Source organism: Pyrus communis, chromosome 3, assembly GCF_041283825.1.
Source record: "Pyrus communis isolate YQ-2024b chromosome 3, ASM4128382v1, whole genome shotgun sequence".
Taxonomy (NCBI): Eukaryota; Viridiplantae; Streptophyta; class Magnoliopsida; order Rosales; family Rosaceae; genus Pyrus; species Pyrus communis.
The window spans coordinates 17,691,694-17,751,137 of NC_142567.1; the positions used below are offsets into that span (position 1 = coordinate 17,691,694).

General features: G+C 39.5%; 2 protein-coding genes and 1 long non-coding RNA gene across 5 annotated transcripts; 2 read left to right on the plus strand and 1 right to left on the minus strand.

The window, feature by feature from the left end:
• The first annotated feature begins 1,548 nt into the window (after window positions 1-1,548).
• Window positions 1,549-8,072, plus strand: LOC148698063 (uncharacterized). Its single transcript, XR_015960797.1, has 3 exons — window positions 1,549-2,296; window positions 4,614-6,229; window positions 6,322-8,072. It is a non-coding gene; the product is annotated as an uncharacterized LOC148698063 (long non-coding RNA).
• An 8,496-nt stretch (window positions 8,073-16,568) lies between these two features.
• On the minus strand, window positions 16,569-23,216 carry LOC137715766 (serine/threonine-protein kinase Nek5-like). 2 transcript variants are annotated; one of them, XM_068455111.2, is made up of 14 exons: window positions 22,684-23,216; window positions 22,526-22,592; window positions 22,335-22,400; window positions 22,166-22,212; window positions 22,013-22,058; window positions 21,798-21,878; window positions 21,671-21,713; window positions 21,508-21,557; window positions 20,773-20,854; window positions 20,617-20,666; window positions 19,927-20,000; window positions 19,549-19,600; window positions 18,822-19,457; window positions 16,569-18,684 (listed from the first exon to the last, which is right to left on the minus strand). In XM_068455111.2, exons 1-14 carry the CDS (start codon window positions 22,779-22,781, stop codon window positions 17,206-17,208), a joined length of 2,871 nt encoding a protein of 956 aa, XP_068311212.2. In that variant the 5' UTR covers window positions 22,782-23,216; the 3' UTR covers window positions 16,569-17,205. The 2 variants fall into 2 exon arrangements, with proteins under 2 accessions (XP_068311212.2, XP_088547294.1); XM_088691168.1 differs by lacking the exon at window positions 22,166-22,212 and having other exon boundaries at window positions 22,684-23,169.
• A 3,059-nt stretch (window positions 23,217-26,275) lies between these two features.
• On the plus strand, window positions 26,276-44,097 carry LOC137716460 (NDR1/HIN1-like protein 10). 2 transcript variants are annotated; one of them, XM_088691170.1, is made up of 3 exons: window positions 26,276-27,631; window positions 36,278-37,971; window positions 42,367-44,097. In XM_088691170.1, the coding sequence occupies exon 2, from the start codon at window positions 37,233-37,235 to the stop codon at window positions 37,941-37,943; it is 711 nt and encodes a 236-aa protein (XP_088547296.1). In that variant the 5' UTR covers window positions 26,276-27,631; window positions 36,278-37,232; the 3' UTR covers window positions 37,944-37,971; window positions 42,367-44,097. The 2 variants fall into 2 exon arrangements, with proteins under 2 accessions (XP_088547296.1, XP_088547295.1); XM_088691169.1 differs by lacking the exon at window positions 42,367-44,097 and having other exon boundaries at window positions 36,278-38,100.
• The last annotated feature ends 15,347 nt before the right edge of the window (window positions 44,098-59,444 follow it).

A 59,444-nucleotide genomic window follows, 5' to 3' on the forward strand; every position in this document is an offset into this window, starting at 1 on the left:
GGGAACATTTTGGTGATGGTGGGGGTGACATGTTGACCCAAAACATTTTGGGAACCTTCTAGCATTAAGAAGGCCCTAAACTTCTAGCTATTATAAACTTCTTATTTAAATATGATTGTGTAAATCCTAAATTAGATTTGATTCTAATTATTCTTCCCTATTAGGACTAGTATTCCTTAGAGCAGAATGATTTCTTCTCTCTCTTATTACTACAAATAAAGATACTGTGTAGGGAAATAACATATCCTCTACACAACCCTGCAAACATTTATGGGATTTTTACATGTTTTTCACTTTTCCTCCACACATCATCACATAAAGGCAAAAATGAGAATTGGGCCATAATTTGGGCCACTAGTGCACTCTAAATCATTATATAACTTGCAACAAGCCCAATGGGCTTGGGCCATTTGACCCAGCACTCCCAAAACTATTTTGAGACACATTTCTTGTATAGAAGGATCCTAATAATTAATTAAACAAATTAATTAAAACAAGAAACAAAATAATACTGAAATTATAACTCCCTAAACTATTTTGAGGTGCATTTCTGGCCAAGAATAATTAAAACAAGAAACAAAATAATAACTGAAATAATTGATATATAAATTGAGGTTGAGAACAAGCTTTCATTCACCACCTTTTCATTTGATATTTACAATATTTATAAAAATGAAAGCTTCAAACAATATTATCATACTTATTTTTATTTTGGATTTCATCACAACTAGTGATGTAAACGCTTTCTTTTATCATACAAGAAGAATGGGTGTCCAAATAAACAACCACATACGTGACGGAACAAGGTTGAAGGTTCACTGTAAATCGGAAGATGATGATTTTGGCCTTCACATTTTGGGAGATGGTGAAGAAGTTCATTGGACGTTTGCTCCTAATTTCTTGTATACCACATTGATTTACTGCTATGTGCAATGGAGAAACTCACCATGGTACCATTTTGATGCCCTTAAAATGGATAGGGATTGGGGGTGCGATCACTGTTATTATTCCATGGACCCTGACTACAAATTGCGTCTTTGGCATTGGGTACAAGAAAATCATGTATGGACTGAAGTTGAGTTACACCAAATATAACGGAAAATAAAAAGAAAACTAATCTATGAACGCAATGCAATAATCATTTGTCTTGACTTTAAATAATGATTGTAAGAGACTTGTAGCTCAGTTAATTAAAAGCATTCTTACTTGTAACTAATGTCGCAAGTTGGAATTCCCCCTCTCCCAATATTATTTGCAAAATAATACGATTTTAATAACAATTTCGATCTCTTTTAGTTTCATAAGTAATTAGAAAATAAAACGAAAAAACAATTTCAATCTCTTTTAGTTTAATAAGGGACGCCGTTCCTCACTTTTCCAAAGGGGAAGTGGTTCATAGAATTGGGGATTTTCAATGGAATATGGAGCGTTTTTGTTATGAATGTGATTATCTTGATCATAATTGGTTAGTTTGTTCTAGTGAGCGGCCAGCTGGCATTTGGAGATAGTTGACTCAATATATGTAACCAATTGGGTGGCTTCTTCCGTAACAGTTAGTTGAATATTAAAATATAATTTCACAAAAACATTTCCAGCTCTCTCTCTCTCTATCGTCTTCCTCCTTCCCACCTCCATTAATGTTGCTAAATTACTTGCAAGTTGAGAAACGGAGCTGTGCGCTTGAAACCTATCATTGGTATCACCCTTTTCATCTTGGACTCCCTCTTGTATGACCCGCCATACCACTACTTCCCGCCTCTCTACCATGGATGCTTGCCTTAAAGCCATCGAAGCCTCTTTGGCGGCTATCCCACAACTCATCCACCTCCACCACCGCTGCCAATTCTTCGTTGTCATCAGCTATGGATACTAAACTAGCTGTTTTCTTCAAACAATTCTGCCGTGAGCAATATTTTGTCAGTGGCGGAGAACTTCTTTAGATCCGACCTCTCACGTGCCAGATCCGGCAGCTCGAAAACCGATGCTCATTGAGGAGGGTGATCTTCGTCACATCGACACCCTGTGTCCGCCACGACATGACAATTTTGATGGCAGTGGGTTCACTCCACATCCACAGTGGCAAACAGCGTCTAGAATTCCCTCGTTGAAGTGATGGCGATGACCTTTTGGCATGGATTTATAAAGCTGAGCAGTATTTTGCGTACTACCATACTCCAGAGCAACAGAAGATGGTCTCCGCCTCTTTTCATCTCAAGAATGAGTTCCGTTGGCGAGGAGTTTGGTCCTTCTGAGTTTGAGGACTGCACTGAAGCCTTGTTCAAGTTGAGGCAAATAGGTACTCTTAAGGATGACATACTTGAATTTTGTAAACTTGCTAAACGCACTATTGATGTTGAGTATATTCTGTTGAAGATTTGTTTTATTGGTGGATTAAAACGAGAATTGAAGTATGATGTGAAACTGTTGAAACTAAGTATTGTTCATGATGCAATCGACATAGCTGTTCAATTCGACACTAAGCTAGCTCTGATCTCAAACCACCTTTCAATAGGCCTGCAGCCGTTATTAAACCTCGACCAATACATAACACTATCCTACAGATGCCTAGAATGCCTAATTGCCTTGCAAGAAACTAAGTCCTCAAAAAGTGCAGAGGAAAAAAAAAAGGGTTGAATGTTGGTTCTATGAGGAGAAATATGCTAGAGATCACAAGTATGTTCATAAGCAGCTTTTGATGTTAGATGTCTGTGAAGAGGATGAAGTTGTTGAGGATAAGGATACAATTCCAGTAAAGCTGCATAGCATTGCACTTAGTGAGTGCTTCCATTTAGGCCATGGTAGCACCATAATTTCATTGATTCAAGATTAGTTAAGAAGTTAGGCTGGTCACTGCAACCCACAAAACATTTTGAAGTCATGATTGCTGATGGAGGCAAGGTGAAAAGCCAAGGCTGTTATTGGCAGGCTCTTTTAGAAGTGGAAGGGTATAACTACCAAGTAGATTTGTTCTCATTGCCCTTGGGTGGTTGTGATGTGGTTTTGGGAGTACAATAGCTATCTATTGTAAATCTAGTTCTTTGGGACTTCCAACTACTCACTATGAAGTTTAGTGTAGATTCAAAGACACATCCCTCCATCAGTTAGATAAAGAATTCTCTAATTCCAACTTAGAGGTCGTGTTGAATTCTCTAGGGGTAGGAAAGGTGGATACCTCTGAGTTAACTTTCTCAACAACTCTCAGATTTGAGGCATTGGTAGGCGACTTTGAAGTAGTATTTGTCATCCCTTCTAAGTTTCCACCTTCCAGAACACATGGTCACAAGATTCCCTTAATTCCTGGCACAAAACCTGAAGAATTTTTTTTGGAAACTAAGTTCATTAAGATACATAATGCATGCGCTTAACAATTAAATGACGGAAGCATGCTTTTATGCAGTATAAAACAAAAATTAAACCATGAACTTCAAAGCCTAGTAGTGGTGTGAACCAAGACTCAGCTCTAAACACAAAGAGAGTTAAGAAACTTTAATACCTTTGAAGCAACTGTTTGCTTAGTAAAGGATATTCACCCATGTGAGGGTCTTCATTCCTTTGTCTTTGTGCTCCTTGGCTTCATGGATGTGGATGAAGAAACTTTGCTTCTTAGATTTGGATGGAAGAAAAGGATTCTCCAAAAATTTCCATAGTTTGAGACCTTTATGTTCTGACACCAAGGATGATGAAGGAAGAAGATGAGTGACATTTGAAGAGTTTGATGCTAGTGAACTCTCCCAATGTGGCCAGCCTCCTAGAGAGAAAGAGAGAGAAAAAGTTCTCTCATCTTTGTCCAAAGAAACCCTAATGAGGGATGGAGCTATAAAGATATTTTTATAGTCATTCCAAATGAGTGGGAAACTTGTAATAAGTCTACCAACACCATCCCTCTACGGCTGACCACACATGGTTAATTAGGGTAATTTTTCTCATTTTGTTTTAGTTGTCTCACAACTTAAACCTTATGTGCCTTGTGGACTAAAACTCATTTAGGTCCCGAAACCCAAAACCAACTTAAGGCCTAAAACGAACATTTTGTTCTTGAATAATTAATATTTTCCATATACAATTAAGCTGTTTAATTGTCCTTACTCATCTTCATTATATCCTTCAATCATTAGTATCGATGCAAATTTCCGCCATCTCTAGCTTTGACGAAAGTGTATCTGCAAAACAATCAACACCTTTGATCAAGGACCTAAGCCTCACGCGCCCACAAGGTGGGGGGTGGGGGGGGGGGAAGGGTTAGGCCAATGGATCTTTGATGCCTAAGTTAGTTTCTCTGAGAAGAGTAAAGTGTTTAGGGCTTTTTAGGGTAGCAAAACCTTACTGAAATTTGGTAAAATATGGGGTATATATAGGAGGAAAGAGCTGGCCTTAGTGTTAAGGTTTTCTCCTACACATGGCGGCATCCTATTGGCCAAGATTTATGGAGAAATATTCTCAAGATATTAAATAGGAAGTAATATCTTGAGATAATGGAGTAATTATCCTTAATTGAATTAAATAGGGATTACTTATTTGAATGGAGTCAATTTTCAATTAGGAATGTATTAAAGATAGGATTTGGGTAATTAATGTTCATCTTTAATGCTTTGATTTTTTCTTGCCAATGGCAGGTGAGCTGTGGGCAGTCGTATTCACCTGTTGGGACATTCAGGGGTGTGAATTGCGCGTGGGAGTATATGAGGAACCTGCCCCTTTATTGAGTGAAATCTTGTCTTTCTTAGGAAAAAATCCACGTGTCGCCTCTAGAATTTTGGGATTATTTTAGGCTCCATAAATGCCCCCACACCTACTAGGCTGCACGTAGGAAAATGCCAGTAGGTATAGAAATCCCAAACTGCATTGGCTTGTAAAGTTTTTTCCCAATTTGAACTTAATCTCCTTCCTTCATTTGGAGATAGACTTTTTCTAAGAAAAGGAAACCAATTGCCCCCAATACCTATTTAATTCTTCCTTAAGCAAGGGATTAAATAAATTTGGAGGACAATCATCATTCCAACAAGGAAGAAATAAGCCAGAGGAAATTTGTTCCCCCTCCCCTAACTTTCTTCTTCTCTTGCCCTTGCAAAGAGTCATCTCTCGTTGTTGTTCTTCTTCTCCGTGCCGCACCAAGGTAAGAAAAATTTGAATTTTCTTTTACTTGATTTTTTGGGAGTCTTGGGACTTGAAAAATTGGCTTGGCAAGGGCAGAAAAAGCGTGAGTGATGTGGTAGGGATACCACGAGGCTGCTAGTGGTGCAGCATGGGGTCGGCTCGGCTTGGGTCGAGGTGCTGGTAGCGCGAGCTAGGCTTGTCGCGCCGCTGGTGTGGGCCAAGTGATGGCTCAACACAGGCTGAGGGCGCAATACTGGGCTCGGGCTCGTTGTAACTCAAACGAGAGATTGAGAGACTTTCTGGTGTCTATGACCTGGGCCAAGAGGCCTAGGCCTGTTTGGGGTGCGTTAAACACAAAAGAATGAAAGGAAAAGAGGCGTAGGCCTCCCCTCGTGTTGGGTCGTGCTATACGAAAGAGAAGGCTTGGCTGTGAAGCCTGGTGCTGGGGTGCTGGGCTTTGCGGTCCTTTACTTCTTTTTTTTTCTTCTTGTAAGCTGCCTTCTAAATATTTTTTCTTCGCACTTTTCGTATGTTCTTTGAGGCATCTTCCTTGCAAAAGTGACGAGTATCATCTACCTTTGTACCGTCAAGGTGGTTATTCCGACAAGATGGGCTACTTCAAGGCTGCACATGTCGATGAATTTCGACAAGCTGTTTCGAGATTTTCTTGAGACGTATAAGTATGCGATTTCATCAAGGGCTCGCGTCAAGAAGGTGAAGGATGATAGCGACCATGAACAGTGCGGTGAAGGTGCGACTGTTACGAAGAGGGTTATCAAATTCCATCCGTATTACTTCGTGTTGGGATTTACTTTTCCCATTCCGCGTCTTTTCCAGGAGGAGATCTGCTTTATGAAATACGCGACTGCTCAGCGTTCCTCGAATGCAGTTCATACGATGATGGGGTTTTCAAACTTGAGCAAGTTCTTTGATCTTGGCTTGACCATAAATGAGTTTTAGTACTTCTTCGAAATCGACCACAAGGAAGGCGTAGGGTAGCTGAGGTCTCGCTATAAACTGTTTGATACTTCCTGCAAAGGTGATCACGAGTGGGCAAGAGATACCTTGGAGGTGACTGAAGAGTGAGAGTCTGACTCATCTCCTGAGCTATGTGTCCCGACTACCTTTATCAGTGGTAAGTGAACTGCTTCATTCCTAGCCTGCTTAAATTTTTGTTGAGCTGCTCCATGACTTCAGTTTACTGATTGTCCTTTTTACTTTGTGTAGATTCAGAATTTGGCTCAGCTCCAAGAACTTCAGCGTATATGAAGAAAGTGCACATTACCTTGGGCATTCCTGCTAAGTACCATGAGTGGCGCTGGCTACTCAGTCATCTTTGTCGGAAGAAATGCGGGCTACCTCCGAATGAAGAGATAAAGCGAATAAAGGATGAGGCGTTTGCTCGTCTGATCGCTGTTGTAGAGCCTACTGCCAATGAGGGTGGAAAGAAAAGATCTTCCTCACCTACTTGTGAACTTTCAGCCAAGAAGAAGCCAATGACTTCTTCTACTGCTCATAAAGGCTCGCCTACTACTGAGAAGCTTGTCATCGATCTGACTTCTCCCAAGAGATAAAAAAGACCGTGAAGTCAGAGTCTGTGAAACCTGCTACTATAAAGGTAGCCAGGACCATTGCTGAAATGATTGCCCAACAAAAAGGTTTGGTGATGCCCCTGGTGTCTAGGTTTATGACGAAATGCGCGTCAAGAGCTAAGTCCAGTTTGGTTCTCGAGAAGCTCACTACTTTGAAGAGCGAGAAGATAGATTCTCCTGCTAAAGTGGTACTTGGGTCTTCTCCTCCTTCTGTTGTGACTAATTCATCTATTGAGAAAAGGAAGTCAACTCGTACGGGCAGTTATGAGAAATCCACTGAGTTTGAGGCTGGGTAGTTTCCCAAGGTTTGTACGTTGTTGAAGGCTGACCTGCTTGAAGACATTGATTCATGCGCCAAATTCCTTAACAGTGTTGGGAAAGTTTTCGTCTGCTCAGACTCTTTTGTGAAACGTATTGCCAACTTGATAAGGTCCTCTTTGCTTGCTACAATGCATAAGACTTTAATCCTGGCAACTGAGTCTATATGCGTTGTTCAGGATGCTATCAAGTGTGCTAAGGAGGCCGAAATGCCGTTAACGGCTAAGCTTCGCCCGACTGCCGAAAAGATTGAGAATATCGAATCTGAACTCGCCGTTTTAAAGGGGTCTAATGTCTCTGCCCCCACTTATGTGTAGCTGGAAACCACTCATCAGGAAGTCGTCCACTTGAAACCTAAGCTTAGTGAGACTCAAGCGATGTTGGAAACTGTAGAGAAAGAAGTCAGTCGTGTTTCACTAGTGATCAATGACCTTAACCATTTCAATTTGAAACTGTGATCTGCTTAATTTTCCAAGGACGAGGAGCTTGTCTTCATGCATGTTAAAGTGTCTCATCTGAAGGAAGTTGCCAGTACTCTTGAGTGTAAGGAATTGGATCTTCAAGGTGCGCTGTCTGCTAGCGAGAACCTGAAAAAGAAGCTGGGTAAGCTGCAGGATGCTCACACTGGGCTTGTTGAGGAGAATGTGTAGCTGAATAATGAGAAAGTTAGTCACAAAGTGGCACTTGCTTCTTGTCAAGCCAATTTCTACTAGCATGGCTATGTAGACCATCTTCAGGGTAGGCCGTCAAATTATGAGTTTTCCGAGAAGGACTTCGAGACTTTATCCATTTCTCTAATTGATTTGCTTGACTTCTCGTTCAAGGCTGCCTTTGGTGGAGCAGTTAAGGATTAAGCAATCCAGGTAGGCATAGTTGAGGATGAGCTGATGGGAGCTTTGGCTGCTAAGAACGGTATGGTTGTTGAAAGTATGGCAGTCGAGGGACCAGTGGTTGCACAGGCTGCCAATGAGTAGTCTTTTTGTTTAGACTTAGGAATTCTTTTCCTTTTCGTTTTGCTTTATTTGAACTTTGTTAGCCTTTAAGCTAGTTTATCAATTGGGTAGAAATATCCTAATGGGTTGAAGACCATATCAACAGGTCTTCCATCTTGCAAATAAGGCATATCTTGTCTAGATAAAATTTTTGAAACAATGCCCTTATTTCCATGTCTTCCAGCAACTTTATCACCTACTTTGATTTCACGTTTTTGTGAAATATATACACGAATCGTTTCTGGATTATAACTAGAACCCCCTTTTTTCTGGATCCATCTCACATCAATAACTCGACATCTACCACCTATAGGTAATTTTAGACAAGTTTCCTTTGAAATAGTTTTCCTTGCTTTGCTTTATCCTTCTATTTCGCCATGTCTTTTTCAAAACTTTACTATTGGACGAGTAGCTGGGTGAGCTCCTTGAATCCCACGTTGTCACTTAGGTTTTAGTTTTGGCTTCAAGGCTCAAGGAGCTTTAAATGCAAGAGGAAAAAAATGCAAGATTTCTAACTTATAAAGCCAGCGGCCAAACTCGTTGCCTCCGTAGAAAGCAGGCGAGTTCTTGTAGCTATTATAGTTGTGAATCTCGGCTTCGACGGCTTCATGAGCCTTAGCCCTCTCGAGGCGTATTGCGAAACTTTTAACTTATAGAGCCGGGGGCCAGACACTTGCTTCTCGTAGAAAGCAAAAGAAATTCATGTAGCTACTATAGTCGTACATTTCAGCTTTAGCGGCTGCATAAGTCTTGGCCCTTTTAGGGAATGTTGTGAAATTTTTAACTTATAGAGCCGATGGCCGGATACTTGCTTCTCGTAGAAAGCAGTGGAAATCCACATAGCTGCTATAGTCGTACATCTCAGCTTTAGCGGCTGCACGAGCTTTGGCCCTCCAAGGGCATGTTGCGAAATTTTTAACAATTTTTAACTTATAAAGCTGGCGGCTGGATACTTGCTTCTTATAGAAAGTAGAGGAAATTCGCGTAACTACTATAGTCGTACATCTCGGCTTTAGCGGCTGCATGAACCTTGGCTTTCCCGAGGTATGATGCAAAATTTTTAACTTATAAAGTCAACGGCTGGACACCTATTTCTCATAGAAAATAGAGGAAATCCACATGGCTGCTATAGTTGTATATTTCAGCTTTAGCTTCTGCAAAACTTAAACCATACACAGTCGCCCGGAAGCATTACTTTTAAATAAGCAGACAGGCCTGCGTAGTCATACTAGGTATAAGCCTCGACTTACAAATTGCTTAAGGCTGCCTTTCTGCAGGATGTCGGTCGGGAGTCTTACTTACAAAAACAGAGGACCCGCGTTACGACTTTAGGCATCATCCCTGGTTCTCGGAGGCATTTTAAGCTTAAGATGTAGGCAGAATAGCTCCTCAGATGCCACATCCTTCCGAGTTGTAACTTGATTTTGTAGGTTGCTTAGCTAGAATTGCAACACTTCAGAGCCTACTTATGTTCATGAAGACTTGCACGCTGAGGACGGACCATCTAGTTACACGAATTCTTTCATAGGCAAGGATCCTGTACTTAACGTCTCTTCCGGTTAGGGACCCAGGCTCCCACGTAATTGAATCGTTTAGTCGACTAAGTCATTTTAAGAAAAAGTCTCTTGTGGCTAATTCTGGAAGTAATCCCGTGCAAATACTCGTTGCATTCAAGGGGAACTAAGCAGTCGTAAAACCCATCCCAGTCTGGATATCCCATATTAGTTTACTCTCTCCTGATGGGAGAGCACACGCCATGTATGCAAGGGCAGACGTCACAGGGGTGAAGGCTTATGGGCAGTAATAACATAACAACTGATTGTCCTCAGCATGCAAAGTCTTGTTCATCGAGCTGCTTGTGTCTTCGAACATTATTTATCTTGAATAGGGTCTAAGGAATGGTGAGAGGTCACATGTAGTACTTTCTCAAGTTATAAGCATTCCACTACTTTTCGATCTCTTTGTCGTTCATAGTGATGAAGGTGTAGCTGCCATTTCCGCTTACTCGACTAATTTTGTATGAACCTTCCCAGATAGGAGTCATCTTTTTAGAGCTTTCTCGGCGGACGATTATAAAGGCTTTTCTGAGGACTAAGTTTCCTAGCTGGAACTACTGGATCTTCGCCCTCTTGTTGTAACTGGAGGGGATCTAATCCTGATAGGCCATAATGCGGGTGATAACCTTTTCGTGCTATTCCTCTGCCAAGTCTAAATTTGTGGCCATCTCATTCTCGTTCTGCTCGAAATTCGGCAATATAGTGCTAATGCTTGGCACTATGACATTGAGAGGAATGATCGTTTCAAAGCCATATGCCATACGCCAGGGAGAATGGAGTTTTACCGGTTACTCGTCTCTTGGTGGTACGATATGCCTACATAACACTAGGGAGCTCGTCTGGCCACTTGCCCTTCTTGTCTAAAAATGACTTCTTAAGGCAGTAGAGGATGGTCTTGCTAAACGTCTTGGCCTACCCGTTGCCCTGCGGATACCGGGGTGTGGACATGTGCTGCTTGATTCCATATTTTTTGAAGAACTTCGCTAAGTCTTTGTTCACAAACTGCGGACCATTGTTTGTGACGATAAAGTGAGGGATGCCGATGCGGCAGATGATGTTCTTCCATATGAAGCTCTTTATGTCCGTCTAGGTAGTTGTAGTCATAGGTTCGGCTTCGACCCATTTTGTGAAGTAGTCGGTCGCTATGATCATCATGCCTCTACCTTCCAGTGGTAGACGGTATTGGTCATACCAGGTCAATCGCCCATTGCATGAATGGCCAAGAGTTCGTCTGCGGATGGAGTTCACTGGTAAGTAGTGCGAGCACTGGCTTGAAGCGCTGGCAGCTGTCGCACTTTTATACATACTCTTTGGCGTCTTAATGCATGGTTGGCCAGTAATAGCCAACGTCAAGAGTTTTTTACGCTAGGGAGCAGCCTCTAGTGTGGTTTCCACAAACGTCTTCGTGGATTGAGTTAAGAATCTTCAGGTCGTTGAAAGGCAATAAGCAGTAGAGATGTGGTCCTAAGAAGGATATATGAACGAGCATGCCATTCCACATATAATATCATGCTGCCTTCATATGGAGCATCCTGGGCTTCATTCTGTCTACGGGAAGCATTATGTTGACTGTGTAATCGATTATGGGATCTTGCCAACTCAGAGTTGTGTTGATATGCGTCACCTCAACTATTGCTTCCTCATTTATGCTCAGCTTCTCTAAGTACTTAACTGGGATGGAGCGTTTGACCTGATGGTCTAAGGTAAAGCCTAAACCTACTAGTGCGTCTGCGTGGGCGTTTTCTACTCGTGGAACCTGAGTAAGTGTGTACGCCTGGAACCTTGCTAGTTGCTCTAGTACCTTCTTGAGGTATCTCGTCATCCTTGGATGCTTTGCTGCGATTTGGTTGGTGATCAATTGGGAATCATAATAGATCGCGAGTTTCTTCACCGCTAAGTCTTTCGCCATTTAGAGACCTGCTAGTAGTTCTTCATACTCTGTTTTGTTGTTTGACGCCTTGAAGCTTAGAATGATTGCCTGCTCGAGCATCGAATCGTTTGGGGTAGTGAGAACTAGGCCTATTCCCGATCCCTAGCAGTTAGATGATTCGTCAACATGCAAGCGCCGGAAGTCTCCTGCCGATGGGGCTGGTGCGACTACGACGTGCTCGGCTGCCTCTGGGGTGTTTCTAGGCTGAGTTGTTGCGCTCGTCAGAATGTCCGTCAGTTTTCGTGCCTTTAACATTCTGATGAGATAGGTTCTTTAGGGACCACATGTGGAGAATTATGCAGGTTGCGAGAATCAACCTCATTCAATACCTGGTCCCTTGAAATATCTATTGTATCCTCTTCACTTAGATATGGTATTGGGAAGAAATCAAGCACATTCTCCCCTTCTCTAGAATAGTCGAGAGGTTGAGTGAAGGCATGGTTTCTTCAAATTTCACATCCCTTGAAACAACTATTTTCCTAGTTGTTGGATTGTAACATTTGTAACCCTTTTGAGTGGATGAATAGCCTAGGAAAACACATTTGGCAGCCTTTGGATCTAGTTTGTCACGATTTGGTGCTTGAATGTGAATCAAGCATGTACATCCAAAAACTCTCAAATGGGATCGATTGATCTGTCTATCTTTCAATACCTCATAAGGTGATTTAAAGTTCAATATCTTGCTAGGTAATCTATTGATGAGATATGCAGCAGTAAGAACACCTTATGACCAAAAATTTTTAGGCACATTCGAGTGAAACATAAAAGCACTGGTTTTTTCAAGTAGATCTATATTCTTCCTTTCTGCTACCCCGTTTTGTTGAGGTGTTCCAACACAACTAGTTTGATGTAATATACCATGTGTGCTTAGATAGTGAGACATGCTATGGGACATATATTCGGAGCCATTATCTAATCGTAAGACATGAATGTCTGAAGAAAATTGTGTGTTTACAAGTCTATGAAAATCTTGAAAAACTTCCAGCACTTCACTTTTAAATTTCAAAAGATACAACCAAGTGATACTTGTGAAATCATCTACAAAAGTTACAAAATATTTGTATCCGTCAAAGGACTCTAGGACTGGTCCCCAAACATCGGAATGCACGATTTCAAAAGGATTACTAGCCCTAGACAAGGAGGAAGTGAAAAGTAATCTAGTGAACTTAGAGAATTGACAAACATCACAGGAACTGGTAACTTTGCACAGGTTTGGAAACAAAAAGGACAGAACTTTATCAAAAGGATGTGCAAGTCGTTGGTGCCAAAGTTGTTGTTCTTGAACTAGGCTTGAAGTGACTTGGAAAACCTTGGGAATGTGGACATGCTTGGAAAGGTAGTAGAGGCCATTTAAGAAAAAACCTTCACCAATCGTCTTCTTGGTGGTGATATCCTAAAAAACCACAGTTTTTGGGGAGAAAATAGCAAGACAGTTCAATGAGTTTGTGATTTTTCCAACAGATAAGAGCTAAAAAGGGAATGAGGGAACATAAAGAGCCTCATACTCAACATCACTAGAAATCAAATGTGTTTTCCCTCTCCCTACAACCATAGCACCCTTGCCATTAGCAACTGACACTTGAGATAAACATGAGAGTTTTTCAAAATTATGCAGATTTGTAGACTTGTTAGTCATATGATCAGTAGCTCCTGAATTTATAATCCAATAATCATGCACATTACCAACTTTGAGAGCAGTTGAGAAAGATTGTAAGATACCTGGAATATCTTATTGTGTCATACCTTCATTTTCAGCCAAAAAACCAGCAAACTGCCCAAGTAGAGCAGCTTGTTTGTTGTCACCTTGACTAGTTGATCCTTCATTGTCTCCATGACCTTGTTTCTTATGAAGGAATGCAGCAAATTCATTGATCAGGTTAGCTGGATTGGAGGTGAACTTATGTGCTCTCTCGGAATAAGTGTTGACGGTATGATTTGCCTTGTAGGATGAGTTGTGTGAACTCGTAAGGAAACCCTTGTTGTTATCCCTATAAGACTTGGGCCTTAGTTCAGGGTGGAGAATCCATCAATGATCTCGTGTGTGTCCACCAGTATCACAATGGCTACATTTCACAATAGGTTTCTTTCCTTTGTAGCCCCTCTCTTCACTAGTTCTATGGTTAAAGAAATATACCCTAGCTTCTGGTATATTTTCCTTTAATTCCACAGTCATAATTTTTCCGCGAGTTTCTTCCCTTTTGAATTGTGGCACACATACTTGAGAATGAAGGAATATCATGACTTATGAGGACATGACTCCTGAGATCTTCGTATTCAGGACTTAAACTCGCAAGAAGTTGAAATATTTTGTCTTCCTTAGCTCTCTTGGTCAGCACGACAGTGTCAATGGTGTGTGGCCGATAGACATTCAACTCGTTCCACATAGTGGTTAACTTCCCAAGGTGCTGCACAAATGAGTTTCCTTCCTGTTGTAGACAATATCCTTTTTTAATTGGAACACTCGAGCTGCATTATTCTGATTCCCATACATTTCTTTGAGATTTTTCCAAAGAATGCAGAAGGATTCAGTATAGCTGAAAATTTCTGCAATCTTTCGATCTATAGAATTTAGTAGCCATGACATGACCAACTGGTCGTTGCACAACCAGTCATTGTAATCTGATGAAGACACATCAGGCGTTGGAATAACACCATTAACATAACCAAGTTTCGATCGTCTTCCCAAGGCAAGAGTGACTGCTCTCTCCCAGGGAAGATAATTGAACTCATTTAGTAAGACAGAACTAAGACGGTGATTTGGATTGACATCAACATCTAAATGAAATGAAGAGGGCGCAGCATGCGAGCTAACTTCTTGGCCATGCACTGAACTCTTTTCAGCCATGATAGAGAATCAAGAAAAGCTCACAAATCTCTCAAGAAACTAGAAGCAAGTCGATTAGGATCACTACTCTGATACCATATTGAAATTTGAAGGTGTATTTTCTATTATGAAGAAACAAAGTACAAAGATAGCTCATATATATGAGCGTGGGAAGAGAAGAAAAACAAGGAACAAAACAAGGACGAAGAAACAATCTTCCTTCCTTGATTTATGCCTAATCACCTAATAACTAAAGCAAGATCAGCAGTCCCTTGAATTAGTGAGAATGACAGCCATACTCAAATTGTTAGACAGCACCATGCACACACTCATGCTACCTACCAGCTAGGGTAAATGACAGCACCCTATGCATACACCCATGCTACCTACCAGCTAGGGTAACTAACAGGAAGTAGATCTTCTTCCAATAAAAACGAAAGTCTAAAAATTGAAGACAGGTAATGGTTGGAAATTTTAAAAAGTATTTTACGCTTATGAGAGTTTAGAAGAGTGAGAATGAAGAGTGAATTCGAGATAATTATAGAGGATCTTTTAGAATCGTCTCACTGTTGAATCTTGAACGTCTCGTTTCAAGATATGTGCATCCGACAGCCAAAATCACTTGATAACAAAAAAAAAATTAGCTTCTTGTTTTTCGCACACACGTGAAGTGATATCTTTCATAAATTTTGTTTCTATGGAACAACTCTCGAGATCGCACACCCGATTCTGGAACGTCTCTACTACCTCCCAACAGTAACGAGACTGGATCTCTACATGTCAAAAGAATATCAAATGGTAACTATTCCTGTTTACTCTGAAATGCATGGTATTTTTATAACTACCCATCCTTAAATAGAATGGTCTTTCAGATACATAGCTAAGGGCAACTGTGAGACCATGATTTTCCAAGACCAGAGTAAGACGGATCAAAATATGCGTACCTTAGAAGTCTAGTCATGATTCAACAGGTTTGATCGGATTGAGCTACTCAAACAAAACCGCAATGCAACCACATCGTATTGTACTCCGGAAAGGTAAGTCTGCCGACTTCACTAAGATTGACTATTCTTGTTCCGCAAGATACAGAAACCTAATCCGATTGGGATGAGACGAGTTTCCTATATTCTTGGATATTCCTACAACATAGGGATTGGCATACGCCACAATTAACCACAGTCCTAAGAGGAAACAATATTTAATCCTAGATTTCCTCTTGGACTTTGCCGGTTTAATACGGATTCCATATCTTAAAAGGTCCCCGACTAATATAAATACCCTCATCCAGCGCATAACTCTGGTAACACAACTGACTCCTACTTACTTTTTGTCTATTCTTTTGGCCACTGCTTGAGTCTCAAAATTGCTTACTAACTTGACCATCGGAAAGCCTTTAGCAATACCACACTAGTACCTTAGGATAATTCACAATTATTTGCTTTCTTACAGGTAGTTGAACTTGCGTAACTCCAACGTTTGCAGCAATTTGCGAATTTGGTTCCAACACGGCCTATTCACAATACTTCGTGCCTATCATTCAAATTGTTCATATTATAAATGATTGTGCCAAGATCATATTTTCAAAAAATCAATTAAAACTAGGATCGTTTGGTCAATCAATTTTAGTAAATAGATAGACAATTCATAATGATTTTACTATAAATTTGTCCATATGTTTTTATACCATTCGATGACTAAACGATTTTACTTTTAATTGATTTTTTGTATAAATGATTTTTATAGAGTGATTTACAATATTAACAATTCCAGTTATGAGCACGAAATTCTATGAATAAACCACAAAGTATTTTAAGGATCTCCTAAAGGGTTAAGAAGCCTAGTCCTTCTCTTTCATTAAAGCGTCTTTTGTTTTAATGTTTTGATCTTTATAGTTAAACAAAAAATAGTTTATTGAGTGTTCTTTATTATGATTTTGTTTTTGTAAAGTCATTTTCATTAAAACTCTCTTTATTTATTTGTATTTGTTTTTATAGAAAGCATTTATGCTCATACAGCTTTTCAACAAGTGATTTTCTAAGAAGCACACATTAAACTGCTAATTAAAAATCCAAGTGCTTCTTGTACAAGTATTAAGAAGTGCTTCAAAAGAATATTAACGAAAAAGTATTGGAACGTAGAAGCCTAAAACGACACTAATCGAATCTTAGCCAAAGAACTGTCATAAGTGTTTTCGTCTCTCTCCATATACTACCATCCTTTCGTTTTATTTCGACAAAGAAGAACTAGAACCTGATCAACAAGTTCACCAAATACTTTGTGTACCATAATAATAACATGATTTTTTAGCCAAAATGGTTCCTGAGATTTGCATAACTCCTCACTTTGGTCCCTGAGATTTGAAGTCAATATAATTGGTTCCTAAGTTTGTCCACCATCACTAATTTTGGTGTTTCCTTGAAAAATCTCCATTAAATAAGAATAGAATGACCAAAATACCCTTAATTTTTGTCAAATCATTTTGGCTTACTGTTTATTAAATTGAAGGCATATCTATCATTTTGATCCTTATTTAACATAGTTTTGCACGAAAGGACGAAAATGATTGATGATGGACAATCTCAGGGACCACTTTTATTGATTTCAAATCTCAGAGACCAAAGTGATGTGTTGTGCAAATCTCAGAGACTATTTTGGCTCAAAAACCTAATAACATTGACTGCAAGCTACACCGTATCATACACTTGGCGAGTAGACAATGTTAGAGTTCGTATGGTCGCTATGTACAACCAAATTCATGCAAAGAATTACAAAATCAAGGAAAAGGAAGAAAAAAAGAGCGAAAAATCGAGACCTGGTCGTTGTCTTTGTAATTCAAATTGGATTTGAATTTTCTGAGAGGCATGACAAAAAACTGAGAATGCTTACAGTGGAGAATGCTTCATGAACTCCGACCGCCATCCTCAATCCTCATTCCTTTCAGACTCTTTGCTAACCAGATAGCCGTCTCTCTTGGGGAGACTTTATCTTTCCCAAAAGGCCTCAAAACAACTGAGAGTTCCTCCAATCTGTTATTCTGCAGCAAATCTGCAGACAATTCTAGTAGTCCTTCTAGTGCTTCTGCCCTCTGCCTAAAAGACTTGACATCCATGATTTCCTTCTCTGGTATTTCCTCTTCCACCGGAGGACTGGACTTTGTAGGCTCAGAGGATTCGGATATTTTTGCTGAAGGAACGGGGTTTCTTATCTCGGGTTCTTTCACATTAGAGAGATCGGAGTTATTTGATTCCGGGCTCACTGTCTCAGCACAGTTTGATGATTTCTGATCCACAAGGCCAGTCGCATTTCGCATCTCCAATTCATCCCTTACCACATTTATCAGCTTACCAACATCCACATTCTCAACCCCCATCTCCACGGATTCCATTACTGGTTGATCACTCCCAACACGAAAACTACTATGCCTAATCACATGTATGATGTCATCAAAAGCAGGGGCAAGATTAGCTGCAGCCGACTTTTCCATTAACCGATTTTGCAAACCCGTTCCTCGATCTTGTTGAAATAAATTTTGGCTTGATGAAATGGGAGGGGCAACAGAAAGGGTGGTGTCCGCTACTGGGGATTGATGTTCCCTTGCAGTGAACTTGTCGTGACCACTAGATGTAGATGTATGTTTTACTTGATCCACTGTATCAGGCGTACAACTGGGCATACTTACAGGGGTATGATCGTTACAAATAAATCTTTCTTCAGAAACCCGGTCAGGGAGATTGAGAGTGGCAGTTAAACTCACTTGTTGGTCACCAGCAGCTGTATTCTGAAGATCTAGAATAGCCTCAGAGGTTTCAATTAAGCATTCAGACTTATTATCATTCCCATCTTTTTCAGCAGTTTCAGATATCACTGAGTGAAAATGAGAAGCGGGTGAACAGCTCGGTTGAGACTCTGTACTCTCAGTGCGGGTGACGCTCCCATAATCAGGAAGCACCTGCACTCTCATGTCAATAAAAGCAGTTGTTGCATCATCACAAATCTCAAATCCTTGAATTGACGCAGAAGAGGAGACAGAATTGCTGCTGTCCATTTGCAATCCTTTTGAAATAGTTTCTTGATATCTTTGAGGCTCTTGCGGGACTTCTCTAGGAGAGTTTGATGGGCAACCATTGGGCACTTGAGGGGGATTCTTTTCAGGCTCCTGGATTATCTCCCTTGGACTTATCCTTGCACCATAGTTCACCGCATTCGGAACATCGACCCCCACTTGCTTCATCCGTACAGGAAATGAAGGACGTCTAGCCAGTGTAGGAGGGGTTCTTTGCCTAGGCTTTGGAAGTCCATCTTCAACTTGTTTTATAGGAAAAGGGGGAGTACCATCATGTCTGGGTTTAGATTTCGGTGAGTATTCAATTACGGGCAACTGCAAACAAGAAACTAGATTACATCAATATCAGTTTAATACATAAAGTACATAATAATTATTAAATAAACCCCTAGGAAGGGGGACACCGAGGCCCCATCAAACAAAAAAAACATTAAATCATAGTTACTGATTACCTGATGCTTTAAAGGATGGGATCCCTGTGTCCGTTTTGCAGGATCGAGGGTTGCCTTTGAAGATGCAACAGTTGGTGCATCGGGACTGGGCTTGATAACAGGAGAGACATCACTCAGCTTGGGTATTCTAGACACTGTTTCTCCATTAGTTCTTTGCGGCAGACAAACCTTAGACCGATTACTTCTCATTGGTGAGCTATGTTCCCTAGTTTTTCCTTCTCTCAAAGCCAGCATTATATTCCTAATGGTCTTTGGTTGCTTCGATTCAACATTAGATTCAGAATGAGGTGGTTTCATCAACTGTTCTTCCACTTTTGAAGTGCACATATTTCGGTCATGTTCTTCAGTAGGCAGGAGCTGATCAAAGCCATCTTCATCCTCAACAGAAATTAAATCTGTCTCAGTAGCTTTATTATCACAGTGTGTGTCCATTTCTGGAATGTTTTTCTCAGTTGAAGGCAAACCATCTTTATCACTGCTTGACCCATTACTGTTGTGGCTTTCTGCCATGTTTCTCCGAGATTCATGACCAACAGATACACGCTTCTCTGGCGAGAAGACTGTTCGAGTGGTAAATGATGGACGATACTGATCAACATAAGGTTGCAGATACGGGTGCCTCAAAATTTCAGATGCCTGACAAAATATACAGTAGTGATTATTAGTACGCAGTTCTTGTACTCAAAATTGTCGATTTGACAAAGAGCATTGTAGAGAGAAGGCTTACACTTGGCCGATGCTCAGGGTTCTTTCTCAGCATGCCTTTGATTAGTGTTTTCCTGCACGCATAGTTTCAAATAGATTGATTATAATGCTATAGATCATCCAGTTTTCAACAGCAAATCAGCAATAAAGCCATTATTGGAAAGAAGAGAAAAAAGTGGAAACTTGTGTTTCTCCACTCTCTGTATCAGCAGGAAAACATTTAATACTCAAATATGCATAGATTTATAAGTTTATGTTTGTGTCTGCACGTAGTACCATGTTGATATATATGTATATAATATCGTATGCGTATTCATGATACGGGGGGCATAAGGCACAGTAATGCAGCACAATAGCATGTTTGAAGAAAATGAGACTCTGAAAAGCAGAAGAAACTTACAAGGATGGCGAATAACAGAAAGGCAGAGGACCTATAGAGGAACGATTAATCTTGCTTATCAATCCTGCCATATCCTGAAACACGATGTATAATGCAAACATTAAATTAGATTAACTGGTCAAAATATTTAGATGGTTCACAACAGCATTAAGTCTACTAGTCAAAGAGTCAGGGTTTGTATCTCGTGTAGTAGACACCATTTACCCTCACACCCAATTCCCCCTTCTCTTGCCTCCCTTGTGACCAAAATAAGTTGACTAGTTGAAGAAAGTCGTTAACCATTACACCCAGCAATTTACAGTTTACACTATTGAACTCTGTAAATGACAAAAATTACTCTATTGATAAGTTCTTTCATTGACTTCGGGTGACGGAGGTTCAAGATACACGGTACATTGTTGGCCACTTCAAAGACAGATGAAAAATCATTCCTAATTACACACAGATACACTGCATTACGGGGACATGATAAGGATTCCTATAAACTCATATTTGAAAAGGAAAAAACACTATAAATTTCTTCTTGTTTTTTTTTTTTTATCTACTTTTTGCAAAATAAATTAGAGTTTATAGATGCTATTTACTCTTCCAGTATAAAAGAAAAACGTTAACTGATTGTCGAGTAAATTGGAATTCATACAAAAAGACATGGAACTTAAACAATCAATAAGATTTTGTAAGAAATCTTACAAAAGCTTTAAAAGCAGGTCGATGAGCAGCCATCTCATATATGCAACACCCTGGCCAAACAATCAACAATTTTCAACCACAGGTTAAATAAAGATACAAATCAGAGAAGTGTAAAGAAATAAATATCTAATATGTGTGACTTATAAGACGACATACCTAGGGACCAAATATCAGATTTGAAGCCATAAGGAATGTCCGCAAGCAGTTCAGGACACATGTAATTCGGGGTCCCAACCACCTACACAGAAGTACAGGGAAACAGTTAGTTCCGCAAATATCACCAATGTTTCTATCATCATCAGGGGTAAGTAACTGAACTATTAAGAATAAGCACCACGAACCTGTTTATTGTATATTGAAACGGTACAACCTTCTAAGCATTCATTTTCTTAAATCTTAAAAGGATAAGCTCAAAATTTGATACAACGAAAATAAAAGAATTAGGTAAGATTGTGATGGAATTATGGAAATAATTGTGACTAGTTATGCAGAATATGTAGAAATTTCATCTATTCTCATGCTAAATTCTCGCGCAGCAAGCAAAGGGGAATTTTAGTAAATAAAAAGGTTGAACAATAGCTTCATACAAAGCCACACCAACTTAGAATAAGGATCTAATGATTTGACAACTTCCGTTATAACATTACTATTTGGTTGTACACATATCGAGGTCATTATCAACTCTAGAACTTTATTGCACCACTGTATTACTAGCAATTAAAGATATCAAACTTCGGAAGCAACAACAACAACATTAATCATATCTAATTCGAACTCTGAAACTAAATCTTGAGCTATGAGTTATTCCAACTGCAAAGTAAGGGTTTTTAAGATAAACAAATAACATACAGAGAATCAGAGATAAAAGAAATTCCCATGTGTAGCACATACCGAAGAAGCCAAGTCATCTGCCTTCAAAGTTTTAGCAAGACCAAAATCCCCTGTATAAATACCATACGAGGATGAACAAAATCAGGACAAACACATCATCCGAAAAACCAGTATGAAGGCCAAAAATATCATAAAACAATTTTCAAATGTATCTTGAACTGACCAAGACGAATATCCTGATCCTTGGTGAGAAAGATGTTGGAACACTGCTAAAAGAGAACACCATATGAATCTTGAAAAACCCTTAAACTACATACTCAGTTGACAAGTGCTAGTATTGGCAAACATACTTTTAGGTCACGATGTAGAACATAATTGGAATGCAGGTATTCAACTGCCAATAGTAGCTGTGTGAACCACCTGCAGAGTTTCTGAGCAATTCCCACATTCACCAACACAAACCGACCATAAGATTGAATTCTGACATTCAATATAAGCATCAGGAAGGAAAATAAATGTGTGTGTACGGGCTTGCTGATTTGGAAAAAGAGATGAGTATACTAACCTCCTCGGGAAAATACACCCCATTGGACTTCTTCATCATCTCGGCCCTGATAAGTTTACAGATGGGAACAATGGTTTAAAGAATATTAAGGGAGTATGACATTATACAAGTTAAGACCCATGAATGAAGTATGTAATAACTATGACAACTCACATGTCTCCACCTTCACAGTATCCAGTGACAATGCAAACATAGCAACCCTACATTTTGAATGCATCACTTCCGATTTAGGAAAAACACAAACGAAAAAAATAGACTACAAATTCGATATGTGCATCCCCACACACAAACACAGATTCATTAAAAAAGAAATGTGTCTAACCTTCTCAACCCAGGCTTCCTTAAATTCGACAATAAACGGGTGCTGAATTCGGGCAATAAGAGCCATCTAGAATTCCAAATTCCCAAACATAAATAAGAAAACCAAATTTGTACCGAATATTAAACAAACATAAACAAAATTGCAAGTAATGCTAAGGAAATTGGAAAACTGGAGTATTGAACTGAACCTACCTCTTGATGGGCGGATCGCCGGCACCGCTCCGTCTGCCGTGCAAGGCGGATCTTCTTCAACACATATCTGAGAAATGTATCAAAACCAAATGAGCCTCAAATCTGAATCCATACATTACACAAATTCACACACATTGACATATGAGTATATAAACTACTTCTTCTTCTCCGCCTTGTGGTGGACGAGGATGGCAGCGCCGAAAGCTCCGCGGCCGATCTGCTCCATGAGCTCATACTGATCCATCCTGGACTCCATCGCTTGCTCCCTCGATCCACTGAGATATCGAAATCACCGCAATGCCTGTGAATACAATGAGTTCTAGCATTTACTTCAAAGCTCACGCCATTTCTCAAAAACTAACAGTGGCGGATTTCGAATGTCAATCCATGGATCGCCAACCGCTGCTCCGGTCGCCACTTAATCCTCAAAAGCGGTGCCGTTTAGGGGTGGGGTTGGGGTGGTTCGGTTGAAAAGTGTGCATTATCTAAATACAGTTAGCAGCTAATCATGGTGTTAAGAAATCTGTAGCCAACTTTCTAAGTAAGCAAAGCAATCTCTTTTCCTCTCTCCTCTTAACTTTCTCTCTCTACCTTCGGATTCAGAGAGTGGGCGGGACTTGTGTGAGAGTACAATTGTGGGAAATGGGTGTGCCGCCTTCTACGCCGACACAGGTAACCGTCCAACTTCAACATTTTTTTTCTAATTTTCTTCTCTATTTATGTATTTAATTGGATTTTTTTTTTTAAATCATTTAGTACAACAGTCTAGTTGTATTTATCTTTACTGGTAAGTGAAAGGTTTAGGTTCAATTCTGATCAAAGACGAATGTGAACTACATTATTGATTACTCATTGTGAGGCTAAGTCCACCCCTCACCCTGTAGATAATATTTGTTAAAAATGAAAAAAAAATTACATGTTTTTAGTTTTTTATTTTATAATTCTTTGGTCAAGAAAAAAAAAATTAGATCTTCAAATCCCTTCTTTTACGTATGCAACATGTGTCATGTGCCTTTTACGGGTGGGACTACACATATTTACAATTTTATCTTATAATTTCATGTGCAATGAAAATAGGTCGTAAAATTGGGCTGGACAAAAAAAAAAAAAAACATCTTGCTTAATGTTGTTTTCTTTCTTAGAAAATAGGGATTTAGGACTCTAGGTAGTTCGACTTTTATCAATTACCTTTCAAAATTAGAAATTGTAATAGTTAGAAGTAAGGTTTACCGATATAAGTAAATAGCCTCTATTACAAAGATGATGCAAAACACTCTTACTCTCCTACGGTCCTTATTTTGAGAACATGAGCAAATGCATATTAGACATAATTGATTAGATCCAAAGGTTTAAAATATTTGACAACTTAATAAAGCAAAATCAACTTAAAATTCATGAACCATTATAAAACTCTTTTTTTTTATTGTTTTACTTTATTAAGTTGTCAAATATTTTAAGCATTTAAATTTAAACTAATATGATCTTGTGGCTAATATACATCAGGTCCTTACAAGTCCTCAAAATGAGGACCTTAGGAGAGCAGGACTCATGATACAAATGCGATCTCTTTGGCATTTTCTATAAAGAAAATAAAAGTGGACCGGGATGATGATCTCAATGAAATTGAGCAAAATTGTGTGACTATCTAGGTTGTGTTCGTCGTATAAAGGGGTATAGCGATGTTCTGATTCGATTTATGCCTTATGATTATTAATTTTTCGCATCTATTTAAGCAAAATATTGGGAGTATCATTTTTGTTTTAACAAGCGATATTATCTATACTATAAGGGAGGGGTGGGTTTACCCTCACAATGGGATAGCTATAATGTAGTTCAAATTCTCCTTTGACGAGAATCAAACATAAGACCTCTCACTTACAAGTGAGGAAAAATACCCTAAATTGTAGTACTAAGTGGCATTTTTCATTTTTATAAGAGAAAATTGTTTTTTTTTAACAATTGATGTTATCTATATTAAGTGGAAGTAGTGGGCTTAGCCTCAAAATGAGTTTATAATAATAATGGTTCAAATATTAAAGAGAAATATCACTAGACTGTAGTACTAAAGTGACATGAAAGAGAAAATTGTTAAGTTGCATTACAATTTCTCTTTTTGAAAAGGCATCTGAAGAAAACGATATAAACGTGAGAGCTCACCGACATTTCTCACCTAATTTTGGTAACATGAGTTTTCATTCTACTTTTTCAAATCTGAATTCCTTTAATACCAAAAGAAAAATCTGAGTTGTTTATAATAGAACCATCAAAATTGGATGCATGTGCAACTCAAAGAAAATGAATTATGTCAAATTAGAGTAATGGAATGGAAAGTGATTTTCACACAGTTATTTTATTTATAATTATCTGATTAAATAAATCAAATAGCATCAATCATTAGATTTAAAATAAGAGTGCGTACGAAGTTAAAAAAATGTTTCCAAATCACTTCCCCGTTTGCATCGAGCAATATGAGGTAATTGTAGAAAGTAATGACATCGGACCACAAAAAATAGAGAGTAATGACATCAAACCACAAAAAATAGAGAGTAATGCTACATTTACTACTAGGTTGTAGTGTCATTTGTATCATCTTTTTATTAGAAGTAAGGTCGCCAACATATGTAGATTTTATCTTTGTTAAAGAGAAGATACAATAAGTGATAAAAATAGTATTTTTGCAAAATTGAAAGCCAAGCACAGACTTCCATGGAGGCTGGGAGTGGACAAATTTGATTCAACTCGATCAATGATTAGTGTATTATACGTAACATGCACATGCAATTAACAAATACAGAGGCGCACAACACTAACAAAGCGCAGTAACGTACACCAGTGACCAGTGAGCTTGCTCCTATCTTTGGAGAAAATTTTTATTGTAACAGAAATACGGATAGTATATCACGTGTTTTTATAAAAATGATGAAAGATTTTATTTTTTAAGTTATTAACTTTTTAGCACACATATCTCATCATTTGTATAGTAACATGTGATGTACCACCACGTATACCGGTCACATTGAAAAATCTATCATTTCTTGGTTTTCGGGAACATGTGCTTTGTCTGACGTGCGCCAAGTGGTGTTCCTTCCATCGGAGCACAACATTTCTAATGCTGTGCTACACTTTGCGTTTGAAATTTCTTTGATACGGTCAATATATTTATGAAAATATTCAAAAAAATTAAAAAAAAAAAAAAAAGAAAAGAAAAAAAACAAGGGAAATGGAATAAGGTCTAAATGTTATCTCATATCGGATAAACTTTTAAATTTAAGCTAAAATTGATAGATATAGTCACTATTTTTTACACAACTGTTAAATATCTGAGAAACTCTTATATTTCGTTCAAACCAATGTTTGACATAAAATTTCATCGTTTCTATCAAAAGCAACTAATGTTGATATTGATGTTTAATATATCTGTCAATATTTTTACAAATTTACGTATTGATATTTCTCCTAACATCAATGTTTTAGACACTAGCTACAATTTCAGTGTCCTGCCACTAGGCCCACGACACGGGGGAAATTTGATTTGGCCATTTAGAATGCCACGAGTGAAATTGTGATTGGTCCAGCTGGGTTTTGATCTCGGGCAGCCAATGGATTATTGTCTGGCGTCTGGAATGCGCACATGAAACTATGGAGAACAGCGCAGAATATCTGGTGAATGAGTCTCGTGGAAAGGGACACACTCCCACCTTGCTCACGTGTTCCAAAATAACGCAGCTTCTTATTAGTCCCTCTCTGGCATTTTTTTTTTTTTTTAATAAACAAACAACTTAGAGGGAAGCCCCTAAACCCTAATACAACTAGAGCCAATTAGATCAAATAAGCTTGACTCTGTATAGACATGCCTCCAAGAAATTGCCTCAAAATTTGGAGGCAGCAACCGAATATCTTTGATAATGGTTTTAAGCATCGAGTGAGTCACACATCGTCTCAAAATCGAGTCAACGCAACAGGCTCCGCTATAGGATTTGCCTCCATCATCATCCATTTGCTTCATAAGATCTATGGCTTTGAATTATCTCTCCTTCCAATCCCTTCTCTCTCATTTCCCATTTTGCTAGCATGGTGGTGTTGCGATGGTTGGGACCCGGATGGGGCGTTGGGCAGAGGAGTTGGGGTTTCCAAACTTGCCTCACCATTTTCCTAAAATACACTTTTCTCAAATCACATAGAAATGCCAAGTTGTACTCTTTTCTCATATCACATGGAAATGCCAAGTTGTACACGCTCTAGCAAATTAAGCCATGAACGGTCGCCGGCATAAAACTAAATCAGCCTACAAGAAGGAGGACAATCTATTCCTAGCAGCGGGGTTCAAACTTGTTCTCGATGCCGTGTGATATCACATGAGCAAAGTAGGGTATTAGGAATAATGGTGGGTGAGAAAAGAGTATTTTTCTTCTTCCAACTTTTTCTGTTGGGTAAAAAAATAAAATGGGTGGAGAAATAAGATAATGAGATGGGCTTAGCATCACTCATAATAAAACGCCTGCCATGTAAGCTATGCAATTGGGTTTGAAGTTTGATCATTTTACCTCACATGCCATCAATCCAAACAACAACCTATCATGCTGGTGAATCGCACAATGGTGGCGAGGGGATGCTGAACTGCCTCTGTGAGTTTTTTCCGGCCTCCACAAGAGTGGCTGCCGTTGAGAACCTTTTTAGAAGAAAAAAAAATCAATCCAATTGGCAACCTCTCACTCTTCTTCAATTCCTTATAGATTTTAACAATTTTCTCTTCAATCAGTATGCAATCAATTTCTTCATAGGTTTTAATAGTCTTCAAAATCAGCAAAAGTATTGTGTTTAGTTTGATTTTTTTTCATCACAAGCCTACAAGATTTCATATTTCTTTTCATTTCTGTTGGTGTTTGGCGGTGCCCTAGTAATGGATTCTTTTTGTATTGTAAGAAGACTTGCCGGCAATATACTCCACCAGAAGACTGACCCGGTTACAGGTCTTAGACCCATCTAATTGTTCAAACATCGTCACAAATCATTTTCATCTTACAAATATTCCAAAGTTTATCACCCCACTTCTAAATTTTTCAAGGCGCCACAAACTCTAAGTTTGGTGTGTGTTTCATATGTTTTGTGCGTGCATGAAGATGTTGGGAGTATGTAGAATTCGTGAATTTTCATACTTATTCGAAATTTGAACAATTTTAGGTTACAATATTCATTATAAAAAAAAAAAAAAATTTACAATAACCAATAGACATATTATTTGAAAAAAAAAAAAAAAAAAAGTTAAGCGAACAAAAATATTTGAGGTGTTGTGACATATGTTCTAATACATATTGTGATTGCGTAAATCCTAAGTAGAGATAGATTAGGAATCCTTTGGGATCTAGAGGATATTTCCTAATAGATTTTGTACTACTTGGGGAGCAAGTTTCTCTCTTCCTTATTACTATAAATAAATGCACGAGGACTAGGGAACTAACACACAATTCCTCAAGTCTATTCTCCACCCTCTGTCACATCCCGGCCCGGGCCCCCACCACATCCCGGGCCCGCTCCACCACCGTAGCACGATATTGTCCGCTTTGGGCCTCGACCACGCCCTCACGGTTTTGTTTCTAGGAACTCACACGAGAACTTCCCGATGGGTCACCCATCCTGGGAATGCTCTCGCGCGCTATTCGCTTAACTTCGGAGTTCCTAAGGAACTCGAAGCCAGTGAGCTCCCAAAAGGCCTCGTGCTAGGTAGGGATGGGAATATACATATAAGGATCACTCCCCTGGGCGATGTGGGATGTCACAATCCACCCCCCTTAGGGGCCCGACGTCCTCGTCGGCACACACGCGGCCAGGGTTAGGCTCTGATACAAAATTGTCACATCCCGGCCCGGGCCCCCACCGCATCCCGGGCCCACTCCACCACCGTAGAATGATATTGTCCGCTTTGGGCCCCGACCACGCCCTCACGGTTTTGTTTCTGAGAACTCACACGAGAACTTCCCGATGGGTCACCCATCCTGGGAATGCTCTCGCGTGCTACTCGCTTAACTTCGGAGTTCCTAAGGAACCCGAAGCCAGTGAGCTCCCAAAAAGCCTCGTGCTAGGTAGGGATGGGAATATACATATAAGGATCACTCCCCTGGGCGATGTGGGATGTCACACCCTCTTTCTCTCCATGCCGCACCCCTCAATTAAATATAGGCCACAACATGTTATCAGCACGTTCTTCATGCTTTGCTAAGAGAATTTATTCGTCTTCAATCAAGGGAGTACTACGTTTCAATTATTTTTAATTGATTAAATTTTGATTTTATTGAATTCATATGCTTTTATTGATTCAATTTATTTTCCTTGTATGGAATGTGATACAAGCTTTGAAGATGGAAAGCCGAAATTAAAGAAAGAATTTTTTGCATCAAACCAGTTCAGCAATATCATCACGCAATCAGGTTCTTCCAAAGCAACGGTTTTTATCTCTATATTCTCGCAGCCTTGATAGCAAGAACATTCGCCATAATGCATACCCTAACTTCACATTTTTCGAATTTGAGATTCTACATAAATTGTTATGCATTATACTCATAATTTTAAATTATGTGAATTTATATTGCATGAAATTATATATAGATTAGCATTAAACTATATATGCATATAATTGAATTGAATAAAACATTGAAAAAAAATTAGGGTTTCGAGACCCCAACTAGTAAGCTGCAGGTTTTGAGCCTCGTCGTTATGCGAGACATGGAGCTGCAATGCACTAAAGCACAACTCTGTTGTGTTGAGAACCCAAGAAAATAATGACATTTGGCATCATGCCTAACCCAGAAAACCTAGCCTCGCCGGAAGCCGAGCCCACGGCTTTGCCCTTTTTTTTTTGGACATCACGACATACAATCGTGTCCCTTTTGGTGTTTGCACCGTCGTCTTCGATAACGTCCCTTGTCCGGTTGAAATTCATCAAAATTAAAAATTTCCTGAATCGAATCCCCTTGGTTCTACCTTTTCTCGACGTCAAGGATTCTCCTTCGTCATTGAGATCGATTCTTCAATGAACCACCATACATCGCACTTCACTCCCAAGGTTTCCCGACCAAGACTTTGTCACCAAAAACACCGACTCCAATTTTCTTCCTCGGTGAACCCTCCCAGCATGGCTGGGATTCCTGTTTGGATTAAACTTATAGCCCTTTGGGCCTGGATCACATCGGCCTGTAATAGGGCTTACACTCACAAATCGCTGCCCTTCGCTCAGCCTACACGACACCAACCCAATTGGGCTCTGGTGTTCCCATGTCCACACCGCAGGGGAACCCAACCCACATGGCTGTTAAGGATTCCCTGCATTGCAACACACTAGATCCCAACCTCTGTGTTGGTGCATCCGTGTCCGTGATACACAAGACAGTGCCCTATTTGGACCTCGCCATCTGGGCCTGCGTCTGTAGCCCATACATGTGCATATGTGTTGGCCTTTCCCACCCAATTTTTTGGGCTTGGACCTCCTAACTTTCACGGTTTTATTTTTTTTACCTAAAAAAAAAAACTCGTTGGCTTTGGTCCATTTTGGGCCATCAATTTTAATAGCCTAAACGTTTTTAGGCTTTATTGGATATATATTTTTCTCCTAATTCTTCTCATTGGCCCGAAGACCAATAATTAATTAAATCAATATCATAAGCCCTGATGACCTACATGCATTTATTTGTTACATATTTTTGTCTTGTATATATTGCATTTGTTTGCAGGTATTATGAACTTGAAGTTCATACTTCCAAAAAGTGTCAAAGAAACCTAAAGTTTCTTAACGCACAACATTCATGTTGAGACCTGAAGTTCTCCATGCTTAAATCTGTTTAAACCAAACCATGTCTTAGACCCTGAATGTTCTAACTTTGATGTTTATGGAAGTTTTATTTCCTAAAACACCAATCACATTCTTGTTTTCGCCATTCAGCGTAATGTCGAACTGTAACAAGTTCAATTTCATTGATTTGGAAGTTTCGAACAAGAAACTACTTTATGTAGATACAAGACGTGACATCCCATTTGACTACGACTCGTTGTGAAATCATTGTGGCTAATTATGGTGTGGAAGAGCTGAATAAGCCTCCGCCATAATCTTCATTCGAAAACTTATGCCTGAAGCATATCAAATGGAAGTACCTCACTACCGAGGACTTAATGGCTCTTTGACTCACTATGGACTGTTTCAAATCATGCAAAGATGAATTCTTGCCCGAAGTAAAATATGATTGAAACCTTTTTACGTCCATGAATAGGTACAATTTTGAAGTTTATATTAGATTGAATTTCGACTAGAAGAAAATCTTTCTTATCCTTCAATATCTAAATTACTCTTAAAGTAGCAATATAGAGAGTGGAAGTTTACCAAATTCTTGGATCTAATTACTACCACACTTGTGAGAGAAAGGTACCCCAACAATTCGGCTGAGAGGTACCGAACTGTGTAGACCCAATTTCAACTTGCATGCTCTGCTTTGGCAAAGGTGCACTGGACAGTTTGCATTACTTTGGCAGAGGCTACTAAACATACCCCTCCAGTTTTGGCTGGAGCTTACCGAACCCAAGTTTAGGTCTGTCTGTCTGTCTGTCTCTCTCTCTCTCTCTCTTTCTCTCTCTCATACAATCTAATTTTGAGTTTGTTTTACAACCTATGGTAGAATTTGGGCCTGTCAAGAGGTGGTATCATGCCCGAAGCATATTCCTTGGCACATAAGACCTAAGAACTTCAAGAATACGGAATAGTATTCAAGAACCTCAACCCTGTAGAATCTAACTTCATTTTGACGGAATAAATCATTGGTTATGCACTTTTCTGTGTTTTTACCAATATTGTTGAGGAGTATCATTCCCATAGTCAATCTGTGAGACTAATTTTGCTCCACCTAAAACATTTAGCTAGCGAAATTTGACATGGAATACCGTATTGGCATAACCCCCTTGTATATTTGGTTTACTTTGTGAATAATTTATTTTGGTCTTGAATTTAAGATTGGTGTTTGGATGTCACGATTATTCTCAAATAAGAGTTAATTAACAAAAATTACCACATGTGACTAATACAATTAACTCATGCTTAGGTATGTTTTGTGGGGAAGTTAGCAGTCTGGTTCTATGCTAACTTCATACCTAATCATCCCCTGACAACCTTTCAGGCTTATCCTACCTGATTGTGGGGCATAGCACTGCCCTATATTGTCCAATGGTACTAATTTTACCATAAAGGGAAGCCTTATACTCATTTCGTTCCATAAGAATGCCTTTTTGAGCTTTAGGGATATTCGAGAGTATTATTACCATATTGAAACCAATGTAGAAAATGGAGTAAGATTCCTTCGTATATTACCATATTGCACTTCCTACAAATATAGCTAGAAGCATATTCTAGAGAATATAGAACGCTTAATGAGTGGATTACACCCATTCAGGCCCATTATGCGGCCGGCTAAAAGCCCGAGATTCCAAAGAAATATTCGCTATGGATGTATGTTTGGGATATCTAGGATGCTCTGTGATGAGCCATTTTGGGCATTCTTTTTCCATAAGTAGGACATCATACCTGGAAGCGTATCATGTCTTAGCACCCTCCATCTTTTCTACAAAGGATTCAAGGGGACTTTTGTGGACTGATTCAACCACCATGCGAACCATTTAGATACCTTACGGTATTGGTTGATGCTTCTACACGTTGGTCACACGTGTGGCTGTTGTCCACAAGCTGCCTTCTCCACATTGGTGGCTCAGATTAACAAGCTCAGGGCTCACTATCCTGATTATCTGATCAAATCAAATTGATTAAATAAGTTGGAGAATTTACATTGAAAACTATTGATGGATATTACATGTCGGTAAGGTTTTGAAGTTGGACATCTAGTACCTCATGTTGATACCCAGAATAACCCAGCAGAAGCATTCATTAAACGCCTTCAAATGATTTTGCGATCAGTTGGTCATATGTACCAAGTTCTCGATCTTTGTTTGGGGCCATGCAATATTACAAGCAACCATGTTGGTCCGCCTGAGGCCCATCATGACCCAACCTTATAAAGCGTGTATTAGTTGGTTACCAGATATGAACCCGACATATCACATTTGCGTGTCTTTGTTTGTGTGGTCTATGTGCCATTTGTGTTACCCTTACGTACAAATAATATGGGTCATCAGAGAAGGATGGAAATCTATGTTGGTTATGATTCTCCTTCTAATATTTGTTAGAACCTTTTGATAGGCAATATCTTTACCACTCATTTTGCAGATTGTCAATTTTATGAGATAATCTTCCCACCATTAGGGAGAAATAAAAACATCAACATTCCTAAAGAATGATGTGAATTATCGTGGACGTCCCTACTATGTCTCATCTTGATCCCAATCTAAATCGTCAGAGTATAACCAGATGCTTCCTTTGATCTAACAAACATGACGAGATCACATATACCAGTTGTAAATGTGTATGCAAAGATGAATGTACCAAATGTACAACGAACCTTCATCCCCGAAAACAGGAATGCCACTACTGTGGCAAACCCTCGTACATTGGCGATTAGCCAATCAATCTATCCTACGCCAGAAGTGTGGTAGATCACTCAGTTCGAGGATTCATTTCCCCAAAAGTAGAGGAACGTGGCATGTACGAATCTGCCCCTTGATTATCTCAATCACTTCCATCTCATGAGATTAAATCTGGATTACTCCCGAGCTGAGACCTGAGGTTCTTGGTCTAGTATACTAGTTTGGATGGGATATGTAATTGGAATGAGATTATCATAGATGATGTTTCATTTATATGGTAATTATCGACATAAATGAAAAACGACGATAACAAACCATGTTATGTTGATTAGTGTCAACGTAGAACTGATTGGTCAACTAAAAGAATCAATTGATGACGAATGAGATGAATGAAATAATGCAATATGACGCCTAGTGGTGCAAGGTTTCTCTCATAAACCATGTGATTGATTGCAGCATTACAAACGTGGTTGTAGTATCTCTAGGATATTGATACGAAACCTACATGGAGTTTCTAAATGACTTACATGTACTGATTCAAATAGTTCTATACCACAAGAACACCTTCTTAGTTCTCAAGAGGCCTTCACTTTGCGGATGCAGAACTATCCGGGCATATATGGTATACCCGTCTAAGTGAATATTTGATCAGTTAGGGATATATGCCTTTGCATGTACAAAATCCAAAATTACTAGAGTTGAGAAAAATGACTTGCACCTAAAGTTGGATTTTAAGATGAATGATCTTGAGAAAAATGACTTGCACCTAAAGTTGGATTTTACAATGTTTTAGAGACAAATTATAAAAGACCACGATTACAAAATTGTGTGATATGTATAACATGTCACATAAAATACTAGTCCATTGACTTTTTACAAAATTGTGTTCTCTTAATGTGTTCAACAAAATGCTTCAATGGAATCCTCTACCTTCCGTTGTACCTTTCAACAAACTCTTGGGTCAAGTAGCAAAGTTGAAAAATTACTTGCAGCCATCTCTTTGTATAACAAAATCAGAAATGTTATGCAAAGAAATTTCCCCTGACATTGTTACATATAACTATTTGATTCATGGAGTTTGCAAACTCCGGGAGTGGAAATAAGCAACGAGATTGTGGAATGAAATGGTGAGCAAAAATATCTTTCCTAATGTGCGCACTTTCAATGTGTTAGTTGATTCATTTTGTAAAGAGGGGTTGGCTGGGGAAGCAAGAAGCATTGTTGAAACAATGATTCAAAGAATATTAAACCTGATAAGGTTACTTACAATTTGCTTAAGACGCTAGGCGCTAGTCGGGCGGCGGGGCGAGGTGGGGTCTAGGCAGGCACCTAGGCTGATTAGGTGGATTTAATTAAATCTATTATATTTCATGTAAATAAGTGTTTGTTTATACTTAAAATATATATAATTTCATCATAAAATATGAAATAGAATGACATATATATTGTTAGCTATTGGAACATAATGAAAACATGGGGAACAAGCATGTAATGTGTGTTCATTTCAGTATTTAACAAGTCTATTACAATTTATTGGAAAAAAAAAATGCAAAATGAAAATGATCTATTTTCTAACTAAGTGAATCGCAACCTAGGCGGGTCTGAGCGTGCTAGGCGAGTGTCTAGGCGTGTGCCTCAGTAGGTCTAGGCGCCTTTTCTTAATTTTCAAACCTTAGGCATTAATCAGGGAGGTGGCCAACCGCCTAGCGCATAGGCGGGGCCTAGGCAGTGCTAGGCGGGGATTTTTAGAACAGTGTGGATGGTTAATGCTTGTGAGGAGAAATGGACGAGGCGAAAAAGGTTTTTAAAGTAATTCTTAGCAAGGCCTACATGCTTGCATGATTCTCATAGTTATAACATACTAATAAATGGCAATTGTAAGCATAAATGGACAGATGATACCTATATGCTTTTTCTGGAAATGCCTCGTAAAGGATTCGTTCCATATGTTGTTTGTTATAATACTCTTATGGATGGTGGGGAGAATTCAAGATGCACATAACTTGTTCTCTCAGATGCAAGCTTGTGACCAACTTCCTAATGTTCAAACTTACTGTTTAAATGGATGGCCTGTGTAAATACCAACAACTTTTTAAGGCATTGAAGTTGTTAAGAGAGATGAAAATCAAGATATTAATTGGATCCAGATATCCAGGGACAAAGCTAGAGATCTACATGAATTGGGGCATCCTCAAGCAACAAACTCATAAATTATCAAGTTCAAGAATGTAATAAACAAAACACTTATATATTAATCCATAAGTTTTTTCATATCCCTTGTCGTGCTTTCATGTTTTGAAAGCGTTGCATGACAACTTCATTACCACTACCATAAAAAAATGTCTCCCTCAATAAAAACAATCATGTTATCATTCATTCATTGATCTGTTATCTAATTTCTCAATCAATCTTCAGAAATTTCATGACCGAAAATGCTCTTTCAACGATAGCAATGGCACATGGAAGTTAATGCTAATATCATAAGCAACTCAAAGAGTACATTTTTTTTACAAAAAACTGAGTAGAGGCATCTGCCCCCGCTAGCCGTTGGGCTTAAGGCGGCTCCGTCCACGCAGATATCGTGAGTTACAATATTCTTATTGAATGCTTGTTCATTGATGGGAAAGTTGAATTTACAAAGTATCTCTTTAGCAATTTATCATTTTAAGGACTTCAGCCATACGTCAGGACTTACAATATATGCATCAGTGGATTTTGTAACTGAGAGGTAACAACCGAAGTGGAAAAGTTGCTTAAAGAAATGAAAGAGAAAGGTTGTTCTCCAAATGGTTGGACCTATAACATAATCATCCAAGGGTTTATCAATAACAATGAGACATCAAGAGCAATGGAACTTGTTTAACAAATGGTGGAAAGGGGTTTCTGCCGATGCATCATCTATGAAATTGGTAGTTAGTTTATTGTGTAAAGAGGGGAGGAGGAATTAAATATATACTTAAATTTATTACAAGTAACATAAGAGGTTCTCTCATAAATAGTACATAGACATAGGTAACCATGACATCTAACTAGGTGACTCTCATGGTCTATTTGATCCACGAAGACAATCATTGTGTTGGAAAATATTAGTATTTAGGTTTATTTTAATGTCTGGTGTTTTAGGCTTAGCCCGTTCGTTTTAGGGTTTCGTTTCCTTTCAGGCTAGTTTTCTATATATATGGTACTTTGTAACTCCATCTAATAACAAGTTAGACACAATGTAGTCCTTTCAGTTTGTAGCCTCCTCAACTTTCTTTGTTTCTTCATTAATAAAAAAAATCTTCGTAGTTTGTTCGTATGCTCGTTAGCGTACTCTGATTTTCAACTTGGTATCAGAGCATGTTTGATCTTTCGAGATTTAATATGCTCTTGATAGGTGTAAATGTGTTCGTATTAGTTTTGTTTGTCTGTTTGCCAGGTATCAGTTTCGTATCAATTTGTCGATTGTTCGTCGTCTTTCGCTATTTATATTGTTCGTCATTTGTTCTTGTCCCATACTTTTGCACCTGGTTTGCATCCTACACAACACCTCACACTGTTCTGCACCGGATCGACTACACTCATGTTTTTTGACAAATTCCAGACCCGAGACCCACTCGAATCGAGTTCTTCTCTGCCTTGCACAACCACCATCTGAATCCCTGCACAAATCATACGCTACGTACTCTTATGACTTCGTCATCTTCCAAGTGTACAAATGTAGACTTGGATTCGTCATTAGTAGTTTTGTACACACCACTTGAAATAGAAGGGTCGATTATTAGTAGTTTTGTACACACTACTTTGATGTTATGACTTCGTCATCTTTAAAATGTTAACTAACATGCATCGATTTTAGCATCAACGTATATATCAAAGTGTGTCACCAACCACCGCAAGGTTCTTTTTCCATCAATCCCGAGTCCGCAGCGTGGCAAATTGATATCATAGCTTGGGGAGTAGATATCCTTTAGCTTGTGGCCTAAGTTTGTTAATCCAGGTTACTTTTTAATTTAAATGCCTTGTACAGGAGAAAGAAAATTCCTCAAACAAATTCCTTCCTTTAATCAAATTCCTCAACTACTTTATCAACACCGGTGCCAGTGAATTCTATTTCTCTTCCCCCACAAAACTGATAAGCCCCCCAAATCCCTAATTCCCCACAAAACTGATAAGCCCCCCAAATTCCTAATTCCCCACAAATCTTCAAACCCTAATGACCGACCCTTCTAGACCCGTCACCGGCTACCCAGCCCCGCCCTACGCCCAGCCCAATGGCGGCCAACCTTACTCCAGCTACCCCACCTACACCCAACCTCAAGGCCCCTACTCCAACGCCTACGCCGCACGCGCTACCTTCATCCGCCGCTTCGTCGGCGCCATGGTCGCCCTCTTCGTCATTGTCGGCTGCATCATGCTTGTGATCTGGCTTGTCCTCCGCCCCAAGCTCCCCGACTTCCGAGTCGATTCTCTCTCACTCACCAACTTCAACGTCTCCTCCTCCTCGCAGTCCTTGACCGGCACGTGGTCCGTCGGCTTCTCCGTCTACAACCCCAACAAGAAGCTCAGTATCCGATACGAGGAGGTCGAGTCCTCGATTTTTTACGGGAGGGGCCTCATATCGGACACTCGTTCCCAGCCGTTCGCTCAGGGGACGAAGGATCGCAATTTCATCAACGCCACCTTCTCGGCGGCGAATTCGTTCGTGGACGTGCCGGTGGTGCGCGGAATCGAGACGGACAGGGGGCGCGGGACCGTGAACTTCAACATCAAGGTTTGGGCTAGGGTTGAGTTTCGGAATGGCGGGTGGAGGCTGAGGCGGCGGCTGCTTAGGGTTTTCTGCCGTGACGTGGCGGTTTCGGTTTCTTCCAATAGCGGGTCGGGTAAGCTCGCAGGTGGATCAAAAGATTGTCAGGTGTATGTTTGAAAACGGAGCGCTGCGTTCGGCGTTAATGGTATTTTTCTCTCACGTTTAAAGTTATTAAATTGTCAAATTTTAAGATCGAGAAATGTGGTCATGTATGATAACTAAGATGAGTGTACGAATTTAGGTTCAGCTGCTGTATATATTTTGACTTCAATTCTTTTCTTGTTTTTGCTTACGATGGTTAAAATTTCGATAGTTCTATCGACACCAAGTTTAGTTTTTGTCCTTTCAATTACTACATCTTGCCCGGATGTTGAGAAAATGGTGGTTGTCGATTTGTTTCGACTAGTTTAGATGAGTCATTAGGCGTATTAAGGTAGGTTGCCGAGCTGGTTTGATTGCTGCACTTGGATGATTAATTGTGTGGTGGCATTTCACAAGGTAATTGTGGAGAGATAGATGTAGCAGTTGGGGTTTTTACATAGAAGCAGGGTTATAACTCGCGTGATGACAGATGTTGATACAAGGGGATGTATCTCTGGTGTGTAAGCGGGGGATTCGCCCCTGAAGGGGGTCTGTGATACTAAGGTCAGTTATGGATGTCCTCTGTTTTGCTGTATTCATAACTGAGTAGAGCTCATTGCCTTTCTTTCTCCGTAATTGTCTTTTGATTCTCCAGTCCATATCTAGTGGAATTTAAGAGGCCAGCCAATCCCGTAGATTTATTCGAAATTGGGTTAAGGCAACCCTATCCAACTGAAACAAAGTTTCTTAAAACCCGTCTTGCTTGTTCTGTCTTGGTTGTCACCGGGCCATGAAAAGCAAGTTGGAGAAAGGGCTTGACGAGCTCTCTGTTAGGATTCGTGATGAGAATTGTGATCTTATAATTAAGCTGTGTGTGTATTCTTTTAAATAGAAGATTGACCGTGCCTCTTTTTGAAATCCTTGCAAATCAGTGTAGTTGTCGGTTTTTTTGTTTATAAAGTTCAGAATTTGGTGAAACTGTCGAGTCAATCCCTGAAGTGTGTCTACAGTAGCCCGATGTGGTTCGTTGTTTAAGTCAAGGATACACTAGGCTAAGTTACATTTTTGTTGCCATTTTAAACTTGAGTTTCCACTCCCTGGTTTGAATTTTGGAAATTTCAGCTCTTTAGTTTGCACTTCTTCCAATCCACACCGTGACTAATAACGTCCTTCTTCATTTCTGGCCTTTAAATCGAATAAATCGAGAATCAAAGGATCAAAATTATGGTTTAGGGCATAGAAGGGGTGAATATGGTGGTGTGGAGATCATTTCCGTTGCAGAATCTGTATCCTGGAAGCATCTCTGCTACTTTATTCATCGAATGTTGTTCGCTAGGCTTCCTTCGTATGCACTACAATGCCACTATCATCTTTTGATCTAAACCACATGTGGCATAATCTCCTGCTTCAATTTCCTTTCATGCTTTCAATTGATGCCAACCACATGACAGAAATGTACATTTGAATAAGTTTAAGGATAATGCTATTCACACACTCATTCCTACACACGCTTGTTAATCTTTGCCATTGATCTTTTTCATTTGTTTGATTCGATGACCTAAAATTAATAGAGTGAGAAGTAAAAATGCGTGAGCAGATAGCACTACCCTAAGTTAATTTCGAACATTTTCTCGCGACTTCTGGAGATGTCCAAAATCAACTAATGACGTGTTCTACTTTTGCAAGTGGATGTGCTAATATCACCCATCCTTCAATAAAAAGTGCCACATAATATTCTTACTTTTGAATGTGCCCATCTATCAACAAAAAGAAGCTGTGTGAAGCATTCACACATTGGTGGATTTGTTTCCTAGTCAAAATCAACAGTGGATCCACCTTTTGAGTTCCTATATAGAATCCTCACATTTGAAGATTTCTTTGAGGTGTTCAATGGGTCTCTGTATATTGGGATACTTTGAGGACTTCTAATCAAAACCATTGAAAGTTTTTTATCCCTGTATATAGGGACTATATAGTTATAGAGACTCCATGTAGGATCTCCATTGGAGATGCTCTCATCTCAACTTGATGGGTGCATATTTTCATATATTATTATCATAGATTTCCTTTGGATTTTGTCTATATGAATGGGTTAAATGCACAATGATAGGAGCATATTCATGCGACTTAATTAGCTTGTTCTCGTGCATTTATGTTGTGTTTACTTAGCTATTTTAGTGTTTAAGGCTACTTTTGTGTATTTTCAGATTATAAGACCAAAGTGTGCAAGAAGATGCAAATTGGAGTATTTTGGAGCGAAAGAGGAATGAATGAGTTGAAGATTTGAAGAAACGACGAATTCTTACTCCAACGATGAATTCTTACCAAAACGAGGAATCCTACTCAAACAAGGTTTCCTACTTGAAGTAGGAAAGTTAACCCTAAGTTTCCCGTTTTGGTAATCTTTCCTAATCTAAACGTCCGTATTTTCTAGCCACTTTGTAAACCTTGTAGGTACTTTAGGACACAAAACGAAGGCCCTAGGCTCCTTATCCATCCTTGTCGTGCCCTTTTATTTTCTTCCCTTCCCTTGCCGTGCAAGGGAGGGCAATTTTGTCCTAGGGTTGCACTTAAAACACATGCTTTTAAACCCTAGCCGCACCTTTATATTTATGTTTTAATTTCCTATTTTCGTAAGCCTTTGATTTAATTTTAAATAAGCTAGGGTTAGTTTTCTGAAATCATACATTTTCCTAACCCTAGCCTCACCATCCCATAATTTCCCACCCAGCCGTCACTCCCATATGGATTCAGCCATTCACCCTAATCCTTGCTCCCAAAAAAAAAATACATCTTCACGCAGCCACCATTTCCTATTTTCTTCTAAGCCGTGCCCCCCCCCATTGACCATTTCAACCTAATAAACCAAAAAGAAAATCTGCCGCAGCCACCATATCCCATTTATTTGATTCTTTCCACCCGTGCATTCCATAATCATTAAACCTAATGCTCCCAAAAATAACATGCTGCCGGGGCCTCCCATTTTATTATTGAACCCTTTTTCCCATTCCAATATTTTTTTTCAGCCACAAAAGAATCATTCCAGCCGCACTTTCTCCCCACCAATTCCAGCACCCATCCAACACAGCCGCACCTTTCCTCCACCCTCGCAGCCACCTTACACACCTTCCTCCATCACTCCACCACCTTGCCGCACCACCACACTTCCCTAAATCCATCCCCAATCCAAAATAATATCCAAATCATCCATTTAACCTCACTGCCGCAGCAAGGAGAAAAAGAAAGAGGACTTAGACGCGCAGAAATTCAAGTGGATTCGTTGGGCGTTCTAGGTGTAATCAATCCTTTGTGCTTTATGTTTAAATTCAATTGTATTTCTCTTTTTGTGAACATGAGAGGCTAAACCCCTATTTAGCTAGGGGGTGATTCGAAACCATGTTTATGCTTGCAATATGATTTGATTACTTTTGGTTGGAATTTCATGTATTGTGGATTCAATTTGTTTAACTGCTTAATCGATAACTTATTTATGTATGTTTATTGAGAGTGCACGCTTAATTTTCATGCATGAATTTGACGCTAGAATATAAGTGAGTTTCACCTAATAGTTATGAACTTATATTCACAAGTAGTGGAGGTTGCTTATAAACAATCGCGTTAAATGAATTCTTGGCACTAGTTTCATGCTCATCATAGTAACGAATGCCTCGTCGACACTTATAGTTTTCATGATGCTTAATGATCTTTGATTGTATCTTTATTGTGCTTTTCACGTAAAGGACTTTTGGAGAATGTTTTGAATTGCGTTGCGCTAACCCATCCAATTCATTAACTTAAGGAAAACTTGACGGTTAATTTAAGCGGACCTAATTAACCCGGGGTGTTGAGTTTCATAATTTATCGAAAGACCAACTAAAAATCAAATTGTATGCAAGTGTAACATGTGTGGAGAAGAACCTTCTAGCTAGCATTCATCCATATTTTCATCACATTCATATTTACATTCTGCCTTTAAATTACAATCTGTGCATTTAGTTTAATTTCGTCAAAACCTCAATCCCCTTTACTTTAGTGTCTAATTTAGTTAGAAAGTGTCTTAGTTTGTGTTTATAAGTGTTTGTATTCTTTGAGTCTTTTGATTTGTTTTAGTGTTTTATTGTTTAGTTTTGCATTCTTTGAGTCTAGTTTAGTGTTTTTAACGTTTGTTTTACGTTTTTTAGTCAGTTTCCAAGTGATTTAGGAATCCCTCCTAATCCCCGGTCTAGAACGATCCCTACTTGCATCTTTACTACAATTGTCAAAAGAGGGTTTTAACTTGTGTGCTTATTTAGTTTGCATCAAATTTTTGGCGCCGTTGCCGGGGATTAGCAACTTTGCTAATCCCTTGGTTCTTTTCTTTTTGGTTTAGTTGTTTCCGTTTTAGTTTCTAACTTAGTGTTGTTTTCTTTGTTTGTTATTACTTTTGATATTTGATTTAGTTCTCTTTCTTTGATTTTAGGTACTAGAGAAGTAAGATATGGATTTTGCTAGCATTCAAGCTCAATTGGCAAATCTTACTTCTCAATTGTCGCCGTATGCCGAAAGGACCACAATGCAGAGTGTCCCTACATTTGGTGCTTCATATAGGCAAGGATTTCAAGCCAAACAATGTCCACAAAGAGATTGGAGGGATCATTCGAACTCTATGTGGTGGGAAGCTCAACAAGTTCAACGTGAAGCATATTGGCAGCCATACGAGGAGTTCTATTCAAGACCTATGCAGCCACCACAACTTCATATGCAATATGCTCAATTAAATTCAAGTTCGTCAATAGATTATAATCAAATTCTTAATGAATTAAATTCTTTGGTGCAGGGGTCACAAAATCAAGCCAAGGAGGCTCAACAAGAAGCATATTGGCAACCATATGAGGAGTTCTATACAACACCTATGCAGCCACCACAACCTCCCCCACAACAATTCCAATCAAGTTCAAGTATGTCCATGGATAATGATAAAAATTTTCAATTACTAACCTTTTTGACGCAGGACGAACAAAATCAATACAAGAAGTTGGGTAAATTGGAGGAGCAAATTGGGCAGATTATGGAGTTCATGAAACAAATTCAAGAGCAATGTGAACTCTCCAACTCAACTATTGAAAACTCGAAGGAAGATTTTGAAATCCATAATGCTATCACTTTGGGAAGTGCTATGGAGGTTGGAGTTGACCTAAAAATGTCCAAACATAGCCTAGAAGTGGATGAGGAGCTGCTAATTGAGGAGGAGGAAGAAGACATGCACACGGCAAGGGTAGAACAACCCTTGCCGCAGCCCTCTAAGCCCTCTAAACCACCCACCACAAGTAAGGACGTCCCAATTTCATGTTATTCTGATGTTATTCCACCCAATGTCCCTTTTCCTAGCAGGTTTTTGATTCCCAACCAAGAAGAGAGTAAAAAGGACATCGTGGAAGCCTTCCCAAAGGTGCAGAATGCTATTCCAATTCTTGGTGCAACACATCAAGTTTTAGATGGTGTTGAATTCTTCAAAGGACTTTGTACACCAAGAAGAATGATTCAAGAGAAGGTAGTGGCTGGAGAAGATGTAGAAGGCATCAAAGAGGACATATTTGAAACCACAAAACCCAAAGAAGTTGAATTTGATGACATTGGACAAGTCATAACCATCACATGCAATCTGGCCAAGTCCAATATCCCTGAAACTTTCAAAGGAGTGGTGTTTGTCATTGAGTTCTTGTCGGACAAAACAAGTAAGTCATCTTCTCCAAATACCATTACATTTTATACTAACTGGCTGATTTTGATGAATCAGGCACCTACACTAGAATTCAAACCAATGCTGGTTCACTTCAAGTATCACCTTCCATTCAAGGATCCATTCTATGCCGTGAGCCCTAGTGGAGATTAAAAGAAGGTTTCGTCCGGCTGGAAGACGTTAAAGCAAGCGCTACTTGGGAGGCAACCCATGCAATCAACAAAGGACGAACTTGGGAATCGCTCCACACTCAAATTTGCGTCCCTAAACCCTTTCCTTTGTTGCTTATTTTATGTTATGTGTAATGTGATCAATTGTGGCTAAAACATTGAGAACAATGTTTAGTTTAAGTGTGGGGGGGGGGGGGGGGGTAACATTCTGTTTTGAGATATTTTTGCATGAAATTCGTAGGGTTTTACCACCTAACATGTCTAAACTTGTTTCCCACTGTTTTTAAGTGTTTTTAAGCTATTTTAGAGTGTTTTAGAGTATGTTGACTTAAAAATCCGAAAATCCCATAAAAATTTGAAAAATTGCTTTGAAAAACCCAAAAAGAGTTGTTTTTGTGTGTTTGTTTGTGTCGCAGGTTACCTTCCAACACAATGATGAGGATTTGGTTTTTAATTGCATGATGGTTAAAGAAAGTTACAAACATGGATGGACGTTTGATATACTCTTTGGTTTATGCTTGTTTGTAGTTATAGTTTACGAATTCACATGTAATCACAAATGATAAAAATAAGTTTTTGTAACATGCTTGAAGGAATGAACTCAAACTAACGCTACATCCCTATGAGACTTGAGCCTAAACGTTTATTTGGAGAGTAATAATCTGTGCATTATTGTTTTCTAAAGTCGTTGCATGATCTCATTATTCATTGCTTGGTTACTACTTAGAAGGCGTTTTATCACTTAGTTCCAAATGCTAGAACTCATGCCCATTTCATTCAAAGCATGTCATTGATTTGCATAACACATATTCAAGATAAAGTTGTGTAGTGACCACTATCAAAGCCAATTAGCCATGTGTCCTTAACTCATTTTGTGTTTAAGTTTAACCCCATTGAGCCGTGTTAGCCCATTTTCTTTGTTAACCCATATCATCCTCACCTAGCCTAGATTAGGACCATCCGTACCCTTGTTCTTGAAGCATAGTAAGCATGAATGAATTCCTTTTGATTATGGTGTTGCAGAAAATAAGTGTGGGGGAAGGATTATTGATGTGAGTTATGTGCCATAGGCACGGCTAGTGGAAAAAGAAAAAAAAAAAGAAAAAGAAAGAAAAAAAAAAAAAAGAAGTGAAAAAGAGTTAAAAAGTATTGGTTGTTGAAGTAAGGGCCCAAAACAATGAATTAGGCCCTAAGAGTTGTTTGAATCTTCCCTATTTGTCTAAAAGTTGATTTCTGCATTCTAAGTGAATTCTAAGTCTCAATTTCATTACTTTGCTTGCTATTGCTTAAAGAACTTTTGTTTATCCCTACCTTTCCTTGTGAGCCAATACCCTAAGCCCCGTTACAACCCTTGACTTCTATCTTGAGTGTTGTGCATTTCAAGTGTGGAGTTTGAATTTGGTATGAGCCTATGGTGTCACTGGTTCTCGCATCTAAGTAGTAGCATTCCATTCATGAGATCATATCTAAACACGTTTAATTACTCCAGAAGTTGCTTTCTTTGTTATAACGTATGTGAGTACTAGTCTTTCATGTTTACATCAATCTTCTCACATATAACTAGTGTAGGGTGTGTAGTTAGACAATCTGAGTGAAAATTGAGTGCATAACTAGTGAGGAATTGAGGGAATTCTCTAAGGCATGTTACTACATTCAAAATGTGTTTTATTTGATTAAATGCGAATTAGTGAATGGTGACTATGATTAAGTATGTGCTCGAGGGGAAGGAAGACTAAAGGCTATGTGAGTAATGATCTTTGACATGTCATGTTTCATTGGAAATCCCAGAGGCAAACGTTGGAAGGTTTAGGTTATGTTTTGTTTGTTTTGTTTCATCTTGTTTTCTTTAGTTGTTTTGTTTTGCTCGAGGACTAGCAAAAGTTAAGTGTGGGGGAATTTGATAGGAGCATATTCATGCGACTTAATTAGCTTGTTCTCGTGCATTTATGTTGTGTTTACTTAGCTATTTTAGCGTTTAAGGCTACTTTTGTGTATTTTCAGATTATAAGGCCAAAGTGTGCAAGAAGATGCAAATTGGAGTATTTTGGAGCAAAAGAGGAATGAATGAGTTAAAGATATGAAGAAACGACGAATTCTTACTCCAACGATGAAGTCTTACCAAAACGAGGAATCCTACTTAAACAAGGTTTCCTACTTGAAGTAGGAAAGTTAACCCTAAGTTTCCCGTTTTGGTAACCTTTCCTAATCTAAACGTCCGTATTTTCTAGCCACTTTGTAAACCTTGTAGGTACTTTAGGACACAAAACGAAGGCCCTAGGCTCCTTATCCATCCTTGCCGTGCCCTTTTATTTTCTTCCCTTCCCTTGCCGTGCAAGGGAGGGCAATTTTGTCCTAGGGTTGCACTTAAAACACATGCTTTTAAACCCTAGCCGCACCTTTATATTTATGTTTTAATTTCCTATTTTCGTAAGCCTTTGATTTAATTTTAAATAAGCTAGGGTTAGTTTTCTGAAATCATACATTTTCCTAACCCTAGCCGCACCATCCCATAATTTCCCACCCAGCCGTCACTCCCATATGGATTCAGCCATTCACCCTAATCCTTGCTCCCAAAAAAAAAATACATCTTCACGCAGCCACCATTTCCTATTTTCTTCTAAGCCGTGCCCCCCCCATTGACCATTTCAACCTAATAAACCAAAAAGAAAATCTGCCGCAGCCACCATATCCCATTTATTTGATTCTTTCCACCCGTGCATTCCATAATCATTAAACCTAATGCTCCCAAAAATAACATGCTGCCGGGGCCTCCCATTTTATTATTGAACCCTTTTTCCCATTCCAATATTTTTTTTCAGCCACAAAAGAATCATTCCAGCCGCACTTTCTCCCCACCAATTCCAGCACCCATCCAACACAGCCGCACCTTTCCTCCACCCTCGCAGCCACCTTACACACCTTCCTCCATCACTCCACCACCTTGCCGCACCACCACACTTCCCTAAATCCATCCCCAATCCAAAATAATATCCAAATCATCCATTTAACCTCACTGCCGCAGCAAGGAGAAAAAGAAAGAGGACTTAGACGCGCAGAAATTCAAGTGGATTCGTTGGGCGTTCTAGGTGTAATCAATCCTTTGTGCTTTATGTTTAAATTCAATTGTATTTCTCTTTTTGTGAACATGAGAGGCTAAACCCCTATTTAGCTAGGGGGTGATTCGAAATCATGTTTATGCTTGCAATATGATTTGATTACTTTTGGTTGGAATTTCATGTATTGTGGATTCAATTTGTTTAACTGCTTGATCGATAACTTATTTATGTATGTTTATTGAGAGTGCACGCTTAATTTTCATGCATGAATATGACGCTAGAATATAAGTGAGTTTCACCTAATAGTTATGAACTTATATTCACAAGTAGTGGAGGTTGCTTATAAACAATCGCGTTAAATGAATTCTTGGCACTAGTTTCATGCTCATCATAGTAACGAATGCCTCGTCGACACTTATAGTTTTCATGATGCTTAATGATCTTTGATTGTATCTTTATTGTGCTTTTCACGTAAAGGACTTTTGGAGAATGTTTTGAATTGCGTTGCGCTAACCCATCCAATTCATTAACTTAAGGAAAACTTGACGGTTAATTTAAGCGGACCTAATTAACCCGGGGTGTTGAGTTTCATAATTTATCGAAAGACCAACTAAAAATCAAATTGTATGCAAGTGTAACATGTGTGGAGAAGAACCTTCTAGCTAGCATTCATCCATATTTTCATCACATTCATATTTACATTCTGCCTTTAAATTACAATCTGTGCATTTAGTTTAATTTCGTCAAAACCTCAATCCCCTTTACTTTAGTGTCTAATTTAGTTAGAAAGTGTCTTAGTTTGTGTTTATAAGTGTTTGTATTCTTTGAGTCTTTTGATTTGTTTTAGTGTTTTATTGTTTAGTTTTGCATTCTTTGAGTCTAGTTTAGTGTTTTTAACGTTTGTTTTACGTTTTTTAGTCAGTTTCCAAGTGATTTAGTAATCCCTCCTAATCCCCGGTCTAGAACGATCCCTACTTGCATCTTTACTACAATTGTCAAAAGAGGGTTTTAATTTGTGTGCTTATTTAGTTTGCATCACACAAATTATATTGTTTTAATTTATAGGCATTCAATACCGGAGTTACGCTAAAAAAAAAGGAGTGGAAAACAAGTTTTTTGGGTGTCTAGAGTAATTTCAGTGGAGCAATAGACTAATTAACTGTACCAAGACAAATGCATGAAACTGTAACGGTTTTGGAGATCAAATGGACATGGAAATGATATTCAATGGACTTTAGGAGAGAACTTAATTATTAGTTTTTATTATTTCCATTATTTTTTTATTTTCTTTAATAAAGACTTGACAGTCCATTAGAACTAGGATTAGTGGTCATTTATTTGGCATTTTCTATTAACCTTTTCAATTCTTGCCGTGACGTTATATTAAGGAGATCAATTCTCCTTGTGGAGGGTAAGAAAGCCACAAAACACAATTCTTATCAAACCATAGAAGGGCTGCGGCAAAGAAGGGAAGAGGAAGAAAAGTTTATAGTTTTCTTTTCTTTGCTTAGGCTACGATGTAGCCTGATCATGAATACTTAATTGCCTTGTGGCATTGTATTTGGGCCCAAAATAATATTATTGGGCCGAGCGTAGGTTTATGTTTGGCCCAAAACTTTTCTAAATGTACTATAGGTTATCTAGTGGTCATAAGCCGCTTAGTTAGGGTGGTCGAGTCCTATTGCAAGAAAGAGTGATTTGGATAAAAGCAGATGGGTCGAAGTCCTAGTACGATAAAGAGTCTCAAAGGAGTGAGGATGCTGAGATTTGAGAAGTGAAGGTGGCTGAATAAGGAGTTTGGTTCAAAGTCCTAGTAGAAGTAGGATTGGCTGAGCCTTAGTAGGACTAGGACAAAGAATCCTAATTCAAGTATAGTTCTGATTTGGCCAAGATGAGATTGGTTGCTATAAATAGGAGGGGGATGCATCATTTGAAAGCCCCTCCAATTCAACACACAAACTGTCATGCGCAAACCTCTCAAACATCTTGAGATTTTTTATTTTCTTTTTCCGCCAACACATCTTCAGTTTGGATAAACAGCACTGTGAAGGCAACCGGCGAACATCTTCAGTTTGGATAAACAGTATTGTTGCCGTAGAATCAGCTGACCGAGGAGCACTTTCAGTTTGGATAAACAGCATTGCGTCGAGGCCGATTGGTTACCTATCCAAGTCTCGGTTGAGAAAGGTTTCTGAATCCTTACTAGCAGATGTCATCTTATTAGCCTTCTCGGTGAAGTAAGGTGTTACAAGTTACTACATTCAGCACATTGAACGCCAAGTGATTTTATGATTGGATACTCCCAAGTGAGTTTCAGAGTTCGGCATTTTGACGGTCGAACCACATTTACCATCAAGATATACATCTCTTTTGGGTACCTGTGTCTGTATAATTTGGAGCCGATTCGATGTGCTTATACTCTTACGAATACAATCACTATGACCGAGCTCGGCGCTGACGATTCGTGAACTTCGCAGAACTAGCAGCCTTGTCTTCAGACTCAAGAACCCGAAGGCCGAGATGTGTTTCTTCCTCGGTCGCACTTGCAAGATCAAGAAGTCAGTAGCGCGTTCAACGCAACATCAATAAATTTTACTCATCGGCCGAGCTCGGCCGACGAGTTGGCACGCCCCGCATCAACCAAGGGACGTAGTTAGCTCATTAGTTACTTAGCCTACGCGCCACGTAGGCTTTGTAGCTTTTATGGTTAACATTTTGGCATGCCTAATGGGACACAGTGCTAAAACTTTGAAGTTCATGACCATTGAGACACGGGCAGTAAAAAAGAAAACAATCATGGGAAAGTCAACGATCGACCTATCGGTTCAAGGCCATGGACAAGATTTGTCACAGGCACAAAATCCCCTTATAAATGTGACACCTAAAGCTGCAAATGCAATGCACCAAGAAAAGGAAGTTTGTCTCGGTGACCAGCCTCGCAACGCAGAAATTCCCAACAAAAGCACAAGGATTTTAATCGAAAGGATAGTGGAAGACTGCGACGAAAATGGTGGGGAAGGCTCTGATCCCCCTACTAGGTCATTTCTTCGAAGACGACTTGATAAGCAATCTCGACAGGTCGAACAGTCGATGGGCCAAAAAATGAACAATTTGCTCGAGGTAATACGAAGTAATGGTGATACTCATACTAGATTGCTTAAACTATTGGTCAGTAAAGCCTTCGAAGATGCACACACTAGTCAACCTTGACAACTTATATTTAAGAGTAGTCCATTACAAGCTGAGACAAGATCCACTCAGCTCCAACCGATGGACTTGGAAAAAAAAAGAGGATCAAGCAATCGATCAGATGGATCCGACCAGGGAATGGAAACAATACCCGCCAATATGATCAAGGTCCAAAAGATAATCGATTCAGCCCTGAAAAAAGGGCTGAAGTTCCCAAAATTCATCCATCCATACCCGGCTTATGTGGAGAAGTTCAAATATCCTAAAGGCTTCAAGATCCCAAATTTCAGCCTTTTTGCTGGAGAATCGTCCTTGTCTTCGTTATAACATGTAACTCGGTTCATTGTGCAGATGTTAATAGCGACTTCCATAAACTACGATTATTCAACTTCTCGCTAACAGGTTCAGCATTCGCTTGGTACATCAACCTCTCGCCTAATTCCATCTAGAGTTGGGAAGAACTAGTCGAAAAGTTCCATGAACAATTTTATCAACCGGAGATGGAAATGTCAGTTTCATCACTAGCTAGGATGGCTCAAGCATCAAACGAGTCGCTAATGGAATACTTAACAAGGTTCAAGTAGGCCAGAAATTAGTGTTGAGTACCTCTCCCTGAAGTTGAATTCGTCAGAATCGCTCTAAAAGGCTGGACGTGGAATACAAAAAGAAATTCGGGGGGGGGGGGCAAACTTCCGAGATATGTATGGACTAGCCTAACACGTCGAGCAGTATGATTATTTGCACCAAGAGGAAAAGATCTCGAAGTCCCCATCCCGAGGAGCGATATACAAGAATCCCACGGTTAGTTACGCATTGGTCGAAGGCAAGGATTCCTAATACGCTAGTCTGGACGCAGTTGAGATAGTAATAGATAAACTATACATTTGCAAGGCACTATCTCAAATTAATTCCAAGGATGTCAAAACCCTCTCGGCCTTTGAAGAGATGATTAAAACATCGAAAGTCTACACTTTTGATATCACCAAGGCCAATGCAATTTTCGACCAGTTGTTGGCAAATATCATTAAACTTCGGCAAGGACATAACATTCCTAAGGCCAAAGAGTTGAAAGGCAAAACATATTGCAAGTACCATAACTCGAACAAACTTATCACCAACAATTACGTCATGTTCTGTGATGCCATTCAAAGTTGGATTGATAAAAGTAAGCTAAAATTTCCTGAAAAACATATGACTGTAGATGTTAATCCCTTTCCCTCAACGACATTTGGCATGGTGGATGCTTATCTGCCTAAGAACAAAGGGATAGGGAAGGCCGAGTTCATCCCAATACAACATGTCCTAAAGCAGAACTCTCAGTCGCGACTCAAGATTGATTTATTTTCAAATGAACCGCCTATGGAGTTTTGCAGGACCAACCATAGTCGAATCTATGTCAGACTCCAGTGCAGAAGAAGCTGATGGACCGATGGTTTTGTGTAGCTGTTGTAAAACACGCATCGTCCTAACCGAACCTAAGGAGAAAACACCTCAGGCTCCAACACTATGACAACCGTCCACGACTGCAACATCTCCAAAGGAACTCAGTGCTGGCCAATGCCAGAAGGTGTTCGAGAGGCTTGGTCCTCAAGTACGAACAAACGGTCCAACCTCAGCCAGACGACGTCTCGACTTTGACACGTCGTTTTATAATAAGGATTATTATTCACGTAACTCTAGCAGTTCGAGTTCATCAGTGAGTCAAAAAACCTTCAAGCCACCTGAGCCACTCGACCAACGTTGGTATAGTTACATTCTCCTACTAGCATGTATACGACGTTATCCAAATCTCAAAAAGATCACCGCCAACGGATAGACTGTATGGCTCGACGACAGGCAGCACGGGTTACTTCAACTACTAGGTGGCAACCAAAAAAGCAGCAAGAAACGACTATGACAGACAAACCCCGACCATCATGGTTGAATTACTTTAAGAGAAAAAGGCAGTTGATCGCAACTTTAAAACCACCATTGAAGAGTCCGAGAAACGCAAACTACTTCTGCGGCGTGGGGAGATGAAAGCTCATTTCAAGCATTTCAGAAAAGAAGCCGAAAGCAAGCTTCCCCTATTACCCTCGCAAGAGCCATTAATAAAAGTTTGGCAGAATCTACACCCTCTATTCCTCGGCGAATCCTTGGAGTACATGCAAGAATTTCACAAGAAACATTCCGCCAGTGACATACGGCTTGCCCAAGGCATGTCAAAAACCCTCGACCTGGCACTAACTTTTCCTAATGCTGAACAGATTATCCAGAAAACCACTGATCCAACAATAAAAGTTAGGTTCCAGCATATATGTGAGGCTCGAGTCTTCGACTTCGAGGTCGACCCATACACAGATATAAACACCGCTGAGCTTCTTTTTTCCCTTGAAGACCTTCAACATTTACAATATTATTTTGAAGTCTTCTCGGTCGTATCTCTCTTCATCCTTACGGCCGATGAGAAGGATCATGTGGCATGTTTAGATGCATACCTAGACACAAGGAACGCCCAAATCGCCTATGAAGAACAAGCCCATAAAACACTGCAGGGACAAAATCAAACCTTAGCATCGATTATGCTCGAAGATGACAACCAAAATGAAACTGGTCCAAGTGCCATACCACAAGGGCAAGCATCCGATGAGGCAGAAGATAACCATGACAAGAATGCTCAAAATCATGATACTGCACTCGATCAACCGGAAGAAGACGACCAGGACCCGATGGGTCATTCAGTCCTCAAAAACATGAAAATCAGTATGGTCCATGTTTTACCTGCTGAATTTCAACCAACCATACACCAACCAAATTTCTTGGATAGGGACATGGTTGCCAAGAAAGCAACATAAGTTGATTCATCGCCACCGAAGAAGATGGGCAAGCGAGTAAGGACGACAAACTTAAAGCAGCCCTAGCCGAATTGTTCCCCTACTCCTCTTCTGTTAATCTCCAACATCTAAAACCATTGTACGTTACAACTCATATTGAATGATACCCAATTTCTAAGGTGTTTGTCGATTGTGGGGCCACAATCAACATCATGCCTATATCCATCATGAAGGCATTACGCTGCTCAAATGATGAACTTATACCGTCAAGAATAACCATGAGTAGCTTCGTCGGCGACAAGTCCCAAACCAAAGAGGTGCTCCCGTTAGAGGTAAGCGTTGCAGGTCGCAACCACATGACCGTATTTTTATAACCGACTCAAAGACCAAATATAATGCATTGCTTGGCCGTGACTGGATCTATCAAACAAGTTGTATTCCTTCGTCACTATACCAAGTTCCCATCTTTTAGGACGGCAAATCAATTGTGGTCCACCCAGCTGATAATCAGCCGTTCAAAACCAACATGATTCGGGCCCGCTATTATGACGGTCACATCGGCTACATTACCCTGTAGGGTTTTAATGAGGACGGACGGTCGACTCGAATCTCAGTCTAGAAAACCATCAAGGTAGACACTGAAATTGTACACTAGGATTCGGCGAGACTCGGCTTGGCTGACTTAATTACCAACATTGATGACTGATGCTAAACAAGAAGTCCCGAGTGTATTATTTCTACTAGTCGTTAAAGGTATCAGTGCCGAGAGATTCAGGAACAGTTGGTCAAAAGTGAAATTTTTTGCACCGCTTCTGAAATTCTTTCTCAGTATCCCGACATTCCCTCTCTGAATAACCAGAGAGGCATCCTTGGCTTAGGAGGGAATGGGAAGTAAGTAGAGCCACCGCGCAACCTTGAAGGCATTCGAGTTGTCAAGCAATGAAGTAAGGATGGTAGACCTTCCAGCTTGCTCGACGAACGTCGCAACCAAGGGGAATGTCGCATGTTAACACGAACAACCCCCAGTTTTGACGAAGATCAGCATCTTCAGCTTCATTCCATGCTAATGTTGGAAGCCTGATTGAGGATGGGTACTCTTGATGACGACATATTAAAAATTCATCGTCAAAAAAGACGTCTAGGCCGAAGAGGTATTTGAAGACTTCTTCGGCCCTGTTGAGAAGCCAACTGAAGGCCGAGTGCTTCAGTGGGTTAGAAGCTGGGGATCTCTGGCCGAAGAGTCGCGAAATAAACCTGCAACCAGAATTGGAAAACCCAGAGAGGTCCGTTCTAGTGTGGGTCGATTGTGTTGACGGTCGCTTCGGCCAGGCAGCAGAGGAGGTTGGCAAAGACGGCTGAGCTAAAGGCCAGGGTGTGACCACTATCCAGGGCTTTGCCACCGGCATGTTCTCGACCAAGTATTTATTCGACTTAGTACAATAAATAAATTTGTTGTACAAGTAAAATAGGAAGGCTTCGTGTTCTCCCTTCCGTAAGCTCGCTTCTCCTCGGCTAGCAAAATGGAGGATGACGGTGTTGTAGTTGAAGAAGTTTTTTTGCTACTTCTGAACTTCTTATTTTGAAGGCTATTGACTATTTTTGCTCAACGATTCAATGACCCGTTCATCGAATAGTACCTTGAGGTCGAGGTTGGGCGAGCACCTAAATAGGGTAGCATCAATTGGGAGGCCTGAAAGAAAAGTCCCAATGATAGCTGAGACGTCGAGAATGGTAGGGCCGATAGGGCCGAAAAGAAGAATCATAGTGTTGGTGGCCAAGCACTAGAAGCTCAAGGCTGCCATGAGGAGTTCTCTGTCCATGGCAATTTCCATGGTTGAGAGTCTAATGACATCATAGATGCCAAGAGTCTTCTATTCTTGGTCGAAGAATTTTTACATCCATTCGACCCAGGCTACCCACGTTGTGTTGGTTGAAGGCCAAGCTCCCTGGGGCTTTGTCAGGGCCTATTTCGACCAATCAAATCCTTGCAGCAAGGGGGCTAGACAATGAGCCTTGAAGAGAGCGGTGATAGACGATGGCACTGCGTCCTTGAAAAGTGGCCTTAAGATTTGATGAGTAGCGCTTAATTCACCATCGAAGCGTAGTGTCATGATGGCGCTCTAGTCGATGAAGTCCTTGCATTTGTTGCATTCGTCATAGAGCTTAGAGATAAAGGGAGCCATTGTTGAAGACTCGAGTTTTTGGGTTTAAGGGAAGGATTTCTGGGATGAGAGTTTCTGGGTTTTCTGGGATTTTGAAGGCAAATTGGTAAGAGGATTTTAAGAGTTTTGGAAGCGTAAAGTGCGAATAGAAAGGATTCAAGTATTTGTAGGCATCTTGGAAGGAAGGTCAAGCGTTTGATTTTCAAACTTTGGGGCAGAATCGATTGGGAAATCTCTAATCATTATGGATATTTAGGGAATCTAGGGGAAATGATTGAGGTTTTCGCAGTTTGAGGACACACGATTGCGTGTTGCGGCGAAGTTAATGCAGAAAAGACGTTTCGACTGGCGCACGTTTTCGAGGGTCATTATTAAGGGTTGCTAGGTTAACCAAAGGATTGACACGCGGCAAGACGTGCAAGAGAATTCAAATTGTACGATCGTGTTTCATAAATGCGCTCGATGGATGGGATATTTGAGGCTTTTCATTATCCTTTAGTTAACTTTTAGGGTTTGATTTCACTTCTTCAAGGTCAAAATTGGGCTAAAGAGTTTTAGGCCGAAGACCTTAGAAGCGAGGGGGCAATGTTTGGGCCCAAAATAATATTATTGGGCCGAGCGTATAGGTTGTCTAATGGTCATAAGCCGCTCAGTTAGGGCGGTCGAGTCCTATTGCAAGAAGGAATGATTTAGATAAGAGCGGATAGGTCGAAGTCCTAGTACAATAAGGAGTCCCAATTGAGTGAGGACGCTGAGATTTGAGAAGTGAAAGTGGCCGGATAAAGAGTTTGGTTCAAAGTCCTAGTAGGAGTAGGATTGGCCGAGCCCTGGTACGACTAGGACGAAAAATCCTAATCCGACTATAGTTCTAATTCGGCCAAGATGAGATTAGCTACTATAAATAGGAGGGGGATGCGTCATTTGAAAGCCCCTCCAATTCAACACAAAATTGCCCTACGCAAACCTCTCAAACATCTTGAGATTTTTTATTTTCTTTTTCCGCCAACACATCTTCAGTTTGGATAAACAGCAATGTGAAGGCAACCCACGAACATCTTCAGTTTGGATAAACAGCACTGTTACCGTAGAATCAGTCGATCGATAAGCACATTCAGTTTGGATAAACAACACTGCGTCGAGGCCGACTGGTTATCTATCTAAGTCTCGGTTGAGAAGGGTTTCCGAATCCTTACTGGCAGAGGTCATCTTATTAGCTTTCTCAGCGAAGTAAGGTGTTACAAGTTACTGCATTCGGCACATTGAACGCCGAGTGATTTTATGATTGGATACTTACAAGTGAGTTTCAGAGTTCGACATTCTGACGACCAAACCACATTTACCATCAAGACATACATCTCTTTTGAGTACCTGTGTCCGTAAAATTTGGAGTTGGTTCGACGTGCTTACACTTTTACGAATATAATCACCGTGACCGAACTCGGCACCGACGATTAGTGAACTTCGCAGAACTAGCAGCCTTGTCTTCAGGCTCGAAAAGCCGAAGGCTGAGACGTGTTCCTTTCTCGGACGTAGTTGCAAGATCAAGAAGTCAGTAATGCGTTCAATGCAACATCAACAAATTTTACTCCTCGGCCGACTAGTTGGCACGCCTCGCATCAACCGAATGACGTAGTTAGCTCCTTAGTCACTCGGCCTACGCCCCACGTAGGCTTTGTAGTTTTTAGGGTCAACACATTGTTATTATCAAGTTTTTCATCTTTATTGAGTATCTTTTGCTATTCGTAATGCGCTTGATTTTTATTTAAATGCTTGATCACCATCTAGGTTTAAATTAGGTTGATTTGATGCAAGTTAGAGTAGATGCCATACTTAAATTGGGTTTAGCTTCTTGCAATTGATACCATAACCACCTATTTGTAGATGCCATACAATTAGGGTTTGTGTGATTTTCCAATGATTTCGATAGAGCTTAATGGGTTCTTACTTGTTTAAATCCATCTAGATGCCATAGAGGGTTAACATGTAATGATACTTTTGATGCAACCAGATGCCATGGCCATTGAATAATTTAGGGAAAATTGATCACCAATATTGGGGAACTACTTGAGCAAAACATATTAAGGGAATTAAGTAGAATTGGTTATGGTGAATGATGCCCTAGGTTTTATTTTCTTATATTTATAATTTTATTATTTCATGTATTCAAATCTTCTATCTTTTCCGTTAAAGCTTCCCAATTATAATTTGTTCCAATTTGCTTAGTAAGACTTTTAGAATCAATTCGATCTCTGTGGGATGATATCCGTGCTTATATGCTATACAATCATCCGATTCATATACTTGCGAGCACTAAAATTCGAGACTTAATGAGTTTAATTTTTGTTATCTAATTTACGCAACACAACTCTTTTATTGAATCCTCTTATTCCTATTAAGATTTGATAAACACCCTATAAGACCATAAGTGATGTAGATCAGATGACGAAGTGAACAAAAGATTAAATTAAAAATCGCAAAATCCATGCTATTTTGTTATTTTCCAAACTCATTTCTTATTTGTACTCTTAGAAAATGTTCTAAAAGACGTTTGGCCCTAGTCGGGCGACAAGCTGGGGCCTAGCACCTAGGCAAGGGCCTAAGCGGTGTAGACGGATTTAAGTAAATTTAATATATATTAGTGACTCAAAGAATGGACCTAATGGTGAAGCCAACATGGGGCATTGCAGCCATTGACCACAACAACTTCAAATATCTCCCCTTTGAATTTATATATAACCCCTATAAGAGCTAAGGCAAACACAATAGAGAGATCATCTATTAATGTTTTTTTAATTAAAACATACTGATGTGATATAAAATAGCACACAAACGTAAACCCTCTTCTTGAAAGTTGTAGTATATGAAAGCAGGGATCGTTCTAGGCTGGGAATTAGGAGGGATGCTAATCTACACTAATTAGACTCAAAAACAAAAATCTAACTAAATTGACTCAAAACATGAAAGGGGGGTTTGTTTGGACGAAAATTGACTTAAAACTAATAAGTTACGGAACTAAGTAAAGGTTGCACGAAATTAAGGTGACTTAAGGGGTGAAAGGCTAGCTAGAGGATCCTTCTCCACACATGACACATATGCAACACAAATCGATTTCCAGTTATTATTCCTATAAATCATGAATGACAATGCCCCAAGTTAACCGTGAACTACACAAATTAACCATCATATTTTCCTAAATTCATTGAATTGGACTCAGCAACGCAATCAAATTATTCTTATCAAGTTCCCTATATGAATTGCATAATAGAGTTACATATCAAAGATCATTAAGTTCGATGAAAATCATAAGCATTGACATAACATTCGTAACTATGAACTGCATGATACTCCTGCCAAGAATTTACTTAACACAATCGTGACTGGCAACCTCCACTACTTGTAAATATAAGTTCATAACTATTAGGTGAAACGCCCTTATAATTTAGCATCAAATGCATGCAAGCAAACTAAGTAGGCCTCCTTAATCAACATACAAGAATAAGTTATCAATCAAACAGATAAGTAAATTGCATTCACGATTTATGAAACAATAACTGGATGTAATCAATTCATATCACATATATGTTCATGGCTTTGAATTCACCTCTAGCTAAAACGAAATTAGTTCCACATGTTTGCAATTAAACGAAACCAATCTAATTTAAACATTGAACTAAAACTAAGGATAAAATACACCTAGAAATGCTCCAGCAATCCAAAGGTCTTGAATGGCAGGCATGGCTCCAAGCTTCTTCTTCTCATTCCTTGCAAAGTTGTGGCACAATGTGTTTATCTTTCTAAATTTCTCTCTTTAGCTCCCCCTTTATGCGGCAGATGTGTGGTGTATTTATAGGGCTAGGGGGCACGGCAAAGGCTGTCAAGGAGAAGGATTACACGGCACAAACTAAGAAGGAAAAAGACTAGGGTGCTGCGGCAGATTCCCAAGGAAAAAGGGTTTGCTTGTGTGGCACAAATCTAGGGCAAAGGATAGGGCTTCTAGAACCATATATTTAGGTGATTTAATGTGAAATTGATTCCCCCTTGCAGCTGGAATTAAGGTATAATAGGATTAGGATAAGGTTAGGACAAGATAAGATAAGGTTTTGGATAATGTTCGTTCTCTTTAGCTGATTCCTTATCTTCTATGTCTTGAATTAACTTCTTCAACTCTTCAGCACATTCCTAGCCTTTTTTTATCTTCAAAAACGTCCATCCACCTCGCTCCATGCATATGCTATCCCTTCCAAGTTCAAAACTGCTCTAAAATGCTCCAAATTGCCTTTTCTTGCCACTTTTGCCATTTGAAACTACAAACACATGAAAATAGCTTAAAACACTCTAATAAATATAAACTAACTGAGTAAATGCAAGGAAATAGGCTAACAAAGTCGCATAATTATGCTCCTATCACATACCAAAACTACAACCTTC

Excerpts from the sequence above, each read along its gene's own strand:
- LOC137715766 (XM_068455111.2), bottom strand. The coding sequence starts at position 22,781 with ATGGAGTCCAGGATGGATCAGTATGAGCTCATGGAGCAGATCGGCCGC. Across the intron at positions 22,059-22,165 it reads TACTGTGAAGGTGGAGACAT|GGCCGAGATGATGAAGAAGT; the intron begins GTGAGTTGTCAT and ends TAAACTTATCAG. Across the intron at positions 21,714-21,797 it reads TTCTACATCGTGACCTAAAA|TGTTCCAACATCTTTCTCAC; the intron begins GTATGTTTGCCA and ends CTCTTTTAGCAG.
- LOC137716460 (XM_088691170.1), top strand. The coding sequence starts at position 37,233 with ATGACCGACCCTTCTAGACCCGTCACCGGCTACCCAGCCCCGCCCTAC.